Genomic DNA, 56,613 nt, shown 5'->3' with positions numbered 1-56,613 from the left:
TTCTTGCCACAATCCTCCTCAGTAAGGACTCAATTAAGAAGTCTGCGAATGGTCAACAATGTTTCTTCTCTGACCCATGTTCAGTTTCCATGGTAACCGTATTTGGTTATCCTCCAAATTTTTTTTTTTTTTAGTCCACAATCTCAAATCTCAACTTTTAAGAAATCTGAGATTGAAGTCATATTTCTTGTTTTCTTTTTTTAATTAAAAAAATATTTATTATTGAATTTTACATACATTGTTTACCGTTTTCTTTCCATGATCTTCCTCTGTAAGCAACAGTAAGACTCCATTAAGAAATCAGTTCTTGGCCAATAATGGCTCCTCTCTGATCCATATTTAGTTTCCATGGTAACAATGTTAGGCGTGCTGTGGTGGCGTAGGGGATAGCGCGACCCACATTTGGAGGTCCTTGTGTCCTCGACGCGGCCGTCGCGGGTTCGATTCCCGGACCCGGCGACATTTGCCGCATGTCTTCCTCCCTCTCCCTTCCCCTTTCCTTTCTGCCTTCTGTCATATAAGGGACACTAGAGCCCATTAAAGACCCCCTGCAGGGGAAAAAACCCCAAAACAAACAAAAAAAAAAACAATGTTTCATTAGCCTCCAAATACAACTTCCGAATTTTAACAGCACATACACTGTCACTAAATTCACTCAATTAATTCAATTAAACAGAAGTCCCCGGATTACACAAACAGCAATACAATAAATATCCACTCGATGTGAGGAGGAGTGATACCTCTCTCCACATTGGCTATCTGTGGCGGAGCCTTCAGGTGCGCATCCCACAGCAGGTGCGTTTGTGTCGTCACCGCGTAGTTAGAACTGCCAGGAAGGAAAAGATTTCCTCACTTAGTTACCATGGTCTGTTCGAACGCAGCGGAGCCACTTTTAGTCCAGTTTTAGCGTCTTGTTTTGTCCGGTTTAGCGGTTTTGTTCGGAGCGGGAGCACCGGAGGACGGCAGGCGGAGGAACATGGGGAAAAAAGGAGAGGACAGGCCGGACTCCGACTACGGTGAGTCGGCATCGCCCGTTAGTTTCCCCGGACAACGTCTTTTCAGGGCAGGTTCAGGTATAATGTTCGGAGCATGCAACTGAAAGTAATAATATTTTAATTTACATAGCAGAAAACTAAATTGGATGTAAGGATTTATTTTTTGTATTGAAACACAAGTGGTGGAGAAAGTAGCTACTCAAACAATATACTTAAGTAAGAGTACAAATAAACAGAACTAATGTACACTAGTAAAAGTACCACATTAACATTTTTACTTGTGTAAACGTAAGAAAGTACTGGCTTTAAAAAATACTTAAAGTATTAAAAGTTAGAGTACTTGCTAAATGTATTACTTAATGACTCACATAATATGTGTACGTATTGTATCGTATTTTATTTTAATGCATCAGCAATGCGCCATTTTAATGAACAATGCTGCAGATAATAAAGCAAGTTTTAATGTGTTTACTCTCTATGACACAGTTTACATTTATATTTGTGATTTCAGGGATGACCTGCGTCACTCTAGCATTCCTTAGTCATTTTCAATAAATTTGAATATTTATGAAAAGTTCATATACTTCAGTAAGTTAGCTCACAAGTCTCTTCTTGTGAGTTAGCTTTATACATGTATGATATTAGCAATATCATACATTAATACATGTATGATATATATTAATATCATACATATTAATTTCCCACAAATTGTAATGATGATTAGTTTACAGCTAATGAAAACAGAACATTTGATTAGATTACAGAGCAATACTAAACCTTAATGCAGAAATGTGGGTCTAATTATAAATATGTTCAATACCTGAGGCTCATTTGTCAGTGAGGCTGACAAACGGGCCTCATCGGCCTCACAACATTTGCTTATTCACAATAAGCAAATATGCATAAGCAAATATGCAGTGGTCTCTTTTGTACCAAGTGTCCCCCCGCTCTTCTAGAATGAGGGTCTAACGGTACTTTCCCGCTTTGCAAGTGGTTCAGTGGCCCTGTTCTCTCGCCAATGATTACTTTCAAACTAACAAACAAATTAAAAAAGCGCACAGCGACGTGGATGTAACGTGTAACGCAACGCTTTATTGACCCTTTGCACGTGACGTCACTCTCTTCGATCAACTCTGCCCGCTCCGCCATGACGGACGTCAAAATAACCAGTGCGCTTCTGGAAAGCCTGTCAAAAACGCACATCTGGTAACCTAATATTGCCTTTATTTAGTTGATTTCGAAGTAAAACTGGTCACAGGATGCTGCGCGGTCAGCTGCCCAAACAGACAAGGATAGAAACCAAATTTGTGATTTTATTGTATAACGTTTAATGAGGAAAGATGGCGGCGATGGATAGCAACCGTTAATCATAATGACTGTCAGCCCGTGATGTGATCGCGGATTTGTAGGGAACACTTTTTACAAGGTAAGACGATTAACGTTCATATCCTGTATAAGTAAGTATTATTAGAAACATATCAAATATTGCATTATGGAGAAGTACGAGTCTAACCATCAGTAACCATGGAAACAGTGTAGCCTAGCATGTACGAAAAAACTGGTAGCTTCCCACCTTTTGTACGTTTTAATGCTGCTCCGGTCTTAGTTTATGACGTAGTGATATAAATCATGTGGTGTGAATTCAGGTGGATTTGGTCATTTTATAAACACGTCAGGAAGGAGGAGTTACGGGTCGGTTTCTAAGCTAGCTGCTTCCAACTTTTGTAAATATCGCCGTGTATGAGCCGCAACCAGGTGTGTTACGTTCACAGACAAATTAGCTCGACTCGAACAAGTAGAAACCATGAATAAACCGGCAAAACCAATTTGGGAAAACAATTTCAGTCGCTCTGTTTAATACTCCCATCCCTGACCTTACTTTCATGGTGCCTGGAGTGATTACGTGACGTAGTAACAAAGAGTCAATAGAAATGTAGTGAAGCAGAAAGTACAAATATTTGATGTAAAAGCAGAAAGTACCCACCATAAATCTACTTAAGTACCGACACATAAAATGTACTGAAGTACAGTTACACCCCACCACTGTGAAATACTGACACTTAATTAGATTTGGTAGCTGCTTGTTGTTTTTAACCAGAGAGAAGAACAGAATGATTTCTCAGAAAAGCCCAAGATAGAAGGTGAGATGGAGAAATTAAACTGAGCAGCGGCAGTTTCAACCGGAACGCATTCACACCTTCGTATGTAGTGTGTTCACATTTAATGTGTTGCTATCTTCTCTACTCCAAAAATGCAATCTAATTAAAGAATTCCCCTTAACTTGACCACAATAGCCATTTAATTATTTGCTTAATTTTTCAGAGTAACCTCAAAAACATATTTGATAGAAGAGGTTTTCTTTAAGGTTGTACTCAAACGGACTGCAGTGGAAAGTTAAAGTCAAATCCATTCTTTTTGTCCATTTAGAAGAAAAACTATGTAATTAAAAGTCATTCAGCCAGTGTATCACTAAATTTGTTAGGCGCATATGGAGTCACATATGACTTTCACATTAATAGAAGGTCCCACTTTCAGAGCTAGCTTATCTATTTTTACTCTGTCAACATATTCTCCATTAAAATCACTGTTTTTAATTATTTGTCCAACTATAAATGCTTGTAATATCAATTTATTAAAATTATTCAGTGAATATGTATTCTATTGTAGCTTGTGTCAGATGAGGGCAGCTTTAAATTAATATGAAAAAGTGGAAATGCAACATTTAGCTAAAGTTAATCTTGTTGCTGTTGGTGCAGTGTTATTTTTTTATTTATTTAATATATTCAGAATAGGAATTGAACCCAAAATAAGCTCAAATGTTGTTTTGAAAAGAAGTGAAATATTAAATTGTACTCAATTAAGTGGAACAATAACTTTCCACTTAATTATACCGTTTATAATCTGGGGAAAATGTCTCCCGGATTATTTCACGTGTAACTTGTACTTTTTCAATAGCATTAAGGTCAAAAATTAAGAAAATTCACTTTTTATCAAGTAAATTTTTGACCTTTCAAACTCAGAAATTTTCTTTTTTTTTCTGGAACATTTCTGAAATGAATCTCAAAATTAATTCAACATATATTTTACTCAAGTAAAAGTAAAAAAAGTAGCTGTCCAAAAATTACTCGAGTAAAAAAAAAAGTTACATTTAAAATTACATAATCAGATGGACAAAAATGTAAACTTATGTTGACATTTTAAGTACACTATAATAATCCTGTAAATTTGCAGTAAAATGCTAGCAGCTACAGATGCCAGTATTTGACTCTAAATGCACAGTAGCTGTACCGTAATTTATTCTGACAGTAAATTACTGTTAAAGCAAGTACAACATTGATACTGTGAAAGAACGGTAAAATACTCGCGTCTGTAGCTGCCAGCATTTTTCCGTTCTTTGCAGATGCAGATCAAGGCACCATCCAGCATGGAAAAAGATAAGACAATATAATTTAGATCTTAAATGAAATGGAAACAGAAAAAAAAGAACAACTAACCTGTATGAAATGCCACTCAAAGTCCATCAGGTTTTTGAAGAGGGTGGAAACCTGCATATTCACTGTCTGATTTTTCTTTTGAATGATCTTCCTATGATCGGTTTTCTGGGTTAGTCCCACTGAAGCGACTAAAAAACACAATCAAAAATGGGAAAATTTTGGAGAATATAAATAGTGTGGCACTCTGAAGACAGCAGGTACAATTTATAAAGCTTTCTTTACTTAATGTGGAAAAATTATCCTGTTTTTAATTATGTAAAGAGAAACATCACCGCCTTTGTCAAATGTTAATCATAACTTGCTTTAAAACTTTAAAACTATGTCATTGTGTTTTGCTCATTGTAAAAAATGTATAGTTGTTGAATTCAGAATCAACACCAGACAGAGTTGCTTAAATTTTAATAATAAATAAACTCTCTGGAATAACACCAACTCTGTAGGGAAACTAATTCTCCTATCTTTGAATTAGACTAAACAAGTGTTGAATTAACTTTGTATTTTTAACTTACAACACCAACACTACAAATCCAACACTTTTGATTTTGCTCTGTAGATTTTTATTTATTCCCTAAAAGATTTATTATAGAAGGTAATTTTTTCTTTCTGTTTAAAATTGACTTTAAATGCTGATTCTCTAAGATCCAAATACAAGTAAAGTGTCTTGCCTAAGAAAAAAACTGTATTGTATTTTGCGGTAGTGCATCTTTAAAAATCAAACTTAGGAAACTTAATTTTCAAAGTTTCCTAAGCTTAGGAAACTTAGAAATCACCAGACACACATGCAGACAAAACTGATTGTGTCTGGTGATTTATTTTATTTATTTTTAAATAAAAACAAATGTGTTTTTTGTTCAGCGAAATTTCTCACAGTGGGTAGAGAATCCAGAAATTTTACTCAAGTAAGAGTAGTAACACTTTATAATAAAATTACTCAAAAACATATTCAAGTAAATTTAACTGAATGTTGTTGGTGACTAATTATCATCATAAATTTTACTAAACATTGTACTGACCTTTACTAGTAAATAAAACCATAACAATACAGATTAAAAACAAAGAGACGCAGTGAATAAGTCTTCAACTTTACAGTTTTTCTTCTAATTTTCAGCAGGATGGGATTTTGCAAGATACTGTAGGTGTGACTTTCTAGACTGGTACTTTACTGGACTGTATGGAAAATTACATGATTGTATACTTCTGTAATTTACGTCATCAAACTCCTCTTAAAAATTCCAAGATTGTGCAACTGTGCGAGTTAAAGAGTACTGATAAGATATGATGATTTATGGTTGATGAAATGTGAAATGTGACATGAAGATTTTTTTTATTTAGGAAATAAGAAACAAGTCTTTGAGTTCATGAAAACACACACACACACATGCACAATGTTCTAAATAAACTTAAAGCAAAAACAGTCACTATAGATTAGATTATAAATTCAAAAGGCAGGTTGCAATAATTTGAAAGAAATTTAAAGTAAAGTTATCACAGTCTGTGGATCACAATAATACTAAACACATATTTAATTTTACTTTTTATCCAGTTGTGCTAAATTAATCTATATATGGAATATTCTATATAGATTTTAAAAGGTACATTTCCACCCAGAAATCTCAAATTGTCTAAAAAAAAATTGATAAAGAAAAAAAACACAAGGAATTATGAGGTTAATCTTAAATCTTCTATAAAAACCCCAGTTTTCAGTTTGAAAAGTTGATAATTTACTAAAAAACAAAAAGAAATTAAGAAATGATCTTATTTTTGGAAAAAAGCAAAAAATTTCTGAGTATGGCAAGTTGAAATTTTACTAAAAAGGAAAAACATTTTCTAAAAAAACAAAACTGGATATTATTGAGTTTGAAAAGTTGAAAATTTGTTAAAAAATTTCCAGAAAAAAACTTTAAATCACTGAATTTGAAAATTTCCAAGGAAAATGCTAGAAAAAACTTTTGAGTTTATTATAACTTAGCCCTGAAGCCTTAGGACATCTGTTTGCAGGAAGGATGAGACGGAAATGTATAAAGTTAAAGCGTCTCTCTGCACTTTGATCTTCTATTGAAACTCACAAGACAACAGAGGGAGGATCAAACATTAACTGGAGGAAGAAATGTTTTAAGCTGACCAGTGATGCGGCCTCTAAGGCATCTCTCTGGAAACTAATTTTTAAAATATATCTGCATTTAAAAATAAGAAACAACAAAAACAGCCCACATAGGTGGAAAACTTCTCAAGAAAAAATTAATTCAGCCTACAGAAGAGAAATTAGCGTTGCATATCTGTGAAATGGGAGATATTTTTGGCTTATTTCTCTCTCTGTTTTGCAGATTTAGATTGAAATATTTGGAGATTTTTCTTTCCAAAATATCTAAACATCAATCAAAGTGAAACAGCTGGAAGACTTTTCAGGTTTTCTTCAGTTTAACCAGTCTAATCATTAAAATGTTCATCTACATTAGATGCTGTTTTAAGCTTACTAACTTCTCGACTCATTAGCCATATTAACCATGTTGCGATATAAACGTGCTTTCTTTGCTGTGTCAGCAAAATTTCCAGTTAGATTATTTACTGTCCATGCAGGTTTTAAACAGGAAATGGCTCCAAATTACAGAAAATAAGTAAACTAATTTATCCTTTGCCATCTTAAAGTACCAGCAGTGTTTTAAGACATAAAAATAGATTTTCTTTTCTCCTTTCTGCTGCAGCTAATGCTAAATTTAATGCACTGAGAAGCGTTTCTAACCTAACATACAAAATGTGTTTGATGAGCTGAAGTTATTTTAGGTGTCACCTGAATCTTCCCTGTTTTTATAAGGTAACTACACCTGGATATTTACCTGCAGAGAAGGTCTGTTGACTTTTTCACAACTAGCTGAAGCACAAAACGGCACAGACAAGAGTCAGTTCCTCCATGTTCCTCCTCTTGAAGCTTTTAAGTTGTATTTATTTTACCTTAGAGGCCAAAACGTATACACATTTCTAAAATTGTATTGTTAGGAAATCAGTATTTTTACTGCAGTAATTAGAAGGTTTCTATCAAAATTTGACTGAGAGATCCAGTCCAGGCATTTCTGTCTCCAAATATCTGCTGTTCTAGATTTAAATGTCGACTCTAAAAATGTGGTGATTAGTAAAACGGTCTATTAGGGCCAGTTTAGATTAAAATATTTTATTATTGTTTGTAGATTTCTGCCAAAAACTTGGAGTTTTAAGATTAATTTCAGAAAATTTCTAGAAAAAACAAGGAAATAATAAGAGTTGATTGTTTTTTGTTCTTTGATTAACCATGAATTATTGGATAACAAAAAGTTTTGTGTTTTTTTTTTTAGGAGAGTTTTGAAACAATTTGAAGATTTGGCAGCAAAATGTACATAAAAAGTCTCAGACTTGTTTGATGAAGAATAAAACAATAAAAATGTTGAAGCTGCTTCTAAGCATCTAGCATGTTGGATGATATATGTTATATAAGTCAAATTATTCTGTCTGTAAAAAGATTTTTACATGGGGGGGGGAAGTAACACTAATCTCACATAACTAGAAACTCAAGTCTTTCCTCCTCAGTGAAGGTCACTGATCTCTGATTAAAGCTGTAAAAATGCTCTGCAGTTTGACCATTTAAGATCCAAAGTCTGCAGGTTTTTAAAGCTTTTCTCTCTGGTTTTTACAAGGACATAAAAATTCTAAATATCTTTTATATATATCCGTGGGAGGGGAACACGGTGAGCGAGTGTCATTGTTTACTCTAAACACACACCTTACTGTCTGCAGAACTGAAATATGAAACTCCGTGCGAAAAGCAACGTCAGTGGAAAAGTTTATACTTTTAATTATATCCTCTTAGTTTTTTCAGAGTGTTTCTGGGTTGTTGTTTTTTTACTTCTTCCTTTATCTTTTTTATGGACCTTAAACAGAGAATATAACAGGACTTGTATTACTTTAATCCAAATTAACTTCATGCATTGATTGGGGCCGTTTTAAAACTATACTGTGACGTTTTTTAGTCATTCGGATAAAATTAAGCACAAAGCAAAACATTCCTAGTCACGTGATTGGTTGAAAAATAATTATGCATTTAATTTTAATTCAGAAGTTTACAAGTTTGTAGCTTAAAAATATTAACAGTATTCTCCAAAAAAGGTGGTATTTTATTTCTCAATCCCAACCTCAAATTCCAACATGGCTGCCATTCATATAACATTTAGTAGTGAAAGTAGAACTATTTTGCACTTTTGATTAAATCTTTTTCTCAATGTCATATAGATTCACGAACAAACATGTTGCTTTAGTGTTAGAAAGTACATTATTATTGTTGTTGTTGTTGTTATTATTATTATTAGCTTGTATTTACTACAGTTTCACAGAGAACATAAATTAATAAATCCAGTTGGTTTCCTGAAACATGGTTGAGTTTTGATCTCTAAAGTGAATGAAATATTGCCAATTTGTACATATTTACCAAACTATTACCAACATTTCTTCAGAGTACAACTGAAATCAACCAAAGTGCCACCAGTGGTCCCACAGCAGATAATAGTACTTTAACTTTGATATTTGAGACTTTTGTCCCTCATGGTGAAATCTTACTGTAAATCTTTCTTCAGTCCTTCATAAAAGTATATTATGGGTTGTATAATCATGCATTACATTTTTATTTATAAGAGGCGAGCTCCATCTTGGTAGGCAAACGCAGATAAACCGCAGTACCAAAAAGAAAGTATATTTACATTCTTCCAATGTACAAGAGAAATCAACAAAATAGCTGCTGTTGGGTCGACCCGTATGAGACGGATGTGGATAAACTGCCTCAGATCTCATGATATGACACAATTCAATACTTGGTGAACTTGAAGAGTGAACTTCAAGGCCTGGAATCTATAGACGTATAAAATCAATGTTTTTTGTGAGTAACGCGGTTCTGGTGACCGGCAGAGTAAGTTCACATAGCGGCAAACACGTAGGCTACATGTCTATCTTAGCTAGCAGATAAGAGCTACATTAGTTAAGCTAATTTAGCTAGATGGGCAGCAAGTATTACAGTAAATATGACTAATATTTATCTTAGTTTTACACAGAGGTGGGTAGATTACTCAAGTAGTTTTAATGTATTTAAATTATTAATAAGTTAAGAATGAGGCTAGAGTTAGTTCTGAGCTTGTGGGTTTCTTTTATTGTTGTCATAGCAACTTTATCAATATACTTCTTGAAAATCATCTCAAAATGATAATATTATCTTTTATCGCAGTAACTTTAGGGACAATTATTTATCATCCAGCAAATGTGTTATTGTGGCAGGACTATATGTTGCTACTGTGTTTGTTTTGAAGTAGAAAACAAAGATAATTTTTTAATTAGCCTGTATTTGTAGCCGTTAGCTTGGTCACTGAGTAAAAACATCAGAAAAATCTCTGGTTTCCAAAACGTTTCATATTTCCTGAGGTAAAACTGACTGGATAAGTAGCCAATTTATTCCCAGCTACAAAGCAAATATCAAGTCTCTTCCAAGAACCACTACAGCAAATTCTAACAAACATCTTTCGAGACTTTTCTCCCCAGTGGTGACATTTTGACCCTAACAATCAGCCTTAAAACTATTTGTTTCAGGTTAAATCCTAAGAAGTTTGCTGATAGTTGTGACATTGTTAGGTTGCACCTGCATGGTTTGCTCTCAACTTCCTGCATCCTGGTTCAGTATTTGCATCCTACTTGAAGCCTCTGGCAGATTTCTGAGAATAATGTTGACACAGTCTCCATTCACTCCTATTCAAATCTGTCCCAGTGGAGGTAATTAGAGCCGAGCTGCAGTAAGAAACGCCTCCTGTCGCCGAGCTACGTGGCGAACTGCTGCACCCTTTGGAAGATCAACTTCATCATCACGTGTTTGTATGAATCAGAGAAAATATTCACCTGATGATTTTTATATTGTTGCTAGTGACACGTTCAGTGAGTTTGGTTTAGTGGTGAAATGATTATCAAGTCCTACTTGTATTTGGCATGAGAAAAAACTCACTCAGCAGGTTTTTCCTGCACATCAACCCAACTGTCAGGAGCGAGAGAGAAGTTAACTCACCTCCTTAAAATAAACTTTTCTCATTTATTCTGTTGAAACTAGGAAATATTTGTGACTCTCACTCATCTGGAAAGTATATCCCATATTCAAATGACATTTAAATTTCAGTCCGTGTGAGTGCAGTGCTCTTTAACATGCTCTGCTCCTGTAAAGCAGAAATATGAAACTCACTGCCGTCGTTCTGTTTACTCCAGGAAGCAACCATGTCGCCTCACAAACTCTCTAATGGTGGTTCTCATGATAAAACAGGAAATTCGGTTTTGAAATTCAGTTCAAAAACTAAAACTCTTAAACTATACGTTAAATAAGTTACAATAATGGCTTCCAGTAAATGAAAACTCAACCTTTACAGTTTGAAAGTTGTGTAAGGTCAATAAAAAACCTTTAAAGTTTTAATGTTATGGCTGGACTGTCATGAGTTTGATGGCTGATTTTCCAGGTCGTTAAAACATTAACAAGGTCATTGCCAAAGAGAGCTTTGTGTCCAGAGAGCTGAAAAGTTGAGTGGAAGGAAAAAGTGTGCATAAGCATTAGTCTTGAATTGTGAAACAAATCCCATATTTACACAGCTAAACTTATTGAAACTTTTATGAATTAAGAGTTCAATATTTATTTTTTAAACTGGTTTAATAGTAACTCTTTAGCTTATTTTCTTTAGAAAATGTAGAGTACTCACTATTTAGACCAATATTAAACTTCTTAGATTAATTTCTAGATTATTTTGTAGAGAGACTCTCGTTACTGCAGCCCAGAACAAACTTAGAACCCAGAATAACTATCTTAGCAATTACTTTTTAGACTCCTACTCTTCCAACCCAGAAAAGGAATTAGACCAGAGGATACTTACTTACTTATACTTATCTACCAACCCTGAACATGCGCACACAGTTTACATACTTTAAATCAGCATAAACTTTTTTTTCTTCTTTTGTTCTTCCCTTTGGTTTGTTTTTTTGTATGTATTTCCTTATAATTCCTGTAAAGCACTTTGCATTGCCCTGTTGGTGAAAATGTGCTATATAAATAAAATTACCTTTACCAAACAAACAACCTCTACCTTTTTACACTTTGGAAGTGTAAAACGATAAAACAAGTTATTTTTACCAGGACTTAAATGCAGCTTAAAAGGAGCTGAGATTTTAAAAAAAACTAAAAGTGTCAGTTTCTAGAACAACTTAAATCTCAAAGTACTTTTGGTTTAGTTTCTGGTTCAAATATCTTAGTTTTGTCTTATTTCAATGGTGGTAACTTAAAAATAACTTTTTAGCAAGAATTAGGAGCTTATTTTAAGTAAATAATTCCTTAATATTAATGAAAAGTATCAGTTTCATTGGAAGATTATTTTACTTTTACATTTTTCCCATGTTAATAACGTAATTTATCTTATCCAATAAAACAAGTAGTTTTTCATCAACATTAATGAAATTTTTTACTTAAATAAGCTCCTATATCTTGATAAAAAGTTACGTTTAAGTTGGTTTTGTCTAAGTTCAAGTGTACCAAGACATTTGCACTAGAACTAAAAATATTTGGTACGTTTTGTGTTTTTGCAGTGAAACATTAACGGTGACCTGTATCTTGGTTAAAGTACATATTCTGTCATGCTTTAAAACGTTTTCCTTACTCAGGTCCACAGTAATTTATTAACCCGGAAATCTCAAAGAAACACTTTATTTTAAAAAGCAGCAGGAAGTTGAGTTTTTTTTCATATTGGTAGATACTGATAAATATTTCTGTTTGTTTCCTTAAAGTGATTAAAGGTTCGTGACGTCTCCATTGCTACTGTTTACTTGATAATGACCATAAACAGTGACGTCCCCTGACTAATGTTTAATGACTGTTTTCTGCTCCCAGGTGAACCGGCCCAGTTTGACCCAACCTTTAATGGACCCATAAAGAAAAGGTGAAACTAAAATATTTTGTTTTATTCTACTCTGATATATTCAAATTATTCCCGACTTTTTTTAAAATTAAATTTTCTCCACAGAGGATGCACGGATATAATCTGCTGTATTCTGTTCATGGTCGTCATCCTCGGCTACATCGGCGTAGGAATGTTAGGTGAGTGAAACCAAAACATCCAAAAGTTTCAGGCACAACTTCCACTGTTCATGTAGAGCAGTTTTCACATTCAAATTAAGAAATTAAATGTTATTTTAACTCATATTAATTCAGATTCCTCAGAGTTATTGTAGATGGTGATGGGTGCTGGCAGGGATGATCTCCTGTAGCAGTCTGTGTTGCAGTGAATTTTAAGAAACCTCTGACTGAAGACACTTTGTTTTCTCAACGCAGTTTCATGAAATTCTTTTCAAATTCTTTCGGGCTAATTTATTCTGTTATAAGGATAAGATTTCTTTCAAAACACTTGGTGTATTTAGCAAAGATTAATAAATTAAATAAAATCTGATTTAGGAACAGTAAAGTCAGTAAAAGGATTTAGTTATTATAAATGCTTGGTTATAAAAAGACAAAAACCTTGTGTTGTACGGAACATTTTCTATTGTAAGAAAATTATGTGATTTATAATTTTATAATTACACTCTGATTAAAAATAAAAAGTTTGTAGTTGAAGCATTCTTGAATTGGGGGCTGCATAAACTCACAGCACGGGCCACACACGGCCCCCGGGCCACACATTGGACACTTCCGATGTAGAGGAACAAAGATGCGGTTAATTGAGGACTCCAGAAACAATAAAAATGCTTAATGAAGTTGGTTCCTCTGTATTTTAAGGGTTCATTCGAGTTTAGTTCACTTTAATCCAACTAGTTCATTTTTGTAGAAGTTTGGTTCTTTTGAACCATGTGAACCAAAATTATCAACTTAAAACTATTTCTTGCTGAAAAGTTACTTGTAAGTTGTCTCATTTCAAGTGTACTAACATATTTGCAGTATAAAACATAAAATACTTGGTAAGGTTTTGAGTTTTTGCAGTCTAGGTACAGCTGGGGGTGGAAGAATGAGAGAAAATGGAAGATAAACAATTTAACTAAACTTGAAACTAACATAAACAATAAACAGAAGGGGAAACATTAATAAAGGAATCCAGATCTAAATGCATTAACAGGAGAAAAGAATAAACTGAAACTAATGAGGTAAAATAAGTAAACAACAAAAATGATCAGAACGGAAACAGGTAAATATAGTTTATAAAAATCATAAAAGCGAGCTGCACTGATCTGCATCTGTTTTATTCACATATGTTGGAGTTTATGTCTTGGACATAATAGGAAACACTGAATTCCTTTATTTCTCTAAAGAGCTTTAAGCGTTTCCCTCTCATCTGTGAAGGAAACTTCCCATCATTGTGCGGCCAGCAGGTCTTTTATTTCTTTGTCCTCAATCTCATTCCAGCACTCAGGGCTCGCTCTCCTATCTAGAGTCAACACATCAGACTGATTAACCAGGTTATCTGCTGCCACAATATGTGTGTCAACGACCTTATTTCCACTGGAAGGTGGATTTGCTTTACTTTAGTCAACAAATCTGTTAAAGGTGGAAAAATCTGTGAAAATGTTGCAAACAAACAAACCACAGGGGTTTGTTTAGGATCTGATTTTGATTGAATCAAAATCCAGGTAGGAACGGGTTCTAGTCGTGTTGTTGTTTATTGTATGTGTGACCTGGAAACTGGGAGCTGGTTCGTCAAAACGTGAAAGTGCAAGCTGCAGTGCCCCCTAGTGGCTGGGTTGAAGAAATAAAAAAAACCCGCTGCAGCCACAAGAAGTTTTCCGTTTTTTGGATAATAATTGTAGATTTTAGATGTGCTTTTAAACAAACTTTGATTTGTTTTTTTCTTTTCTTTTTTCTTTTTTTTTTTTTGTTGCTGCCTCTCTGCCAGGACTACTTTGATAAAGATATTTTTAAGCCTAGTGGGTTTTTATCCTGGTAGATAAAGGCTGTTGTTTTTCCTTTTAGCTTGGCTCTATGGAGATCCCAGACATGTCCTCTTTCCAAGGAATTCAACCGGATGGTTCTGTGGCGTTGGACCCAACAAGTAGGTCCTCAGTGTTTTCGTTATATTTTTCTAATAATGCAGCAGCATTCCCAAATTTGTCACATTACAAACACAATCTGCAGTCTATTTCATGGGGATTTTATGTGACAGACCTACACACAGTAATGCAGAGATGTGAAATAGAACTGATAGTTTTTAATATTTTCTCACCAATAAAAACCTAAAAAGGAATTGCACAATAATAATACTCAGTGGAACCACCTTTCACTGAGTAAAGTTTGATATTATACCAAACTGATTTATGTAGAACTACGGAGTACCAGGGCCACTTTAAGAAAAGAAAGAAAATAGAATTACGACAGTCATAAAATTACGAGAATAAAGTCATAGTATTTTGATTTTATTCTTATATTATTACATTTTTATTCTTGTATTATGACTTTTTTCTCATACAAGTTTATTCTCATGTTATTATTTAGTCTTGAAATATTACGCCTTTATTCCCATATGACTTCTCATAATATTATTGCTTTGTTCTTGTAATTAAAATGGCCCTAATACTCTGCAAAGTATTTATTTACATTATAAAACTGCCATTATTCAATTATTTTATAAAGTTTAATTGTAGTTCTAAATGTTTATGGTATTTCTATTCAAATTAGATAATCCTTTCTTCTACTGCCTGGATTACACGTGACCAAATATGTAAATTAGGTGATGACATCATCTATTGACTTTTGGAAGGAGCTCCAGTAGCAGACAGTCTTGCAACAAATCTAAAAAAGCCTCTGACTGAAAACACAAAAAAGACAAGTCACACTTTTCAGACGTTTTTTTCTGTGTACCATGTAGAATGCTCTGTATTGGCATGTTGCTTTAAAGTTAAAGAAAATACATTGAGCTCTATTGTAATCTATAAAACAAAAATAAGTGAAAGCAATTCAGGAGTGTGATCAGCTTTAAATCTTATAATAAAACCTGATTTTCTCCTCCAGAGACAAACCACACTTGTTCTACTTTGATATTCTGAAATGTGCCTCATCTGCGAACGTTCTGGTGACGACTCTGAGCGGGTTGCAGTGCCCAACCACACAGGTACAGACACCAGCTCTATGTTTACTCTACAGCTGTCTGAATTCACTTTAATTAATACAAAGCTTTTATTGTCACCCACAGATTTGTGTAAAAGAATGCCCTTCAACCTTCTGGGCTGTCAATCCTCTGCAATATTTCCCTGGAACATTACCAAAGAGTGTTTTTAAACAAAGTTTTTGCGTTCCATCATTAGACCTGGAAAAAACCAATTTGGTGAGCTACAGCTTTTTGTCGCTGCTGTTTTACCATAAATCTGAATTAGAGTTTATTTAAAATGATAAATGATCTTATTTTTTAGAGCGTTTCAGAAATTGTGAGCAAAGAACTCTGTCCTTTCTTCCACATACCAACAACCTCAGGTGAGAAAAAATCTTTGATTATTCATGAGGTCAGGCTAAGAAAGATAATAATAAAAAAAAAGAAAATTACAGTAATTAAGAGAAAATTACAAGAATAAAGTCATAGAATTATGTGAATAAAGCCACAATTACAAGAGCATAAACTCATACAAGTTAAAATAGCATGAATGAAGTTATGAAATTATGAAAATAAAGTCTCAATTTTATAAAATCAAAGACAAAAATTACCAGAAAAAAGTCACAGTAATACGAGAATAAAGTCGTATTAGAAGAATGAAGTCACAGTATTAAGAAATAAAGCTATAATGTTTAGAGAATAAAGTAATATTACTTACTATTACTTAATATTACCAGACTAAAGTTGTATTAAACACTTCAGCTCATGTGTTTCCTTATTAGTAAAATAAATATAAAGTATAAACAGAAGATGCTCAACATTCCTCAATGTATCACAATTATAAGTTTACTTTTATGAGTTATTCCGGCAATATTGCAACTTTATTCTCACAATGTTATGATTGCATGCTCTTGTTTAAATATTAACCACGTTTACCATTTTGTGAAATTCGGAACCCTCTCTGCTCTCCCCTCTTTTCTTAGCGTTGGGGAGATGTTTCCCCGACATCCAGAAACTGGGCTCAATCCCCGACTTTTTCTCCAGCATCCCCGGTTTGCCGAGCTCGGTTAACGAGACGGCGAACCTCATCAAGAACGGCACTGGGTAAGACACAAACCGCTAACCGTTAAAATGTTCACAGCACCAACAGATGATAAACCTCAGCTTTTCTCTGCCTCCTCCCTGCTCCTCATCACCAGCTCACGGTCAGTGGTTGTGAGTTTTCGTCGGCTTTAGTGTAGCAGCTGGGTGGCGGTGGCTTCAGGGACGCACGCCTCACAAAACTCATTAGTTTCAGGCGCTGTAGTTTGAGTCTACAACTTTAATCTGATGATTAAAGGATACTTTTTAAAGTTTGTCTTGTTTTTTGTGTCTGCTTGAAAGGGTAGCGGATCAATGGGTCAATGTAGTAACGGCTCTGTAGTGTGTTAAATGTCCTGGAGAGCTACTAATTCAGATGCATCAATTCAGCTCGGCAAAGGGCCTGGCATCCAAAAGTAGCAGAACAGTAGCTCTCCTAGACTGGATTGGTCACTCCTGTTTTAGACGAACTCCACCATGTCGTTCTTTAGTTCTTGTTAAGTCTTGGTTTTTATCCAGATTTTGAAAGGAGAGCAGCTCTAATGCAACTTATCTTTGAATTTCTCCTCATTAGAGACATAATCAACAGCTTCAATATCAAAAACATTGGCCTCCGGATCTTTGAAGATTTTGCATCAGCCTGGCCGTGGATTCTAGTGTGAGTTTTTAGCTGTGCTGCACCAGTTTCACATTTTACCACTTTATAAATACAGGCTTCAGTGGATTTTACATGATTGACTAACAAAATTTATAGATGCAAGTTTAGCATTACAAGTTCCCTTTAAAGTAACATTTTGGACATTTTTGTACTTCCATATGGGTCTCAGCTGCCATTTTTGCACTCAGCCAATGGCCTTTTCTGAGTTTTTCATCCAGGGGTGTTAAACTCATTTACGTTTTGGGCCAAATCAAAATCATTAATGCTCTTAAAGGCCCAGTTGTGCCAGAATTTTTTGATAAAACCTGTTCACAAAACTTAAAATATCAATGAATTCTTAAAATTAAATAAGATTATTTAATTTCAGCCCCTCCAGGATTTTGTTTGTGGTACTAATTTGAACGGTAAATGCGACTTTTTATTACTCGCTGTATAGATCATAGACTATAATCTGACATTAATTAAGGCTGAGGAAGCTGTTTAGTACAAGTAAGAAAGTTTTTGAAAATTTTTTAGAAAAATCTGCAATAAACTCCCAATTATGTATTAGTGCAAAAAATGCCAGGATTTGTTGATTTTGTGTGAATTTCCTCAATAATTCCCAAGGTATAATTTGGCAGTAAATGGATAAAAACTGAATTGATTTGATTGATTGCATTATATTTAAGCACACTTAAATTTTTCTTTCTTTCTTCCTGCTGCTCCTGTCTGTGTAACTGGTGTTAGTGGTTTGGTGATAGCCATGCTGGTCAGTCTGCTGTTCCTGCTGCTGCTGAGGTTCATCGCTCCAGTGATGATCTGGCTGATCATCATCGGACTCCTGGCATCTGGTGCTTACGGTAAAAACTCAGCTGCTTTCATATTTACAGCACTATTTATTCATCTTTATCTTCTAGCACTGTGTCTAACAACACTTTTAAGGTGTTTTTTTCATCGCTGTTATGATTTCAAGCTGCTTTTCTAAATGTTAACTTCTATTTCTTAAGACGTTTTGATTAATCCCTAATTTTCCAACACAGGAATCTGGCACTGCTACTGGGAATACGCTAACTACAAACAACAGTCCGCAAGCATCAATAACGTCGGATTCACCACAAACTTTCGGGCTTATCTGGAAGTCCAGGAGACCTGGCTGGCTATTAGTAGGATTAGTTTTGTTTTAAATCCAAATGTGTTTTGTGTTTTCAGTTAATTCTCAGTTTTTAAGAAAATTGCTGAGGTTTTGGGTCAGTAGGAACCTGATGAGATCAATAAACTGATGGAAAAGTCTGGAAGAAATGACAATAATTGTTAGTTGCGGTTCTAATCTGCTTTAATTGCTAGTATTTATTTTCTTCAACAGTGTTGTAAAAAACTTTTTATCTCCTTAAAGATGTTTTCTGTTTATTCTTTTTTAAAATGAGATTCCCTGAGTAAATACAAAAAGCAGATTTCAATTTATGGGACAAAAACTACAGTTTTATTAATGATGTTTGTTGAATGAGCAGCTGTGAGTGATTGGTGTGGATAATTTCTCTGACCCTCAGTGATAATCCTCTGTGTGGTGGAGGCCATCATCCTTCTCACCCTCATCTTCCTCAGAACCAGAATCCTGATAGCGATTGCTCTCATTCAGGAGTCCAGCAGGTGAGTCTGATCACAACTGGAAAGCAGTAAAATGGTGGGAAAAAAGCAAAGGAAAACATGTTCAAAGTATAACAGGAGTTATATTTTTACCTGGTGCTTGTTCGCCCCATTTCTATTGCTGCCCTGGGTGACTGTCGGTCAACGGTAGCTGCATTTCCATTAACCATTTGTCTCGTCTCAGGTCCAATAGGTTGACTTCACAACGGACACATTCAGGTTTATTCAGTGTATTTACTCTTACAAAAGAGGAAATCAAGATGGTTAAAAGCTTCTGCCCCTATACATAAAATAAAATGTAATAAATAAATAACCCTAAACAAACTACAAAGCAATAGCTCCCAATGAGCATTTGGCAGCAGTTAGCATTTTTTAACTCAAACATAGTTAAAACAGACAGAATTAATAATAACAGATAAAAACATACACAAAACATGGCAAAATTACTCATGTAACACTTTATATGATTCAAATTGTCCAAAATATATGTTAGAAAATAATATTTGTAAAGACAACACAGAGCTGATCCTAATACATACCACAGTTACCGATGGCAACAGAATAAAAGGGGGAGGAGCTGTCAGTTACTGGTTGCTACGGTAACCACCAACTGCCAAGAGCAGCGTAACAGAACTTAAAACTCAGATAAATGTCTGGAGAAACAACTTGTTAACTAAACAAAAATAAATTCAAACAATAAATAAGTAAATTTTGACAAACTTCACATGTGTAATATTGTTAAAATAAAACATGCTACACATGTGAATGCTCACTAAAATAAATCTGCTTAATAGAAACTTGACAATGTCGATTAAAAAGACAGCAAAGCAAGTTTTTTGTTTTTTTTTAGCATGAATCGCATGTACAAGCTTATTTATTTTTATTTTATTTATTTATTTAATTGCATTTCTTATTTAATGGAAACACCACATTTGCGAAATTGTTTTTTTCTTTTTTTGTTTTACATTAGTGGAATGTTAATGTTTTGCATATTTGTAATGGAAACGCAGCTAATGTTGCCCGTAACAAAACCCCCTGAATGAGCTGCTTTGATTCAAGATGCAGAAACAAAGCATGTTGTTTTTAATAAAGACGTTTGTTTTTGAGATGTTAACTCCTGTTTATAACCTGCAGAGCGATTGGTCACATGATGTCTTCCCTGGTGTTTCCTGTGGTCACATTTGTTCTGCTGCTGGTCTGCGTCTCCTACTGGGGCGCCACCGCAATGTATCCTTTAACTTTACTAAAGCTAACAGTTAATCAATTACTAAATTAGTTCACTAAATAATCTATTAATCACAATCAATCATTTGAGCCTTAAATATTTATTTTCATTTTCATCCTTAAAATACCAAAATTTCTAATTTATGTTTTGTTCTGTCTGATGATATAATGTTAAAATATTGAATGATTGATGTTTAGATCAGTTGCTCAGTACTTGAGAAGACTTTTTTACTCTTACCTGAGTCATTTCTTGGATGGCTACTTTTTACTGTCACTTGAGTAAAAATATGTTGAAGTAGTTCTACTTTTACTTGAGTACAATTTTTGTATACCCTACCCTCCTTTGGCTACTGTCAATAGAAGTGGGGAGAGTATCCAAAAGTTGTACAAGTAATAGTAAAAAAGTATTTGGTTAAAAGTCGACTCAAATACTCAGTAACTGATCAAAACAGAACAAAATATAAAGTTACATGGGCATTTTGGTGTTTTAAGGATGGAAATTACAATAATTCATAGAAGTATCAAAATCAAGTCAAATAAATTTTTTCCAAATCAGTTTCTTTCAATATAGGACTTATGAAACTTTAACAAAAACTACAGGTTTGTGTCTGTTTGTGGTAAATTTTTGGTTAAAACATGTTAGTTTTTCATTCAGTGTGTAGAGAATCATGTAAATGAGTAAAAATTTACTCAAGTAAGAGTAGAGATATGTCATAATAAAATTACTCAAGAAAAACTAAAAAGTACACTTAATAAAAATATTACTAAAAAGAACATTTTCAGAAGCGTTACTCCAGTAAATGTAACTAGTAACTGCCCAGCTCTGACTGTTAAGCTCCAGTGTTTGTTTTGGCTGAACTGGGATCTGCAGATACTTGGCCACGTCAGGAAATCCCATCTACAAAGTGGTGGCTTTAAATTCCTCGTACGGCGGCTGTACGAGCATCACCGGCAACGTGACCTGTGACCCTCAGGTTGAACCATGACCTCATACGTTTTCAGTACAGGGATAATTTCATCACTAATTTCTCTGTGGCTTGCTGTCAGACTTTCAACTCATCAGATTACCCAGCATGCCCTACAGCCAGCTGCATCTTCATCAGCTACAACGAGGAAGGTCTCTTCCAGAAGAACATGCTCAACCTGCAGATTTACAACGCGATCGCCTTCCTATGGTGTGTGAACTTCGTCATCGCCATGGGGCAGTGCACGCTGGCGGGGGCCTTCGCCTCCTACTACTGGGCCTTCAGCAAGCCGGACGACATCCCCATGTTTCCAGTGGGTGCCAGCTTTGTGCGGACACTCAGGTAATGTCAAGAGTTAAGTTCAGTTATTTAAATTTTTCTAAATAACTGTTAACAAGTTAACAATCTTTTTATTTAAAGGTTAAGCTGTAAACCCAGAAACTGTGTTCTTTTTGTTTTTGTTTTTATTTGCCAACATGGCTCACCACTAAGAGCGGTAAGGTGTACAGGGCGTCCGAAGAACCTAGTAAAAATAAAACTAAAAATTTTCCTTTAAGTGTCAAAACACAAAATCTTACCAAGTATCTTTGGTCTAGTTTCTTAAAACACTTGAAATAAGACAAAAATAACTTGCAAGTAACTTTTTATCAAGATATAGGAGCTTGTTTTAAGTCAGTAATTCCATAAAATTAATTTCTAAAAAAGTAATACTTCCACTGGCATATTATTTTACTTATAACAAGACATTGTTCTGTATTATAAATCTAATAATCCGTCAGAGGAGCACTGCGCTGTTACCTAGCAACCCCAGCTGATCCCAGCCTGTCGCCTAGAAACCCAAGAAAAGCTCCAGCACGTTTGGTCAGCTGGTTTTACTGCCGTACAATGGCTGCTGCAAAAGAGAAGTGTTTTGTTGTTGACAACTTAACATCTAGAAACAACTTGCTGCATTCTGGTTGGTTGTGCAGGAGGCTCTACTAATGCTTTTCGAAGATGCAAAGATTTATAATTCCTCATTTGATTGCAGGCATTTTCAGTTGTGAGTGTAAACGTTGAGTTGGGGGGCGTGGCCAGGAGCAGCTTATTTAGATTTAAAGTGACAGGACGCCCTACAGCAGCTCACCCTGGAAGGAGGCAGAGCTGAGCAACTAAAATCTCATTATTTAAGAATAATTTGGTGTCAAAAATGTAATAAACGTGTTGCCCATGAACTTATCTTAACATCATAGGTCACTATGATTTGTTAGATTTATTTTGCAAAATGTTTTACTGTGCTGAACCTTGACTAGTGTCCTGCTGTGGCCTCCTTGCTGGTTATATTCTCATTTAAACTGGGATTTGTAATGTTTTATCTTTACTGTAGGTACCATGTTGGCTCTCTCGCCTTTGGTTCTTTAATCCTAACGGTAGTTCAAATCGTGAGGATTATACTGGAGTACATCGACCACAAGACCAGATGTAAGTCTATTTCAGCTGATTTAAAATGTTGAGATGAGCAACATTTGCTGTAAATAAATAGTTTTACACGAGTATGAAACAGATTTTTGTTTTTGAGGGGCTGTTTCAAAGTTTAGTGTCTTATTTCCAGCTGCACAAAACCCTTGTGCCCGTTTTGTAATGTGCTGCTTAAAATGCTGCTTCTGGTGCCTGGAGAAGTTTATAAAGTTCATCAACAGGAACGCCTACATCATGGTGAGGAAACAATCTGTCACTACAACCTGAATCAATTCAAACTCATCATTTTTCCTAAAGATTTTTTCTGTTTTGTCAGATTGCTATTTATGGGAAGAACTTCTGCGTCTCAGCGAAAAACGCTTTCAGTCTGCTCATGAGAAATATCATAAGGTTTGTGCTGCAGTCATATTACAATCATCAGATCTTTCCGTCCTCTGAAGCTGTTTATGACACGGTTCTGGTTTTATTCTTCCTCCTCACAGGGTGGTGGTACTCGATAAGGTGACCGACATTCTGCTGTTCTTTGGAAAACTGCTTGTGGTTGGAGGAGTAGGTGAGGACATGGATTCTGTTTTCAAAAACACAAAATCTTGTCAAGTAGTTTTGTTTAGTTTCACATTTAAACACTTACTTTACTTGAAATAAGGCAAAACTGACTTACAGGTAACTTTTAAGGAAGATGTAGAAGCTTGTTTTTAGAAAATAATTCCTTAATATTGATTTTATATTTTAGAACATTGTTCCTATGTTATAAGTGAAATAAATGGAGCTCGTACTTTTTATCATTGTTCAGGAATCAATCACCTAAAACAAGCTCTTATATTTTATAGAAATGTTAATTGTAAGTAAATATTGTGGCTGTGTAAGAACAAAAAATTTTAAGTGTTTGTTTATTTTTCTCGTCAGGTGTTTTGTCGTTCTTTTTCTTCTCTGGACGGATTAAGCTCCCAGGCGACACATTTCACTCTGAAACTCTCAACTACTACTGGATGCCAATTATTGTGAGTGGATAATCACTCTATCTTCTATCATTAAACATCCAGCTGTATTTTATATTTATCCATCTTTGCTCATGTTGTTTCAGACTGTGGTGTTTGGCAGCTACCTCATAGCTCACGGTTTCTTCAGCGTGTACAACATGTGTGTCGACACGCTCTTCCTCTGCTTCTGTGAGTAAAACGTCAATCATAATACAGTCATCACTACTATACCGTCATCAGTAATTACCACAGAGAAATATCTCTCTAGCTAGTTAGCTAACCTTACCTAACCTAGATAGATTAGTTAGCTGACCTAGGTTAGCTAAACTAGATTAGCCAACCTAATAATAATAATAATGTGCAAATTTCATCTGTGGTGTGGAGCTAAATCAGAAACAGGAGGGAAAATTCAAATGTTTGATCCTCTAAACGAGTCGAGTTAAGCTAAGTTAGGTCAGCTAACCTAGCTAGGTTAGCTAAAAGAAAATAACTTCTCTTATAATCCTGCCTGCACACAGCAAAAACATAAAATCTTACCAATTATTTTTGGTTTACTTTTTAGTGCAAATATCTTATTAATCTTCAGCCAAAACTTTACTTTCAAGCAACTTTTCTGCAAGATATAGAACTTTGTTTTAAGTGAATAATTCCTTAATGTTATGAAAACGTTAAATGTTTTGCTCCACTGTAAGTGAAATAATCTGCCAGTGGAACTTTTTCATTAATATTAATTAGCTCAAAACAAGCTCCTATGTCTTGCAGAAAAACTACTTGTAAGTTAGTTTAATCTTTTTTCAAATATAGCAAGATATTTGTACTACAAACTATACAAAAATATTTGGTAAAAATTAGATTTTGCAGAGTATCTACAATCAGGGCAATAATTTAATTCAATGAAATGTTTAAAATAATTGCAGATGTAATAAATAAGGTCAGAGTGGAAAGGAGGATAGAAAAAAGAAAAGCTCACTGTTTGAGAACTGAGATAGATGTATTTATTCTAAGACTGTAATGTTACTCTCAGTACCAGTAGAGGGCGCTGTGTACTACAGGTAGCTGATTAAAACTTGACTGTTGTTCTCACAGTGGAGGATCTGGAGCGTAACGATGGATCCCTGCAGAAGCCGTATTTTATGTCCAAAAACCTCATGAAGATCCTCAACAAATCCAACAAACAGGCAAAATGAGGAAGACTTCTCTCTTCTTCTTCTCCTTTAAATTAGTCAGCTGTGCTTTATTCCCCCTCCTAACTACGTTTACCAAATGCTTTTTGCACCTTGTTAGTTTTCTATATTTGTGAAATCCTAATATTTACTGTTTAATTATGTATTTTATCCTGCAGATAGTTTCTAATTTTCACATTTCTTTTACTTTAAATGACCTGCTCCAATTTTTACATCAGTTTGCTCAGATAAACAGCTTTTAATGTGACATTTAAAATCACATCAACTCCATTGTTGTGATTTTTATTTATAGAAACGAAGGTGATAGAAAAATGTTAAATATTTAAAAAAATATTTTATACTCTGTACTGTATTTTATGCATTCAATTGTAATATGAATTGTACAATAAAATTGTAAATGTTTCGGTTTACTTTTAACTTTTTCTCCAATCTTGACGGTTTTACATTTAATAAGATTGACAAAATCAATTTGTTACTTTTTCCACTTAGACTTGAGCCTTAAAATAACCCATAAGCAGTAAATTTGTTTTCCTTATTACAATTAAAATATTAATAATTAATCATGATGACGCAATTTAGTACTAAACTATTTTTTACAGGAGTATAAACCAAAAAATGCAATTTGCTGAAAGAACACAGAGCAGCAATTAATCCAAAACTGTTCAAATACAACATATACATTTCACATTTAAGATAAAAAACCCCAACTTATTTGTAAATATGTACTACTTAGAACTCAAGTGGAATAGTTTTAGCTTCACTTGGTTCAAATTCTGTAAAAACAGACAAAAGCTATTAATCATCTTTTGCTGTCCAATTATTGATTGGTTAATATAGAAAATAATCAATTAGCTCTAAACAGAAAAGGCTGAGCTTTTCGTATTAAGTATTTTTTCAGTAATAGATTCATCCTTTGCTACAAATGATCAAGCATACACTAAAGGGATGTTATGTTATTACATTTTATGCAATAAATGTTTTTTTTTTTTTAAGAATTCAATTGTCTTCATGTATTTCTAATATTGGATAAACAATTACTGATATTGTTTACATTGGATATTGTTTAATCACTCACCAGGGTTGAGTAGTTAAATAAAAATTCTGCAAAATATGATAATTTTTTCTATATGCCATTAATCATCAGAATATTCAAGAAAATTAAAACTTAGTTGTATCCATAGAAAATATAAATGACAAAACAAAACTGTTTCTTTAATTGCTAGATTGTTTAAAGTCCTGTTGAAAAAAAATCACGTTTTTTTTTTTAAATTGGACACAAACAAACATTTTAAATCAACTTTAATCTCCAAGAACATTTGGTTTTTCCACAACAGTCTCCATTTGCATTGAGACCTCAGTCACCTGTTTTAGTGTCACATTAGCCCCTCAGTACAAAGAGTCGCTCCGACAGACAAATACATAAGACAAGAACGAGCCCCGGTGGCGGTGGACAGCCTGTCCTTCAGATGACCTTCAGTTTCTTTTCTGACGCTGGTGGGAACGTAGAAGACTTGATTCATGGTTTAAACACAATCTCCAGAGCCAACAGGTTAGAAAACTGCAACTAGAGACGCACCATCAGGTTGGCCAATTTATTCCCTTAATCAGCAGGTCAAATATTAATACTATTAAGTCCACTGAAACTCAGAACTCTGACTTTTTTGAGTTTAATTAAAGTCAGACAAAGGTTTACACTGCAAAATCACAAAATCTCACCAAGATTGTCTAGTTTCTAGTTCAAATGTTGTACTACACTTGAAATAAGACAAAACTTTACAAGTAACTTTAGCAAAATTGTTTGTTTGAAGCAGGAACTTCCTGGAACTCCCCTTGGGTTGCTAGGCAATGGGCAGTCCTCTGCTGGGGTTGCTAGGTAACGGTGCAACGGCAGTTGATTTTGACTCAACACAGCGAACAGGCTCCACTGGCACATTATTTAACTTATAACAGATGGAAACACCTCATAATGGGTGAAATAATTTGCCAGTGAAACTAGAACTGTTTTTAAAATCAATGTTAATGAATTATTGACTAAAAACAAACTCATATTTTGCTGAGATGTTACTTGAAAGTTAGTTTCATTTCAAACATACCAAACTATTTACTCTAGAAACTGGACCAAAGATAATTGGTAAGATTTTATTTGTAAGATAATATTCTGCTTCATTACCCAAGCTTACTTAATTTCCCTGTGGGGTAAATAAAGTATTTAATTTGAATTTAAAAAAAAAATTAAACCTGAAGCACCTTTAAAACATTGGTATTGGTTGGAAAAAAATTATCACTATAAAGATTGGGCTTTTTTTTTTTTTAAATACATTTTGTCAGTTATTTGTCCAGGAAAAAGGGAAACTTCATTTATCATTCACATCAATAGGGAAGGTCTGTTTTTTTGTTTTAATGATAAACAGAATCATAAGACGTTCACGTCTCAGCAATCGTCTGTAGCTCCGCGAGTCAGAAACACAGACAATGCATTTACAATATTCATATATACAAATATATTATGTATACACACACATAGATACAACAAAACAAGTCAACTGTGACATAAGTGTTTCATCATCGCTCCATTTCAGGGGGGAAAAGTCCAAAGGACTCATTTATTCTGCAAAAGTCCTGTGAGTGGCACCTTTAAGATTTCAATGGATCCATTCTGAAATAAAATTGTGTTGCATTCTGGGAAAAAAAACATAAACAGAAAGACACCAGACGTTAAGGACAGCTCCGTCCACAGGTGACCTCACAGTGTAATGGCAGTTTAAGACAAACGTAAATAAACCGACCGCCGTTTCTTCCACCTTACGGATACTGAATATAGAAACCAGGAGGACGGTTTACCCATCCTGGCTGTTTCTGCTCCATCGGCTAAAAACTTTTAATACTGTCACTAAACTCTGTGCCGACAACTACAGAGGAGGCCCTAGATTATTGGAGGTCAGAGGTCAGAGATCAGCAACCGGTGGCTCTTGCTTTCACCAGAAATGGTAAAGAGCAAAGTTTAAAAACAACAACAACACAAAAAAAAAACAGCAAGGTTGCCGACTCCTGCTCTGGATTGTGATTTAGTTTGTTGCATAAACAACATTCACTGCAAAAACACAAAATATCACCAAGTATTTATTGTTCAGTTTATACAGCAAATATCTCAGTACACTTGAAGTAAAACAAAACTAAGTTAAAGTAACTTTTTAGGAAGGAATGGGAGCTTGTTTTATATCAATTCCTAAATACTAACAAAGAACAATTTCCACAAGCAGATTATTTCACTTAAAACATTTTACAGTTTATAAGTGAAATCATCTGACAGAGGAAGTTGCACTTTTCCAGAAATATTAAGAAATTATTCACTTAAAACAAGATCTTGTGCAAAAAAAGTTACTTGTTAGTTGTGTTTTGTTTCAAGTGTATAAATATATTAGCACTAAAAAGTGGACCAGAAATAGTTGGTAAGATTGTGTTTTTACAGTGCAAGTCAGAACACAAAATGTTACCAAATGTTTTTGGTTTAATTTTAATATTTCCCATATTCTAAGCTTTGTTTTATGCTGTGTGTGTAAAATATTTTGTTCCACTGGCAGATTATTTCAGATAGACATGTAATAAATTAAATAATCTGCTACTACAACTCTTACTTCATCACTATCAAGGAACTATTTACTTAAATCAAGCTCCTATGTCTTGCTGAAAAGTTGCTTATAAGTTATTTTGTCCTCTTTCAAGTGTGCTAAGATATGTGCATTAGAAACTAGACAAAAATACTTGGTAAGGTTTTGTGTTTTTACAGTGTTAACACAGCAGGTGTGTGTCAGTGTGTGTCGGGAAGAAAACCTGTATTTCTTGACTCTCAGCAGCTTTTTCACAGGTTATATAATGAAAATCGTGTGTGTGTGTGCGCGCGCTAGTGTCTCCAGTCTTGTCTTTATTTTTATATTGTCATCGTCATCAGACGCTAAGTAGCCAGAAGAAGAAGATGATGGCGACGAACAGGAAGAGGGAGTCCTGCCAGTTGTTGTTGTTGTTGCCGTTGTTAAGGTTACCGTTGGCTTGGTGATCCCCTACATACTGGTCTGAACAGAGACGGAAGATTATAAGGAATCTTTGTCGCATTATAACTTTACATTTGTACATGATCAGTGCCTTGTACTGTTCTTAACCACAAACCTTAATGTGCTTTATTGGGATTTTGTGCAACAGACCAGCAGAATTAGTGCAGTTAGACCATAATAATGCATGTTCATCCTCCCAAAAAGAATCACACTTTTAATTTCTAACAAACATTTAATACTGGAACTGGAATGTATTCTAATTAACCAACCAAAACTTCTCTTCAGAAAACGGGGTTGCGTTTGATTTATTTCTAGACCTTCAAAAGAAAAATAGTTACACTAACCCACTCTATTCTGATCATATGACCTTAGTGGAAGATTTACATCCTTAGATTACTTTTTATAAATCCAACAACTTAATTTCTGATGAGAAACGATACAGATAAAGTGTGACTTGATGATTTTGATTCGTGTTTCGTGGTCTACCTGCTCTGTGGAAGGGGTCGTTGGCGTTGAAGACTGTGGTGAAAAAGCCGAAGGGGAACGCTCCGATCCCGAAAGACATGTGGAAGCCCGTTTCTCCAAAACCGGGGAACATCTGGGCGCAGAGAGGAAACCCGTTGGTCAAGTTATCACGTTTTTAGGGGAAATGATCTGCTAACGTTAAAAAAAAAAACAAAAAACACAGCGTCTCACCCCTCCTCTGCTTTCAGGCTCGGTTCTCTGTCCCTGAGGCCGAGGCGGAGTTTTCAACCTGAGCAGAACAAAGGCAACATTTTAGTGACCTAAATCCATTTTTTCCCTCCTCCATGCGACATGTATCTGATCTTTTTATCACAGTCTGAACGACGCAGATCGGATTTTTTTCGCATATTCAGGCCACCTGGATATGCGGGTCCTAAATCTGACACGAATCCGACTTGAGTCTGAACGGCCAGGTCGCATTAATTCGACCCGAACGTCATTGATACTCGACAAAACGTCACTATTCTGCGTCCGCAAATAGAAAAACAATGGCCATAGCGGACTATAACGAGGATTAGGCTGTTAATGTGCTGACTCCGGTTGGATAAAAACAGTGAAATTACAAGGTACACTACACATCAGCATCTATATTTACTTCCGCAAACACCGAACACTTCTTCTTCTTCTTCTCCTTCTTAATGTCTCTTGGCAAAACGTTGAGCACGCTCGCTACGTGTGACGTTACTGCGCATGCGGGACACTTTCAGGTTGTTCGCTATTAGGAGATCACATACAAGTCGCATAGTATAAAACGGAATTGAACATTAAGCAACTTGCAGTGTGAACGTAGCCAAAATACGGTCCCATAGCGGTTCTGATCAGAACCGAACACGGACCGGACCGGACCGGAGGCATACCTGGGGTCCTCCTGGCTGGAGCTCCCTCTGCCGTACAGCGGGATGACTTTCTCCCTGCTAATGCCCGCCTTGCAGACGGGACACTGTTGCCTGCTGGGCCGCGTCTCCAACCACTGAAAGGAAACGACGCATCGTTTAAGAGACAATTTGGCAGAAGACAGCAGAAAACTTACAAACACATTTTCTGAAATGTGTCTTGCTACTACATGTATATCTATTTGAAATTCAACCAGAAATCAGCTGATTTTCAGCTCAGTGGTCTGTTTTTTTTCCCTAATTACTGAGCCTGCTGTTTTGTTTTTACCACCACTCTTCAGTGTGAACGCTGCAACCGAACAAAGAAGACTCAACAGCTGCGTTTTTGTTACAAATGAGTGTAAAACTATTTTTGCAACAGTGATATTTCCATTAAATAAGTCATGCCATTTAAATCACATATAAGTTTGTTCATCCAATAATTAAACATGGTGTTAATCATGGTTAATTGATTTAGCCCTATGAGTCGTATTGTTGATTAAAACGCATGTTGACTGTTTTCATTTTCTCTTCCATTTTGCCTCCTTAATGTTCATCAGACTCCAACCATTTTATAAAATACTATAGAAAAGTTAATTTGTTTATTAGTGGGTTAAGATGCTGGTGTTGCTTTTGATTGAAGTAGGACAGTTTTCCATTCAGTGCTGGTATTTTCTATTCATTTAGTAAACCTGAAAACTCCCACCTTCTTTGATCCTTAAACACATCGAACATCTTGAACATTTATTCTTTAATGCGTTAATCGAGTTAAATGTCATGAAAATGTGCAGATTTCCATTAAAATATTATTTTTATTTAGTCAAATCCAGGGATAGTCTGTGGATTTTATGGGTAGCAGTTTTTGTACAACTGAACTTCAAAGGTAGCAGTTACTTTAGAGGATAAAATATTACAATATATTAGATTCTTATAGCAACTTTCTTCACTTGGATTTGACTCTTTGGGATTTTTCCACAAAACTGCGCCATTAAAAAGTCATATTTATCCACCTGTTTCTGTGTGATTGGTTATAAAAGAGATAACAAAGCATGTTCTTACTTGATGAAGGCAGGGCCAGCTGCAGAGGAAAAAAATAAACAAAGATTAGTTCACACTCAAACAAGAATGTCTTTTTCTCTAAATGCTCAGATCAACATTCCTGTAGGAAATTCACGGAAAGCGTCAGATTAGAGGCGATGAGGAGAGTCTGCTAGGAAACAAACCTGCAGAATGGATGTTTTATTAAAGTTGTTCCTGCTGCCTGTTTGGTTTAATGGTGATATCCTGAACTGCTCTTTCCTGCTCAACAATAAATAAAACCTTCATCAAATATGTATATAATTGAAGATCTAAAATATAAAAAGGTGCTTTAGACAGTTGTCTTACTAGAAAAAAACAACAACTAAATTTCCTAATTTTTTTGTTCATAATTTGTTTTCCATTTTGGTGGCCAAACTCTTTACAATTCTTGACTTTTAGTCTAGAAACAAAGTCATTTAAGGGCCAAAAATGTTCCCAGGACTTTAAATACAGACTTAAAAATGTATTGATAATTATAAGACACTGTGTGAGGTGAGAAAAATGCTCTGTATTGTGTTCTACTTGCAGAAATTAGTGGCCCTTCTCTTCATTTTTAGAAGCTAAAGAGATGAGCAGCTGCTTCTCAAATGCAACTTTTTCTTGTTAATATTTAAATATATTAAAGAGGAGCCAAACTGTTGCACAGTGGTTTATATTCACAGTGAAATAATCAAGTTTTTCTAGCAGAAAAGCGTAACAGAGATGCTGATGTGCTAAATCTCTAGCTAAGCTCAAACAAAGACAGCAGAACCGCTGGACTGATCTGCTCCTTCGTTAGTCGTCCCTGACTCTAATTAACACCGCGGCGGCGCAGCTTGCTGCACTAATGCAACGTTAGTTTGAAGTTGCACCAGGTGAGCTGACCCCGGCGGTTCTGCAGGCTGATGAGTTTCATCACAGTTTCATCACATTAAGTTCGACTTCCAAGAGCAGAGGGGATTAAAGCAACATGGCAACTACATTACATCAGCACAAAACACAACGTACAGCGGTGCAAAAACACACAAGTTACTCTAAATGTTACACTAAATATACATCCCATCCGGACACTGATCTTTAAGCAAAAAATGTGAAAAATGAACCACTTTCTGTGATTCATATTAGCTTCAGACTATTTGTCTTCCAGGCTAATATTTGTGATTAAATCTGGGCCTCAGTTCAACCTTTTAACCCTGAAACAGATTTTTCTGTTGAGCAAAGCACTTTTAGAGGAGACAACATCTGGAAAGTGAATCTGAAAATCTTGATCACTTTTAAATATAGAACCACAACCTCCCGCTGGTATCCAGGTGGAGGAACGGGACTTTTTTCTTCTTCCTGGGATACCATTGGAGCTAACCCAGATCTGCTCCTGGGCCGTAATCTCCCTTCAGCTTTAACTGGAGCACAAGAACAGGCGCCGCGCATGAATGGGAAACACATCACTGAGCTGTTTCCATTTCCCACACATGGTTCGAAGGTTTCATCTTGCGCAAGGTTAGTCTAACCTCAGATAAGAGAAAGTGCTAGAATGAGAGCTTTTCATGGTGAGAAAGACTGTGACTAGTTTATTTTAAGCACTATCAGTTATAGAACAAAATTATGTTGATTTTATAAGAACACCGAAGCTGATTAAACCAGAAACTTGGGCTTATGTAATGTGTCTAACTCTGTAGATTGTAATGATTTACTCTTAATCTTTAGCTATGAAAGCAGACATATTTTTTTTTTTACAGTTTATCATTGATTTTTATTTTAGAAGTCTTCAGGAATTTCATTAACCATTAACAAAACGGCTTTTTTAATTAAACTTTTTTTCTCGTTTAATGCATTTTATCACCTTCAAAACTACATATAATCCAAATTAGTGAAATTATTACAATATTTTTCTTTTTTCAAAGGACAAAAAATTATCTTAATCAAATCAAATCAAATTGTATTTGTATAGCACATTTCAGCAGCAAGGCATTTCAAAGTGCTTTACATCAAATCAAACACAAAGGCTAGCTTTAATCATAAAAGCTAGCCTTTGATGAACATTTCTGGTCCTAATCAGGTCATATGATGAGTCTAAACCACTTCCCTTCGAAGCTGATCACATGTTAACACTGTAAATATGCTACTCAAGCAGCACTGGGAATGAGTATTTAAAACGTTTCTCCGGAAAAAGATGAGTTTTGATTAAAAAAAAAATCTAAACTAACAAAAACAAAACTCGTAAGCCATCTTGGCAGCAGTCAGACAACAAGCTGATAAAACGGGCCATAATGGGGCGTGACTCCACCGATAGCAGCCACACAAACTACGGGTTACGGAGGCCGCGCAAACGGCCAAACTACTCCTCAACAACAACAAACCACCGACTCCTACCAGAATAAGTGGCCGCACATACTGATGACCGCGTCCCTGGCAGTGTCCAAGCAGATGTTGCACTCGAAGGTGGCCCGATCACGCTCGCTCTCTCCGCCGCCGCTGCTGCTGCCGCCCGGGCCGTCGCGGTCGCTGCTGCTCTCCCCCGCAGGGAATCCTCCTCTACTGGCCGGCCCGCCGTTACTCGAGAAACGTGGATCCGTGGCCGCCATGATGTTAGCCGCCGAGCTAAAGAGAAATGAAAGCAACGAGCCAAACCGACTTCAGCGGGGTTCCCGACTCGAGCCGAAGTGAGCTACGAGTCAGAGGTGACTGCCGACCATGAACCGTGTAGAGCCGCAGCCGCTACCTCACTGCTGCCTTCATCAGGACGTCTGTTTCCGGAAGGAAAACACTGGGGGCGGGGCTAACCATGCGTCTCTTATTTACGTAATGACGTTCAGACACACCCCTGTTTGGAATATTCAGTCTAATATCTTCAGTCGTTTTAGTAGTACTGCTACTTTAGTAGTATTTTTTGGTTTTTACAATGCCTACTCCTCTTAAAACAACAACGTTTTATGTAATTAACATAATATTATTTCTAGCTGAATTTTATATTCACAAATACAAATTTTCTCTCAGAAAGTCTCTGCTTAATCTGTTTTTTATGCGAATTACTACTTTACGCACCTCAACAATCCCACAGATGAAGCCTCTAGAAGCCTTAAAATTATTATCTCTGTTACTTGCGCTACTGCCTAATTTCTATTTGTGAACTATGTATTCTATTATTTCATTACCCACTGTTCCTTACATTATTTTATTATTTTCACGCAATAATAATTTCAGTAAATAAAAATGACACACCCCCGGAGCCGCAATTTTCAAATCCCCGGCTTTCTAAAATAATCCGAATTCCGAAGTAATTTTTTGCCAAACGTGATCAACAGTAGAAACATTTGCTGTTTAATTCCCAAATTTATTTATTATCAATATAATCAATATAAGGATAATCTATCTATCTATCTATCTATCTATCTATCTATCTATCTATCTATCTATCTATCTATCTATCTATCTATCTATCTATCTATCTATCTATCTATCTATCTATCTATCTATCTATCTATCTATCTAATCTATCTAATCTATCTAATCTATCTAATCTATCGACATGATTATGTGAATCGTTTTAAACCAGAAATCGCAGCTGTGAGCTCCAAACACAGCGGAAACAGAATGTCGCACAAACCCGGAACCTTTCTCGCTTCATTATTTCTAGCCGGACTCGTAAATGGTATGCACCCAAGCGTGTTGTGTTCTCTGCAAGTGTCCATGCTGGTTCTGGTTGTAAATATGTGCGGTCGCCACTAAAGTAAACCAAGAGTGAGGTTTATTTTTGAACCCGTTAAGCGACGTAAAGCTCCAGCGATAAACGATCCAACATGAAGATCAAAAGACAGAAACAAGCTAAGAAAACGATCAGCTTTTACAAATACAACTTCAGCTTTAGGGAGCCTTTTCAGATCCTCATTGACGGAACTTTCTGTCAGGCGGCGCTGAAGAACAAGATCCAGATCAAGGAGCAGATGCCCAAATATCTGATGGGAGAAGTCCAGCTCTGCACTACAAGGTGAAAATCTTAATTTTTTTGCGGGCGGCGTTCATGTTGATCCATTTTGTCTTGCGTGCTTACGCGTTTGTCTTATCCGCAGCTGTGCTTTGAAGGAACTTGGGACTCTTGGGAAGCAGCTTTATGGAGCTAAAATCATCCTGCAGAGATTTCAGGTCAGGAAATGTGCACATCTGAAAGACCCAGTCCCAGCGTCTGAGTGTCTGCTGTCAATGCTGGAGGAGACGAACCCGCACCACTACTTTGTTGCCACACAGGTACGCACTCACATCAGAGGTGGGAAAAGTACACAACAATAATACTACTTCAGCATATTTTTAGTCAAGTAAAAAGTTGCCATTCAGAAAATTACTCAAGTAAGGATAAAAAAAAGTGTTTGTTAAAAGGCCTACTTTTAACTGATGAAATTATTAATAATAATTATTATAATTATTAATAATTTAATATTAGAAGTTACATCATCAGACTGAGTGGCAATTTTGGTAATTTAAGGACCAAAATGACAATAATTGATGTAAATTAGTTTCCAAATTAGTGTCTTTCATTTTAAAACTTATGAAGCTTTAACAAAAACTGCAGGTGTGTGTCTGTCTGTTGATTTTTTTGGTTAAAACATGTTTGTTTTTCATTCAGTGAGTGGAAAATCCAGAAATTTTACTTAAGTAAGAGTAGAAATACTTCATAATAAAATTACTCAAGAAAAAGATAAAAAGTAATAGAGATGCACCTAAAATTTTAGGGTTTTTTTTTTTCAAAAAACTTACTCAAGTAATTGAGTAAATGTTACTAGTTACTACCCAACTCTGCTCACACTCTGTATTTATATGCATATCAACGGTATTTAAATGCAACCAAGTCATATTTTTAGGCATATATGATTTAAAAAATGCACATTTGAACTGTTTAACTTTAATTTAAACTACTGAATAACTCTAAAACTACCAGTATTCTTTGTAAAAAGAAATAAACTGCTGTTGTTTTTTTAATTACAATGAATTTTCCTACAGAGTATATATATATATATATATATATATATATATATATATATATATATATATATGTGTCTTTTATTTTAATTAGCTGGACTGAAGACACAAAAGGCTCTTGGATAGAAAAATTGCTGTCAAATGGAAGGAAAATTATAAATTGCTTTCCAATTTAGGCTTTTTTAAGACTTTATTTTGCATATAGCAAAATTTGTTGTCCATTTCTGTGCAGGACCGTGCAGTAACTGATGGACTCAAAAAGATCCCAGGCGTCCCTCTGCTCTACATCATCCTCAACACCATCGTGCTGGACAAGCCCAGCCAGGCGTCCCTGGACCACGTCCAGGCCGTTCAGCTGGGGGAGCTGGTGAGCCCGGCCCAGCAGCAGAGCATCCGCAGCCTGAAGGAGGAGCAGGGCATCAGCCAGAAAGACGGGGAGAGGCGGGGGAAGAAGAGGAAGAGGAAACAGAGCAACCCCAACCCTCTGAGCTGCCTGAAGAAGAAGAAGAAGAAGGAAGGTGTGGCGACTCCGGCGCTGAAGAAGACGGAACCGGGAGAGAAGAAGAAAAGAAGTCGACACAAGAGAAGAAAAGCGGCGAAAGGAGACAACAGGGATGCTCCTGTAGTTATTAGTACGTAGTGGGACAGAAAAACAAAGACTCATGCTTTTAGTTTCTTAAACAATGAGCAACAGTTTTAACGGACTCTCCATTCTTTCCAAGGAACCAGACTTTCTTGGTCTCCTTTTGGGTCGTAGGATATCAGGAAAAACATAAAAATTGCAATAGTGTTCGTAAAGATTACAATGAAAATATAAATTCAGATACATCATCCAAGATTACCAGGATTGTTTCTTTTTTCTCCATGACAATCATCACCTCTGTTAGATTTTGCATGTTGACCAATAAAAATAGACGTGAAGGGTCATCGCCGAGAGCAGTGAAGTTCCTCACAACAGGCCAAATACGATGTTTGTATTGAGACAATTTGCATACGTGGAGTGTCCAAACTTTTTGTCACATGGGCCAAAATCAAGTCAAACAGACCTGAGGGCCAAAGTAAATGTAATTTTGCCAACTCAACCATAAATTAAACATGTAATTCTGTACCTTGTGCTTGTACTGAAACAGGAATCAGAAAACATGCTTCTGTTACATGACGGCTCTAAAGTAATGGGTTTTAAATGTTTTCTTCTCTGAAAAACATACCTGCAATAAATCTCTGAAAGGAGTTGAAGGGATTATTTAAATCCACAAGGGGGCGTCCTGAACTGTTTTACTTTAAAGACTGAGCATGAAAGAGAATTAAACCCAACCATAATTGTTTTAGTAGAAAATATGACATTAGTTATACGCAGACAATTTACATTTTAACACTATTTGTGGCTTATGATGGTATGAAAACATAATAAATAAGCTCTTTCCTTGCTTATATTCCATATTGTTCAATGGGCTGAGAGACTGCTATGATTTTGTCCCTCTTTGGGAAGCACCGTGTTATCATGACACTGTGACATAATTCAGGATAACAGCTGACAGAAAGTTCAACAGAGCCACACTGAGCTGTTGTACGTATGTACGTACATACATACATACATACATACGAAGATTCCTCTGAGATGACAGAAAGAGAGACTAGTAAACAAAGTCAAAGGGACAAAATCATCTCCAATGTTTAGTTGTCCAGATTGGGCTGCTTTTAAAAGTAGCTGAGATCAAAACAGAAGTAAAAAAAACAGAGTTTTGCATGATATCTCCCCTTTAAATGCCACAATGATTGGATGGAAGACAAATTATTGGTTATTGATGGTGGAATCATTTGCTCCATAAACCTTTTTAACTTCATATTTTCTAATATAAATCCATTGATAACAAATGTTTTCTTTTCCAGTCATTTCTCACCTTTCTTGTTGCTTTTATTTTGAAAAATCTTTTTCTTTTTTTTTTTTCACAGTAGCTCATAAACCAGTTTGACTTAAACTCCTTCTAGACACCTGCAGCACTTTGATTTGTCTTTGCATTTTTACAAAATGAAACTACAGATTTACATTTTAAAATACACAACGTGCTCAGACATTGATGTAGTCAGCTGGAGTGGAGGAAGTGCATCTAAAAAAAATAAACAGTAGATTATGCTGATTTAACTGAATGGGAAGCAGACATTTGGTGATCTGCTGCTTCATGGTCAAGCCACTAGACATCTGCTCCAGAGTAAGTATTAAATCTACTTTCACGTATAAAAGAAGTTCTATCTTGCGTACAAACAACACTGCCTGATAATACAGCAGAACACCGAATTAGCAAGGCTGCTAAATTATCGTCTGTAGACGGTAACGGGATGAAACCCTGCAGCAGCACAAAATTCATTTCTGGAGACGGCATGCAGGCGTTACAGTCAAGTCATGTTTTCATTACCCGTAACAAAGTGTTGTTACTATTCTGTGGTATTCTGAAGACAAATACAAAACATATGTGTACATTGCATTCTGTGCACACAGGATTACAACAAATACCAGATTCTGACAGCTAGACGATCACAGACTGACGGTGGAGTTTGATAAGTTCAAAATAAGTTCATTTTAATATACTTTACTGGTTTATATATTTTTTCAAAGCAAATACTCTTTGGATATGTTTTCTCCACTTCTGCTTGCAGAAATTAAACATAAATAAAACAACAAGTCAGTAAGACTTTAGTGAAACGGAAACAAACATGGCCGTCGAAGCAGAGTTCTTCTTTTTAAGTTGCTGCTCTGGAAGCCTCGTTCTAGATGACGTGGAAACGAGGTCCCGGCGTTGCAACAATGTCGCTGTACGGCTCCTCCTGGACCAGCTCCACCGCCTGCTGCTTCTTCAGAACCAGGAAGCTGTAGAACTTGGCCGCCGCCTGCTTCCTGTTGTTGTTCCTACACAGGTCCAACAGGCTGACCGACTGGGCTCCAGTTTTGGCCATCACCCTCTGTGACGTAAAGAGAGTAAAAACTGCCGTCACACTGATTAACGGGCCTCCATGTTTATTGGGATGAAGGGTGGAACATTTTTGGGGAGTTACTTTTCACGTGACATCATTGCCGTGTTTTTTCTTCTGTTTCCACACGTAAAGATCACCTGAATGTTCAGTGTTTGCTTCACAGAATGGACCAAATGGTCAAATAAAAAATTATCAGGAGAAAAGGTCCGATTCCCTGGCTTCACTGTAAATATACAAAATCTGGCAAAATATTTTTGGTCTGGGTTTTGGTTAAAAAAAAAAAATAGAAATGGAGGAACATGACGGCATATTTGGGTCACTAACTAGAAAAAAAGGAGTATATTTCTGCCATAAACAAAGAAATTTTGATTTTAATTTGATTTTTCTGAAGTAAAAAAAATCATTTCTGAGCTTGAAATGTTTTGAGATTAATCTTAGAAAAACTTTTAAAAGAATTTGTAAATTTCTGAGTTTGGAAAGTCATAAAAAAACATTCAAGGTTTGAGATTAATCTCAGGAAATTTATATAGAAAAAGTTGCAAAAACAAAGATGTTTTACTTTTAAAACTCAGAAATGTAAAAAGAAATTTTCTAGAAAATTTTCAACTTTTCAAACTTGAAAGTTTCCATGTTTTTTTTCTAGAAGATTTTAGATTTTTGTCATAAATTTATTCCTCTATTTTTATTTTCTATCTCCGGTTGCCGTAACATTGTAGATAAAAGTAGTGTATTTGTTGTGGTGGATGATAAAAAAACTATTTCTAACTCGTGCTGCGTGTTTCGTACCTGCAGGCCGTGAAGCATCTGCTGAGTTCTCTTGTTCCACCTCCTCTCCTCCTGGTCCTGCTCTCCTCCCTGCGCCTCCTCCTCCTGTCGCAACATGACAATTTTTACAACATTGAATCCAGGCTACAAACTAAAGAGATGTAAATAAAAACATTTTTTTTGTCACCTCTTCATCAGAGTCGTCGTCGTTCTTCTTCTTCTCTTTGTCGGCGAGTAAGTCCAGCTCTATTAGCTGGCTGATGTTAGCGGCGTCGTCCTCAGGGGGTAAATTCACCGGGGCGGCTTCCAGTTGCTGAGAGGCAGCAGCGTCGGGTCCCTGCTGCTGCTGGTGCTGCTGCTGCTGCTCGTCCAGGTTTCCTGTCTGGGTTTCGGAGGATCAGAGGAGGCAGTACAGTTGCAACGAACAAACACCAGAGTGAACGTACAGGGAGGGATGGATCTGAGTCCTGGGATTTGCGCTTCAGGCCTCTTTGAGAGGACGGCGGAGGCATGGCGGCTTCGTCCAGCGTCGTCCTGCTGCCCTCCACCGCCGAGGTCTGCAACGCGTTGGCCTCCTCCATGATGGTCTGGTCTGGGCGGAGGCCAAATTTAATCAGAAACGGAGGGAAAAATGCTTTATTCTTGCTTTGGGAAGAATTAGCATCGTCCATTTTATCTTCTTTTTAGTATTTTTGAGAACAGAAACAATAATCCAAACAGCATTTCACACAAAAAGCAACAAAAAAAATAAATTTGTTCCACAGTTGGTTGGTTAGGATGGAGGATTAGAGCAACGCTAAGAAAAATATTACGAGAATAAAGTCATATTATTACAATGTTATTTTCATATTATTGTGACTTTATTCTCATGTTATTTCAACTTTAATTTCATAATATGTCAACTTTACTCATAATATTAAAACTTTACTCTTGTAATATTATGACTTTAGCTTCATGTTATTATGACATTATTCTCGTATTAATTTGACTTTATTCCCATATAACGTTTTCTTATCAGTACTTTATTGTAGTTACTATGTAGCTATATTTACTTAAGTAACTTTTTTTGGGGAAAAAAACTCTTGTAAGCAGTTTTACTACACTGATCTTTGGACTTTTACCTGAATAACTTTATAATGAAGCATTTCTTCTCTTACCTCAGTAAAATGTCTGGATACTGAATGAAGAACAAAAAGCCCTGCAGTTTTTGTTACGTTTTTATGAGTTTTATATTGAAAGACACTGATTTGGGATTTTTTTCCTTTACTCTGTAATTCTTATGAATTATTTTCATTTTGGTCTTTGAGATACCAAAATGAAAATAATGATATAACTTTCTATTTTGGTCCATCTGATGATGTAATTTTTAAATACTAAATGACTGATGATGATTTGTTAGGACGAAGTATTAGGGCCAATAAAATTACAAAATTAAACTCATAATAATAGAATAAACTCATATGGCAATAAAGCCAAAAATAATATGAGAATAAAGTTATATTTGTAATATTATAACTTGATTCTCGTACATCTTCGTTCTTGTAATTTAGTTTTTTATTTTTCTTAGTATGGCCGTAACTCTAGGGTGTTGTTACTCAGTACTTTTACAAAATATCTTTTTACTCTAACTTGAGTAATTTCTTGGACGGCTACTTTGTAAAAGTACGTTGAAGTTGTTTTACTTTTACTTCAGTATAACTTTTGCGTTCTCTGCTTGTTCCCAAAGGCCCAGAAACAAACTGAAAGCGTTAAAATCCAGTTTCCTACCCATGATGTCTCTCTGCTGATGAGCCGCTGCTTCCTCCCTCGGTACCTCCGGGTTCTCCAGGTCCTTCAGAAACTCATCCAGACTGTCCGCCTCCCCGCCTTTCCTCCTCTTCCTCAGCTCATCCGGGACCAGCGGCGTCAGACATCTTGTAAACATCTAGAGTAAAGGTGGCGTTTTAACAGAAAAACGCCTCTGAAAGTCGACCGTCCTGGAGTTATCGTCCTGTACCTTCAGCAGCCGGGCGTTCCAGAGCGGCTGAGCCGGGAGGGAGAAGAGCTTCTCCACTCCTCCGGTCTCCTTCCACATCATCAGCTTTTTGGTGGGAGGAGCCAAATCCAGGGTTGTGACGATGTCGGAGTAGTCGGAAAGCTGCGCTCGGATAGTTTTACTGTCCAGCTCCTTCACGCTGTCCACGATCAGCTTCCTTTTTCGCTTCGCTTTGGTCTCCTTCACTGCAGAAACCGATTGGAAACCCGACGTTACCCGACTCTAGGCTGGGTCTGCGGCACAGGCAGCAACATTCAACGCTGGTTTTTAATTTCACCTGTGATGTCGATGGGCTCCAGGGCGAAGGTTTCCTCCTCGTTGTGAGTCAGAGCCGTTTGTTCCTGCTGGTCCATCATGGCGGGGGCCGGTTCTGTTGGGCCGGAGTCCGGACTGTCCGGGGCTCCCGCTGACAATGAGACCAGACGCAGCTGGTTTGCATACAGTTACAGGCAACATACACTTATTCTAATCATTTGTTGCATTTTTGTCATTATGCCAGGATTATTCTCCAGTACAGCTTTAATTGGTTTTATAAAATGAAAAATTGAGGGTCGTTATTTGACTTAATGGTGAATTTTCTCTATTTCAAACTAATTTCTCCTCTTGATTGAACTCCTGGAGTTTGTTTCATATTGTTGGATTTCCATTAAACTAAACTTTTTTTTTTATTCTGCAGAGAAACTATAAATTTATCCTTAGAGATGCAATCTTTAAGTCTCCAAAAAAGAAATAAAGCTGCTGGATTTGTCGCTAGTCGTTTTAAAAACAAAATCAAAAAGTCACTATAGTTCTCTAAAAAGTTGCTAAATATAGCAGCAAAGTCACTAAGTAAGTAACATTATTTGTTGTTGCCTTGAACTAAATCTCACTCTTCATCCCAACATTTGGCCACGCCCCCCAGTGTATCCTGGCTCCGCCCACTTTTGGGACTTTTTCAAAATTTCTCTTCAGTGGAGTTGAGGTCATTCTTAGTAGTTTTTCTATGAATAAAACTGGGCCAGTATTTTTTCCATCTTGTTGCCTTCTCTTTTTTCTCCAAATTTGTCAAAGCATAAGAGAAATATATATAATATTTGTAAATATCAACACAGTAATATTGATATTGGATATCAGTATTGGCCCAGACTTTCATATCTGTTCATTCCCAATGTGTATATTTAATTCTTTTCTTATTTCTTCAGTAAATAAATATATAACATATAAGTTTTTTAAAAATAAATTATGTATTTGTTTTTTATGGCCTGGTCCCATTGGTGCCTGAGTGATCCCAGCAAAAAAAATAAATACAGCAAAAAACCCCTCAGCATAATGCTACCACCACCTTGTTTGACAGTTCCCCCAGTTATTCTCAGGTTTGAAAGCATCAACTACTCCCAGCATACGTCTTCTCATTGTGACCAAATATTAGAAACAGAAAAGTTAAGATTAGGCTGTAAACATCCTCAAGTTAAAATGTCAGGGTGAAAACATTTGTGAGTGAGGTTCTGTTAGTGAAACGGACCTGAGAGGGCATCAAAGTCATCCTCATCCTCCCCGTGGTCCTGAGGCATCATCACGCCCTCACTGATGGCAGGAGGGTCGTCAAATATGCCACCTCCATCCTCGTTGCTAAGCAACTTGTCAACTACATGAAAATGCAAATATAAATAATACTTTTATTATTTTTTATAACACGAATAGTATAATCTACTAAGGATTCGCTGCTTTAGTACCGAGCATCCCGCCTTCGTTGCTCTCCATGGGATTGTCTCCGAAGTCGTCCTTGTACTGCTCGTCGTACTCCAGGTGATTGGACTTGTCCGCCATCTGATTAGCTCCGCCCTCTGCCTCCAGCAGCAGGTTGGAGGCCGACGAACCCATGATGTCCACCTCAAACGCGCTCTCCTCTCGCATCATCTCACGATCATCCATGCCAAAGTCAGCTGCAAGACAGAAAAACTCAACGCCATCAATCACCCCCTCCTGTCTTCGGGTGTGTCTCTGACTGGTCTGAAAATGAGAGCGCGTACCAAAATCGTTGTCTTGCAGCAGCGTGATGTTGCCCACCTCCTCTCTCATGGTGATTTCTTCCACTCTGCTCTGGTTCAGGTTGAACTGCTGAGCCACATCGATGTCACTGTTGAAAACGCATCACCAAACATTCCTGATGCCACCTTTTCTTTAAGTAGCAGAAACTCTTACAGTCACTCAGACACTTTGATGTTGAGCTTTTAAATTAGACTCTCTTGTTTCTAATCATAGTTCAAGATTGTCCTGCACTCATTATCAGTACAAGAAATTTATTGCAAAATTAACAATAGAAAATTATGGAGGGTTTTGCTGGTCTTTCAAAAGTGGATGGATGGATGGATGGATGGATGGATGGATGGATGGATGGATGGATGGATGGATGGATTGATTGATTGATTGATTGATTGATTGATTGATTGATTGATTGATTGATTGATTGATTGATTGATTGATTGATTGATTGATTGATTGATTGTTTGATTGATTAGTGGACGGTGGAATGGATGGAGAGAGGGATGGCTGGATGGATGGACGGGTCGATAAACCGATGGTTGGATGGAATGGTGGATTAATGGATGGACAGATGGATGGATGAACAGGTGGACAACCGATGAATGGATGAATGGAAGGAAGAAAGCCAAACCAATAGATGGATGGATTGGAGGATGGTAGAATGGACGGAAAGAGTTGTGTTAGGACAGGTGGACATATATATATATATATATATATATATATATGTATATATATATATATATATATATATATATATATATATATATATATATACACATAAATATACGGTATATGGATGGATGGATGGGCAGACTGACCGATGGATGGATGATCTTATCCTAGAACCCGGCGGACTCACTCTAGGTCCGGTAGCGGCTGGTCGAAGTCGTGAAACTCCTCCGGTAGCGTGATCGCGTTGTAAGCTGCTTCCCTGTTCTCCTCTGGAAGATCCACGACTCCTACAAACCAAAAAAAATCCCAAAGTTTTAAAATGTGACAGCCGATGTTACGCAGCACCTGAAGCTGTGAAGTTAAAGGAGGAAACCGATGGTAACACAAGATGGCGTGCCTGGTCTGAACGCCATCTTGATCTTGATGAAGGCCTCGTTACAGTCAGCCAGCAGGTACTTTGCCTTTCTGTGGTAGATCCTCACCACACCCAGCAGCAGGTGTCCTGACGTCCGTAAAGCCATTTTCACCTGAGAAAAAAACAGAAAAAAATCTGAGATCCATATCGCCACCAGGGGGCAGCATCTGCCTTTGACGTTGTGGTGGAGGAATTTGCTAACTTGACTGACAGAAAACATTTATCTTAAAGTAAAACTGAGAGTTGAGACACAATTTTATATAAAATCTGAAATTGCCGACAAAAGTCTTCCTTTAAACTAATTATTGACGTAATCAAGAGGAAATGAATCACTTTTGGCGAGATGATGCTCTCCACGCTGCTCTCCAGGTTGCACTCAAACACATGAGCCTTGGTCAGCTTCTTGTCCCAGTGGGCCGCCAGCCAGATCTTGGCCAGCGGCCCACGTTTGCTGAGAACGAAATGGGCATAAAACATCGTCTCAGCGCCGCCGTCTCAGAAGGGGAGAGGGAGGCGCTGGGCCTGAAACAAAACAAGACAGAAAAACAAAACATGAGCAACACAAACGTGTTTGACTGAATGGTTCAGTCTCTACAGATTCACCTGATCACACATTTATTCATAACTCCAGATTATTCATAGAAAATTCGCCCTTTTTCGGTGTTCAAACAACATATGAAACAGTTACGAGCATTTTTCAAATATATTCCGTAACCCACACAAATAATAACAATAATACTTTATTTGTATGGTTCATTTTTAAACAAATGTTGCAGACTGTTTTACATTGAAAACAAAATTAAAACATCATAAATGTCACAAGAAACATAAAACGTGTACCATGTCAATTTAAATGCATAACAATGCAAAGCAAAATTAAATAGACATACAAAAGAAATTCAGATATTAAAAGCCTTATTATAAAGGGTTCTCTGTAAATAGGATGCACACAAGACTTTTATTTATAAAATAAATAAAGCATTTATTCTTTAATGAATATTTTTTATAAAATATTTATAAACTATATATATTAATTATTTTTTAATAAATATTTTTAATAATGATCAAAATTCATGAATCTGGTCCTGCTTCAAAAGCAAAAATACTGTAAACAGCTTCTCCTCTATTTTCCTTGTTCAGATTATTTCGTTCTGCCCTAAATAAACTAAAAAGAAATGGTGGTCAGACCCTGACTGAATCACTCCAAGAGCCACTACTGGCCCCCGAGCCACACTTTGAACACCACTGACAGAAAGCTTAAAAAAGCAGAACCAAACTGCTGTAGCCTATGTTCTTTCTTAAATCCTCTAAGTCCAACAATGGTGTGCCTCGTTTCCCCACGTACAGTTACTCATCATTTCTTCACCTTTACTTAATTCGGGTCCGTTTAATTTTGTAATTTTACATTCGTTTTATCAAGAAAGGCCATGCGAGGTTGACGTGTGTTGTGATTATACACTAAAACCGCCTGCCATACTCTGTCAGGTGTGATGCACCTGCAGCAGTATGACGTAACCGCTGTGGCTGATCGTTTTTCATCTCTTAAGGACGTAATGAATCAGACATAAGGAACAACGTGTCGATAAACGCGATTTCTGTGGACTTTTTGCACCGTTTGGGTCTTTTTTAAAAAAAATGTATTTGTTTCAACCGTAAAAAATTTTAATTGCACCAACCATCGATGCTGCATCCCAACAGGTGACGATCCGCTGGGACAAAACCCGAAACGAGCGCGTCACAAGTCACACAGAAATCCCAGCAGCTCACATGAAACACTCATGACTCACCGTGCGGGATCGTGTGTCCTTCTGCGTTTCTGCGGCGCCGTGCGGGCGCTGCTGCGGGTCTCAGCCCTCCTCTCCTCCTGGAGGTAGAACAGCCAAGATGGCGGCGCTTCGTGTCGTGCAGCGTGAGCGCGGTTTGAAGCCTCCTCAACATGCGGAGCGATGTGAGGGAGATGCAGGGAGGGATGCTGATCGCCATCATGCCCCCTAAATTATTCCAAAAATATCGACAACATGCACTGAAAAAAGAAAACTGTTAGTCCAACTTTAGAAAATGAAGTCATCAAGTTACGTTTATCCTAGTAAATATGCTAAGTTTATTGAGTTGTCATGTGAAACAAATGTAAATAAAGTAAGTTTGAGGAACTTAATTCAATTATATGTGACATTTTTTTTAAGAAGGAGCTCCGTTCATTTTTAAAAAATATATTTTACATCCCTAGATGAAGTTTGATCCACTCTTTTTGCAGAATTTCTTTATTTCTGCCACACTTGAAGGTTGTTTTTTTTCTTGGTCTTGCCACATCATCGCAACCTGGTTTAAGTTCAGACTTTGACTAGACCAGATGTCAGTACCTTTTTTTCTCAGTCCAGCTATAAATAAAGGGGGACAATTTATTTGGCTGGACAAAACAGCTTTTTTTTTTTATTATTATTATTATTATTATTATTATTATTATTATTATTATTATTATTATTATTAATTATTATTATTATTTTATTTTGTAGGAAAGACATTAACGATAACAAAAACACATTTCTTGTTGTATTTGTGTCATTCTAATGTGAAAAACTATCCAGATTCTCCACATCAACATGCAGAAAAACGACTAAATCCAGAGTTTTTTGTACCATTATCATTTTTAATCAAAAGGTTTTTCTTTTTTTTTCTTTTATTGAGCCAAGATTTCGACCATGTGACTCTGAACAAACTCGGCTGACCGAACAGTGAGCCCTGCAGCCCCTCAGGCTGCTGCATAGAAACACTTGTGTGCTAAATATTTATGTTTAAAAAATGTGAGTAAAACTCAAAATACTTCTATTAACTTTATTTTCTAGCATGAAAGTGATTTGGGAACCAGACTTTGCTTCTGTCCCGAAGCAAAGTAACCGTCTGCATTTTTCTTTACAAACTATAACATTTAGTGTATACAGTAAACTGAAAAATGCAACTGAATGTAAACTAATCATAAAATGGTAGTGGGAATAGTTTACCACTAGAGGGCAGCAATGTAATTCACTAAATAAAATATGAGGCTTATGACCAACAATAGTTTTTATTACGTCTTATACTGAGCTAATCTGAAAGATTATTGTAAAAATGATCTAAATCTAAGAACTGAAGTCATTTAATCCATTTGCTTAATTTATTTTTCCTCAAGTACCATTAAATTGGATCTTTCTGCATGGTGACGTGGACACAAATAGTTTGCAAACTTCTGACAAAAATGTGAAATAAATGTTCATGGAGCATCTTCACTCAGTTGGTTTAATGTGTAAATATAAATAAATGTTTGTTTTTTAAGTAAATATTCTGTGGTTCTGATTTGTGCTTATTAATATTAACTGGTCAGATATTTTTTTAATGTTTAAAAATTATGTTAAGCAAACAAAAATATAAAGTTAGGGTCAAATTCTTGTATGCTTTATTTGAAAAAATAAAAAAATAAAAAAATAAATTCCAAAACTACAAAATAACACATTTTATTCAGAAGAAACACTTTCCCAAACATAAAAAAAATAATATGTATTTAAACAATAGACAATGTATATGTGTGTTAAGGTTAGGTGCACATTCTAGTATGTTTTATTTTAAAAAGTTCAAAACATAACTACAAAATAACACATTTTAGTCAGAAGAGAAACTTTCCAAAACATTTTTTCCAATTAAAACTTTATACAGGAGTTCATGTATATGAACGTTAAAACAGCTTAAAGGATATCCAGGGAAAATATGTAGCATTTCAAAAGGCACAGTAGATGATGGATTAATCAGAACATTATATAAAACCTTTAATTAATTTCAGTCAGGTTATTTTTATCTTTAGATTAAAATGCATTGGAGGACTAAAAGCCGTCATTCTGAGACTGACAGCGACCCGTTGAGTCGTCTGCAGAGGAAAAACGTTTCTCTCCATCTGAGGCTCCGTCGGCGTCGCTGGCGGCTGGTTTGCTGCCGTCATCGTCGTCACGCGTCGCCGTGTCGCCTCGACCTTTAGAGCTGACGACTCCGCTCCCTCCAACATCTTCTCACGCTTCACAGAAGTCAACACAGACAGAGCCGTGTTGACTTATTGTCTTATGAGAAGCAACACACTGTAAAAACTCAAAGTCTTACCAAGTTGTGTTTAGTTTCTACTGTAAATATCTTAAAACTCGTGAAAAAAAGACAAAACTGACTTACAAGTAACTTTTCTGCAGGAAATGGGAGAATGTTTTAAGTTACTAATTTCTTAATTTTAATGAAAAAAGTAGTTGATCCACTGGAAGATTATTTCTGTTATGATTTGAGGAAAATGTTTTGTTATAAGTGAAATAATCTGCCAGTGGATCTGGTACCTTTCTGTATAAATATTAAGGACTAACTGACTTAAAATAAGGTTCTACATTTTGCTGAAAAGTTACTTGTAAGTTAGTTTTGTCTTATTTCAAGACGTTTGTTTTATTGATTTAAAACCAGCAAAAACACAAGATCTAAAAAGTATTTTGTCTAGTTTTATTGTGCAAAGTTTTGTCTAATTTGAAGTGTACTAACTTACAAGTAACTTTTTAGCAAGATATGCAAGCTTGTTTTAAGTCAATAATTCCTTAACATTTATGAGCAAGAACTTGTTTTATTTGCAGATTGATTCAGACATTTTCCCCTTAATTTAAGTGAAATAATCTACCAATGTAACTGGTATATTTTAAATCAATATTAATAATATATTTAGTTAAAACAAGCTCCTCATCTTAATGAAAAATTACTTGTAAGTTAGTTTTGACGTATTTCAAGTGTAATAAGATATTTGCTCTAGAAACTAGACCAAAAAGGTTGGTAAGATTTTGTTTTTTTACAGTGTATGAACTTGTTTTAAGTCAATAAACAAGTTTTGTCTTGTTGAAATTAGACAAAACTGAGTACAAGTAACTTTTCAAGTAGGATAAGGAGTTTGTTTTAAGTAATATTGATTTGAAAATACTATTTCCACTGGTAAATTATTTCACTTATAACGAGACATTTTCCCAAGCTGTAGGTGAAATACTTGGTAATATTTAAAGTTTCTGCAGTGCATCTTTCACTGTCGTCCGTCTTCACACGTTACTGAACATCTATTTTATTTCTGGCCTTCTCTTTCTGCTGCCGGACACACTGGAAGCCTTTCTCCTCTTTATCCAGGAGTCAGGACGGGGAAAAGCTGCTCACTGTTGCCAGAAACCGTCCCACAGACCCAGAGGGGAATGGATTTAACTCCAGGACAAAAGGCCTGGTTATATTTCACCGCAGGACGGTCTTTGTGCCTCTGAATCGGCCAACACTGAGGCTGTGTTTGCTGCTCGCTCAACCTGTCCGTCCGCTATAATCTGAAGAGCAGGTCTTATTTAGGGAGATGCAGCAAAGAGAAGTCTACTGGGAGATGCGAAAGGGGGGAGTGATTGATTTTCTGCAGGTTTACACTCAGGCTTTTCAGCTGAAAGAGAGCTCTATCACTGCACATTTCTCACACCGGGGTTGTAAGGGGGCTGGATCTGCTGGGAAGGAAAAGGGTGGGGGGTGGCAGTGGTTAGAGGGGTCTTTTCAGCTCTTTCTGGAGGCAACAATAGTCTTTGTTCAAGATCTTCCACCATTCTTATTAGGGCTACCAAGAGGAGGGAGGTGCGAGGAGAAGGGTGTTTCTCCATAGTAACAATGACAAAACAAGCCAGTTTAGAGGGAGACACTCCAACTCCAGCAGGAGAGCTGAAGAAGAAGGAGCAGGTTTCACTCTGCTGCAGAACGTTTAGCAGAAGTTTCCCAGGCATGGAGCGGGACAGCCACAGCGAGGACACGTTGTCCACCATGGTCCTGGAGAACGTCAAGAACAAACTGATCCACGCCTTCAGGGTGACCGCCGAGTCCAGAGCGGGTCAGAGGGAGGCCGGCGGCAGCGGCGTTGGGAGGAGCCAGCAGGCCAACGAGGAGCTGCGGCGGGCGCAGATAGATGGAGCTCTGACCTGGCTCCGATCCGAACTGGTGAGATTTAACGCTTCCTTTCAGCATGCGCACTGGAAAACAGAAATGGAGCTTAACATTTCCCTTTGGGATCAATAAAGTATTTCTGAATTTCAGTTTGAAAAGAGAAGAGTTAATTTGCTGCATGTCATCAAATTAAATTTGTTAATCTTTCTTTCTTTACGTTTGTATAACATGACTTAAAAGTAGGATTTATGGCACTGATTTCCTTAATTTTGAGAGATCGGTGATCAGCTGATACTTACATTTATCCACCTCTGCAAAAGTCTAAAAGGTGTCAAACTCGAGGCCTGGGGGCCAATTCTGGCCCGCCACGACTTTTCATCTGGCCCTCTAGACTGCAGAGGGCTGCATAAATAAAACCTTTAAGGTCACATTTGTGTGCTCAAGTATTATTTTATGAAATCAAAGCAGTTTTGAAGCTGTGTACTGCCAAATTACATCAGTCAATACCTTCAGCTTTTTAAGGAAATTCACTCAAAATCAACAAATCCTCACATTTTCTTGTGGGTTTATTTTAAAATTTCTGCTAAAATGGTTTGAAACATTTTTGTCTAAGAGTTTCTAACTCCCACCAGCAGGTGGCGGTATGTCTTACTTCAACCAGCCCAACCTGATGTCACGTTATTGTCCGACACCGTTGTGGCGAGTAACAAAAAGTCACTTTTCCAGAAATAAGCGCAAATGTCTCATAATTCCTAGCAAATTTTTCTACGTTAGCACCACAAAACGCTTGGCATCGACATATCCATTCAAACTGTGCCAGAGTTCACTTTAACCGAACAGAGACCTTTAAAACAAATAAACATGTCTTCCTTTTCATTTAAATCTTTTTTTTTTTTTTACTTTGCCTCTTTCATGTTTAAAGAATCATCTGGTTGATTGACGCTTTGTTGCTTATGTTAAAGCAAATTGACTTTTCTTCCAATTATTTATTTTCATTCAAAACTTTTGTTTTTATCAACATATGACATTCTCATTTTAAACTATAAATGAGTTAAATAAATAATAATAAAATAAAAATTGACAGTGCAAAGCACTTATTACTCATTTGATGGTTTTTTATATTTGATTTATTTAATTTCTCCCCCTGCTCTACGTTTTGTTCATCTTAATCTGTTTAAAATCAATCAATAAATCATTTAGAAAAAAATATGTAGCCATAATTTTTTTTTATGAAACTGCAATACTCACAACATGTTTATCAATATTCTATACAATTTTAATTCACTTCATGTCGCAAACGCACAAAACGTTCAATGTGTATTTAATATTTAGTGGATTTTTTAAATTTAATTAACCAAAATAAGTAAGGTTTTTTTTACTATTTGTTTAATCAAAATGACAAGTAAAATATTTATTTATTAATATTGTTTTATTTAAATATTCCTTACTTCTCTTGCCAAATAGATCATTGATCTCATTAAATAAATGAGATCACGGCTAAATAAAGGTTTGAAAACATATATTTATTTGTTTCATTATGTGTGTTTCCAGTTTTATTTAAGTGAATGCTTTAATAAATCTGTACTTGACCACTTATAAACACATCTAACAGGGCCTGGTCTGGGCCTGGATGCACTCTGACCTCTGCCTGTTGTCGTGCAGCTGGAGATGCGTTCGCAGGACGTGCAGCTGGCTCAGACGCTGCTGGGGCTCAACACAGAGATCCAAAGACTGAGGAGAGAGAGCTTTGGGGGGCTGGAGGTGCAAGGGGATGATCAGCAGTGAGCGAACCCCACAAGACCGCTTCTTATCTGGGAGGGACTTAAAGCAGACGAAGGGAATCCGTGGAGCCAGAAGTAAAGAATCCGACACAACAGAGGAACACTGAATGCATCGTTTGAACAGAGTCGAGCTGCTGCCTGGACATTAATGGAGGCAGACAGAACAACTAACGTTGCGTTCACACTGCAGCCTGAAGTGAATCAATTCCGATTTCTTGTCAAGTTGGATTTTTTTGTCTTTTCCATTCACACTTTAAAATAAATGCGACTTGTATATGTTCTGCAGTGTGAACTGCAAACGACCTGAAAGTGTCCCGCATGCGCAGTAGAGGGCGCAATAACCCCAGCGCTCTCAGTGTTTTGCCAACCGCCATAAAAAGAAGAAGAGCTCCGTGTTTGCGGAAGTAAACATGGATGCTAACGGTGGAGCATAGCTTGCACAGTTGAAGTTGGTGTCCAGCCAGAGCAGCATATTAACAACTTAATCCTCATTATCGTCCGTCATGGTTGTTGTTTTCCTTCCCGCTTGCTCGTATCAGGACGCAGAACAGTGACGTTTGTCGAAGATCAGTGACGTTCAGTCCAGATGAACGCGAGCTGGACTTTGGGTCACATTTGAATCAGATACGTATCGGAATACCGGAGTGGCCTGGGTCGCGTTCAAAAAGCATCCGACCTGTGTTGTTCAGACTATCATGAAAAGGTCAGCTACAGGTCGCATTAAGGCAAAAAATAAAAAAAATTTGAATTGGTTCACTTCAGGTTGCAGTGTGAGCGCAGCCTAAAAGACACTTTGCACTTCTGCAGGGTTCCTCTGATTCTGAACAGTAAAATGATAACGAATGTGAAGTTGAGGAACAGTAAATAAATAAATTGTTAAAAATATTTGTGCCAGCAGCTTTATTGAGCCAACTTTCTGAATCACAGGAGATTAAATTCATCCACGCTTTCCCTCTTTTATAGACATATGCTGTTTATTCAGTCTCTTCTGCACTATCATCATTTTAATAGCAGTTTACAGTTGTATTGTTAGAATATTGTGATCGTAACTGTTAATAAAAATTCAGACATCATTTACAATTTTCACCAGTTATCTCAACTTCTCTGAAAATCTAACTTTAACCTACCTTAAAGTTTTTCTGTATTTTCTTCTTCTCTGACCAATCACTGCAACTCGGCTGAATTTCGACCAATCACCTGTAGGCTTCTTCTAATTGAACTTCCTCTTTCATGATGTCTCTTCAAAGCCACTAAGGGGTAAAATATTTGCTTTATTTTATTTAACTTTTTTGTAAAAACCATTTTCAGATGTTCTATACGTATCTTTACATTAATAACCGTTATGAAATTATCCTCTGGCACTTTGATCCATCTTTGGGAAATACGGTGCTTGAAAATGTTATCTGCACTTTAAATATTAACTATTAGAAGTTTGTCTTTTTTGACCAAATTATGTGCAGCAATTTCAACTTCTTTTGTAAGACCAAAAATATGGTAAAAATAAAGCTTGCAAAAATTTGCAACTTTTTGAAAGATTATTTCAGTAATTTTAGGCCACAACAGTCACAAAAACACAGGGCAACATCTGACCAGACCTATCTTTTTCTCTTTTATTTTGCTTGGTTGGTTTAAGATGTCAATTTTCAATAGATTTTATTAGTTCTTTGCATAAAACATCCAATACAAACAAATATGTAACAAAAATTACAATTTATACATTATTACCATCGTTCCTTGGAGTGGAAAACAACAAAAGGTAGACAAAGGTCTCAAATACAAGGAAAGGGAAAAATTATTCCATTCTGAAGGTTCACTTAACACATTTTTGTAAATCCTCCGGCACTTTCCATGCTAAGAGCACCTCATTGTTCTTTTGAGTCAGTTTTTCTTTCCACATATATTCTCTAACTAATGATTCCACAATCTTTAAGACATTTGTTTCAGATATTTCATATTTTCTATATATCAAAATGTTTCTAGCTTTCCACATTGCTTCTTTCACACAATTTACCACGATCCACCAAATCTGTTCATCTCTTTCCCATTCATCTTTTAACCAACCATAAGTCCCCTTTTCATATGTTAAAATCCCCTTATTCCTTTTTTGCATATGGACAAGTCCAAAACAAATGCTTTGTTGTCTTGTCATCTCCACATTTAAGTCTAGGACATCTGGGGCTTCTTGTACAATTTCTTCTGTACAAGAAGGCTCTAGTTGGTAAACATGAGTTAACAATTTGCCAGACCAGATCTTTGTGAGTATTCAACAAGTTTTTATTATTAACATTTTTCCATACTCTTTCCACGTCATCCTCAATCAATTTTTCCACTGGTGTTAAGATGTGAGAGAGATAAGACTTTCATGATTAAATGTTCCTTGTTACTTTTACAAAATGCAAACTAAGTGTGCACGTTTTGAACATTAAGGCACAGAGCTTCTCCTGTGGATCATTTTTTCAGCTGAAAAAAAAGTTTGATGGCTCTTCTGACAGAAATTGTTGGTGAATAAGTTTCTGCTCCCTCCGTCGCTATCAGAGTCCCAGTCGCTGCCCTCTCCGTCCGTGTCCTCCTCTTCCTCCTCGGACAGCTCCTGCTTCAGCTCCTGGATGCCAGAATGAAGCTCCATAAGCTGCCGGATCAGAGCTTGGTCCTGGGAACGCATCTCCATCTTAACATAAAACACACATTTAGATCAGACTTGCGGATTAAAAACGGGGGAACTGAACTTCCCAAACAAACTGACCACTTCTTTTCTGCGCTATTCCGCTCTGACGAAATAAAATCGCGGCTTTCTCCCGTTTACTCGGATTCCTTCCGGTGGAATTTCAACCTGGCCAATCAGCGAAGAGAAGAACTCGTGAACGATGACGTCGATTTTTTGCGCTGTTTTATAAATTAAGTCTGCTTGTAGTTTTAGCGATAACAGCGGAGGAAGTTAATGAAGCTGTTCAGTCCGTGTTGGCCTCTAATTATTGAAATATCATTAACAACCATCTTGTTCGGATTTGCACTTCTCACAGTTGAGGATGGTTGGTATCTATGGAGCTAAATTGGAGCCATAAAGTTGGTCCAAAAGAAAATAAAATTCAAACTGAAAGAAAAAAAGATTTAAAAGTGACAAAAAGTTTTGAACCTTGAAAAAAAAGATTGCAAAACTGAAGAAAATGTTCAAAACTAGTTCCAGATTTATTTTTTTGGTTTCAAAATGTTTCAGTTTCAAAACAATTTTTCAATTTCAAACATTTATATGTTTCAAAACATTTTTTGGTTTTTCAAACATTTTTTCAGTTTCATTCTTTTTGTCACTTTCAAAATTGCTTTTCGGTTTCAAATCTTTCTTTTTAAAACTTTTTTGATTTTCAAACTTTATTCAGTTTTATGTTTTTTTTCAGTTTCAAAATAATGTTTTTGTTTCAATTTTCATTCAGTTTCAATTTTCGGTTTTTTTCTTTTTTATTTCTTTAAAAAAACAAAAAACTTCATGGCCCCAAATTAACTCCATAGATTGTGGTGCAGGCTACTTCTGGTAAGCTTGATTGCGTTGAACTGGTGCATTACATAAAACATGGACGAACGTTTTTTTACCAGGCTTCGATGAAAATGTTTTGGTTTTTTATTGGTGGATTTTCTGTGCAAATTACAGCATTTGAACCACCTCTCCTTTCAAATGTAAACTTAACTTCTTTATATAATTACATCCACTGTAACATGCGATTTCCCGAGCTTCACCAAATCCAAGTTTGCTTTCAAGGATTCAGGAATGTCTTGAACAAAACACCC

General features: G+C 36.3%; 5 protein-coding genes and 1 long non-coding RNA gene across 9 annotated transcripts; 3 read left to right on the top strand and 3 right to left on the bottom strand.

Moving 5' to 3' along the window:
* The first annotated feature begins 738 nt into the window (after nucleotides 1-738).
* On the top strand, nucleotides 739-25,164 carry slc44a4 (solute carrier family 44 member 4). 2 transcript variants are annotated; one of them, XM_044138042.1, is made up of 23 exons: nucleotides 739-1,016; nucleotides 12,408-12,456; nucleotides 12,541-12,614; nucleotides 14,475-14,553; nucleotides 15,510-15,609; nucleotides 15,691-15,822; nucleotides 15,908-15,968; nucleotides 16,569-16,689; nucleotides 16,785-16,790; nucleotides 17,240-17,323; nucleotides 18,050-18,162; nucleotides 18,343-18,465; nucleotides 18,850-18,949; nucleotides 20,081-20,173; nucleotides 21,042-21,144; nucleotides 21,218-21,477; nucleotides 22,499-22,593; nucleotides 22,724-22,827; nucleotides 22,907-22,980; nucleotides 23,073-23,143; nucleotides 23,497-23,591; nucleotides 23,675-23,759; nucleotides 24,657-25,164. In XM_044138042.1, exons 1-23 carry the CDS (start codon nucleotides 977-979, stop codon nucleotides 24,755-24,757), a joined length of 2,163 nt encoding a protein of 720 aa, XP_043993977.1. In that variant the 5' UTR covers nucleotides 739-976; the 3' UTR covers nucleotides 24,758-25,164. The 2 variants fall into 2 exon arrangements, with proteins under 2 accessions (XP_043993977.1, XP_043993978.1); XM_044138043.1 differs by lacking the exon at nucleotides 16,785-16,790 and having other exon boundaries at nucleotides 740-1,016.
* On the bottom strand, nucleotides 18,836-19,499 carry LOC122843363. Its single transcript, XR_006372696.1, has 3 exons — nucleotides 19,486-19,499; nucleotides 19,040-19,185; nucleotides 18,836-18,965 (listed from the first exon to the last, which is right to left on the bottom strand). It is a non-coding gene; the product is annotated as an uncharacterized LOC122843363 (long non-coding RNA).
* An 872-nt stretch (nucleotides 25,165-26,036) lies between the features above and the next one.
* On the bottom strand, nucleotides 26,037-34,084 carry rnf5 (ring finger protein 5). Of its 2 annotated transcripts, none has more exons than XM_044138044.1 (6): nucleotides 33,630-34,084; nucleotides 31,260-31,278; nucleotides 30,186-30,298; nucleotides 29,500-29,557; nucleotides 29,290-29,401; nucleotides 26,037-28,824 (listed from the first exon to the last, which is right to left on the bottom strand). In XM_044138044.1, exons 1-6 carry the CDS (start codon nucleotides 33,839-33,841, stop codon nucleotides 28,700-28,702), a joined length of 639 nt encoding a protein of 212 aa, XP_043993979.1. In that variant the 5' UTR covers nucleotides 33,842-34,084; the 3' UTR covers nucleotides 26,037-28,699. The 2 variants fall into 2 exon arrangements, with proteins under 2 accessions (XP_043993979.1, XP_043993981.1); XM_044138046.1 differs by having other exon boundaries at nucleotides 26,037-27,433; nucleotides 33,630-34,045.
* A 760-nt stretch (nucleotides 34,085-34,844) lies between these two features.
* Nucleotides 34,845-37,486, top strand: utp23 (UTP23 small subunit processome component). Its single transcript, XM_044138138.1, has 3 exons — nucleotides 34,845-35,244; nucleotides 35,327-35,501; nucleotides 36,463-37,486. The coding sequence occupies exons 1-3, from the start codon at nucleotides 35,057-35,059 to the stop codon at nucleotides 36,868-36,870; spliced, it is 771 nt and encodes a 256-aa protein (XP_043994073.1). The 5' UTR covers nucleotides 34,845-35,056; the 3' UTR covers nucleotides 36,871-37,486.
* Nucleotides 37,487-38,123: 637 nt separating this feature from the next.
* Nucleotides 38,124-47,023, bottom strand: LOC122843614 (double-strand-break repair protein rad21 homolog A-like). Of its 2 annotated transcripts, none has more exons than XM_044138477.1 (14): nucleotides 46,897-47,023; nucleotides 45,443-45,631; nucleotides 45,092-45,221; nucleotides 44,882-44,981; nucleotides 44,010-44,116; nucleotides 43,713-43,922; nucleotides 43,502-43,624; nucleotides 42,278-42,406; nucleotides 41,962-42,185; nucleotides 41,733-41,889; nucleotides 40,412-40,557; nucleotides 40,153-40,347; nucleotides 39,987-40,070; nucleotides 38,124-39,188 (listed from the first exon to the last, which is right to left on the bottom strand). In XM_044138477.1, exons 2-14 carry the CDS (start codon nucleotides 45,584-45,586, stop codon nucleotides 38,997-38,999), a joined length of 1,941 nt encoding a protein of 646 aa, XP_043994412.1. In that variant the 5' UTR covers nucleotides 45,587-45,631; nucleotides 46,897-47,023; the 3' UTR covers nucleotides 38,124-38,996. The 2 variants fall into 2 exon arrangements, with proteins under 2 accessions (XP_043994412.1, XP_043994413.1); XM_044138478.1 differs by lacking the exon at nucleotides 46,897-47,023 and adding an exon at nucleotides 45,713-45,782.
* Nucleotides 47,024-50,613: 3,590 nt separating this feature from the next.
* Nucleotides 50,614-53,800, top strand: si:ch211-153f2.3. The gene is made up of 2 exons (XM_044138017.1): nucleotides 50,614-51,106; nucleotides 52,715-53,800. Exons 1-2 carry the CDS (start codon nucleotides 50,783-50,785, stop codon nucleotides 52,835-52,837), a joined length of 447 nt encoding a protein of 148 aa, XP_043993952.1. The 5' UTR covers nucleotides 50,614-50,782; the 3' UTR covers nucleotides 52,838-53,800.
* The last annotated feature ends 2,813 nt before the right edge of the window (nucleotides 53,801-56,613 follow it).

The sequence above is a fragment of the Gambusia affinis genome, linkage group LG14, assembly GCF_019740435.1.
Source record: "Gambusia affinis linkage group LG14, SWU_Gaff_1.0, whole genome shotgun sequence".
Lineage (NCBI taxonomy): Eukaryota > Metazoa > Chordata > Actinopteri > Cyprinodontiformes > Poeciliidae > Gambusia > Gambusia affinis.
The sequence above is the reverse complement of the archived record's forward strand: the minus strand, read 5'-3'. Positions and strand labels throughout refer to the sequence as shown.

Excerpts from the sequence above, each read along its gene's own strand:
- slc44a4 (XM_044138042.1), top strand. The coding sequence starts at position 977 with ATGGGGAAAAAAGGAGAGGACAGGCCGGACTCCGACTACG. Across the intron at positions 18,950-20,080 it reads CTCATTCAGGAGTCCAGCAG|AGCGATTGGTCACATGATGT; the intron begins GTGAGTCTGATC and ends TATAACCTGCAG. Across the intron at positions 23,144-23,496 it reads GCTTGTGGTTGGAGGAGTAG|GTGTTTTGTCGTTCTTTTTC; the intron begins GTGAGGACATGG and ends TTTTCTCGTCAG.
- rnf5 (XM_044138044.1), bottom strand. The coding sequence starts at position 33,841 with ATGGCGGCCACGGATCCACGTTTCTCGAGTAACGGCGGGCCGGCCAGT. Across the intron at positions 29,558-30,185 it reads TCCAGCCAGGAGGACCCCAG|GTTGAAAACTCCGCCTCGGC; the intron begins GTATGCCTCCGG and ends TGTTCTGCTCAG. Across the intron at positions 28,825-29,289 it reads CGACCCCTTCCACAGAGCAG|ACCAGTATGTAGGGGATCAC; the intron begins GTAGACCACGAA and ends GTCTCTGTTCAG.
- utp23 (XM_044138138.1), top strand. The coding sequence starts at position 35,057 with ATGAAGATCAAAAGACAGAAACAAGCTAAGAAAACGATCAGCTTTTAC. Across the intron at positions 35,245-35,326 it reads GTCCAGCTCTGCACTACAAG|CTGTGCTTTGAAGGAACTTG; the intron begins GTGAAAATCTTA and ends TCTTATCCGCAG. Across the intron at positions 35,502-36,462 it reads ACTACTTTGTTGCCACACAG|GACCGTGCAGTAACTGATGG; the intron begins GTACGCACTCAC and ends ATTTCTGTGCAG.
- LOC122843614 (XM_044138477.1), bottom strand. The coding sequence starts at position 45,586 with ATGTTTTATGCCCATTTCGTTCTCAGCAAACGTGGGCCGCTGGCCAAG. Across the intron at positions 42,407-43,501 it reads TGACTTTGATGCCCTCTCAG|CGGGAGCCCCGGACAGTCCG; the intron begins GTCCGTTTCACT and ends TCTCATTGTCAG. Across the intron at positions 41,890-41,961 it reads GGAACGCCCGGCTGCTGAAG|ATGTTTACAAGATGTCTGAC; the intron begins GTACAGGACGAT and ends CCTTTACTCTAG.
- si:ch211-153f2.3 (XM_044138017.1), top strand. The coding sequence starts at position 50,783 with ATGACAAAACAAGCCAGTTTAGAGGGAGACACTCCAACTCCAGCAGGA. Across the intron at positions 51,107-52,714 it reads CCTGGCTCCGATCCGAACTG|CTGGAGATGCGTTCGCAGGA; the intron begins GTGAGATTTAAC and ends GTTGTCGTGCAG.